This window comes from Petromyzon marinus, chromosome 15, assembly GCF_048934315.1.
Source record: "Petromyzon marinus isolate PM22_M1 ecotype Great Lakes invasive population chromosome 15, UKy_Petmar_22M1.pri1.0, whole genome shotgun sequence".
NCBI classification, from domain to species: Eukaryota; Metazoa; Chordata; class Hyperoartia; order Petromyzontiformes; family Petromyzontidae; genus Petromyzon; species Petromyzon marinus.
Window position 1 is genome coordinate 17,758,343 of NC_133681.1, and position 72,089 is coordinate 17,830,431.

Genomic DNA, 72,089 nt, shown 5'->3' on the forward strand with positions numbered 1-72,089 from the left:
TCACGACGTTTCGGCCACAATGCAAGCGGCCGTCTTCAGGTGAAAGGTACAGAACTGTCGGGACGACAGAGCTTCAATGAACGATGTTAAGATTCGTAGCGACTTTTAAGCTGGTTGGGAGAAGTGAGGCACCTTGACAAAGGGGTTTACATATCAATAGCTGAGGGATTAGCTTGTGACTGGTCACGGAAATGGCTATGTTAAAGTCAAAACCTACACATCCACAGAGGAAACTAGTAATTTAGCATTGAAATAGCTACGGGATTAGCTTGGGACTGGTCACAGGAATGGCTATGTTAAAGTCAAAACCTACACATCCACAGAGGCAACTAGTAATTTATCATTGAAATAGCTAAGGGATTAGCTTGTGCAAATAGCTGAGGGATTAGCTTGTGACTGGTCACAGAAATAGATGTTAAAGTAAAGGCCTACACATCCACAGAGCTTCAATGAACGCTGTTAAAATTCGTAGCGACTATTAAGCTGGTTGGGAGAAGTGAGGCACCTTGACAAAGGGGTTTACATATCAAATAGCTGAGGGATTAGCTTGTGACTGGTCACGGAAATAGCTATGTTAAAGTCAAAACCTACACATCCACAGAGGCAACTAGTAATTTAGCATTGAAATAGCTAAGGGATTAGCTTGTGACTGGTTACAGAAATAGATGTTAAAGTCAAAGCCTACACATCCACAGAGGCACCTCGTTCATGGACGCCAAAGGGGGCTGCAACAACTCAACTGTCATACAGTAAAGCGATGTGCAAACCAACCGGCTACTATGAGAGATTCGTTCATGAGGCCATCCACATATAAAAACACAGAGACTATTTCAACCGAGAAGATGGATTCTGGCTTAGTAACCATTGGAAAGATGTTTTAAACCATTTCGGTTCTTAATTAATTGTATTTCACGGGGACCTTCAGACCGCAGCTATTTCGCTGGCACTGACTTTTAATACCTCTCACACCACGGTTAATGGTATGGTTTATAACATGGAGTATAACAGCGCCTCGCAGCTGTTTCTCCCCTCCTTCCTCCTCTGCTCCAACCATGAATGGACTCGTCCGTCTGAACGTAGCTGTCCGTGGTGAGGAAGGTAAGAATCCACCCGTTTCTTCACCATATAACACCTGAAGACGACCGTTTGTGTTATGGTCGAAAGGTCGTGAGAATTTTTATTATTTTATATATATTTTATTACTTTATTGTTTCCCTTCAACGTGACTTTACCGAAAGAACTAAGCATATTGAGGTAGTTTATATTTTCGTTTTTATTGGTTTACTATATGATATTCATTATATAGTGTAGTGTATACCCAGTTAATGTTAATAGCTCAGCTTATTGAAGAATATATTGAGTACATTTATTATATTGATGTAATTTAGAATTAGGTTTTTCACATCGCTTTACTGTATGACAGTTGAGTTGTTGCAGCCCCCTTTGGCGTCCATGTACGAGGTGCCTCTGTGGATGTGTAGGCTTTGACTTGAACATCTATTTCTGTGACCAGTCACAAGCTAATCCCTTAGCTATTTCAATGCTAAATTACTAGTTGCCTCTGTGGATGTGTAGGTTTTGACTTTAACATAGCCATTTCCGTGACCAGTCACAAGCTAATCCCTCAGCTATTTGCACTAGCTAATCCCTTAGCTATTTCAATGTTAAATTACTAGTTGCCTCTGTGGATGTGTAGGTTTTGACTTTAACATAGCCATTCCTGTGACCAGTCACAAGCTAATCCATTAGCTATCTCAATGCTAAATTACTATTTGCCTCTGTGAATGTGTAGGTTTTGACTTTAACATAGCTATTTCCGTGACCAGTCACAAGCTAATCCCTCAGCTATTTGACATGTAAACCCCTTTGTCAAGGTGCCTCACTTCTCCCAACCAGCTTAATAGTCGCTACGAATTTTAACAGCGTTCATTGAAGCTCTGTGGATGTGTAGGCCTTTACTTTAACATCTATTTCTGTGACCAGTCACAAGCTAATCCCTCAGCTATTTGCACAAGCTAATCCCTTAGCTATTTCAATGATAAATTACTAGTTGCCTCTGTGGATGTGTAGGTTTTGACTTTAACATAGCCATTCCTGTGACCAGTCCCAAGCTAATCCCTTAGCTATTTCAATGCTAAATTACTAGTTGCCTCTGTGGATGTGTAGGTTTTGACTTTAACATAGCCATTTCCATGACCAGTCACAAGCTAATCCCTCAGCTATTGATATGTAAACCCCTTGTCAAGGTGCCTCACTTCTCCCAACCAGCTTAAAAGTCGCTACGAATCTTACCATCGTTCATTGAAGCTCTGTCGTCCCGACAGTTATGTACCTTTCACCTGAAGACGGCCGCTTGCGTTGTGGCCGAAACGTCGTGAGAACTTTATTGTGTTATTTTATTATTTTATTCTCATTCTACGTGACTTTACCGAAAGAACCAAAGAAGATGAATCCTTGCAGTCACGAAAGCTTCAAATCGAAAAATATTATTTTATTGTTTCCCTTCTACGTGACTTCACCGAAAGAACCAAGAATATAGTATATGAATTAGATCATTTATTTATTTTGCTAACTTTACAATTAATCGTACATTTTAATTGTACTAGTTTAATGTTTTGAGGTTTAGTTTCCAATTCTCTAGGATAAAACAAGTTATTTTGTCAAAAAGAATGACGTTAATTGGCGCATACATTGAAAGTGCAATTTTAAATGAACCGTGTCAGTCTTCAAATACTGTTCTGGTTATTCCCACCTTGTTGGTGTCCCTATTGTCTCCTGCACCCACTAACAACGGAGTTATTGTTCGGGTGGAGAGAAGCACAGCCAGCAGCCAGCCAGGAAACTCGAGACATAGAATATATTAATAGCAGCATGACTTACACTGCTACAGCAGCGATGTTGTCATGTAACTATTTACATTCTCTGTGTCGCAAACATTAAATGGCAACTATTTTTTTCCGTGGTACGCTGTCCCCACGATTTGAGGACCAATTCTTTAGCGAAGGATTTACTACCAATTGAAGGATGATACAAGTGAAATGTGAAGTGGTAAGATTGACCTTAGACAATTGCAAGCCAATCCCAGATTCTGAGTGCGGAGTGACTCGGCAGGGCCGACGGCGTAAGCCTGGCACCTTGGGAGTTGTCACGGACAGGGAGCAATGAGGCCGCGTTACCGGTTGTCTTAGTTTTGGGGAATTCTGTGTCCAGAACTCTAATCCACAGTAACGATGAAACAAACACAATGTAGAAAAAAGAACAGTTGCAACTGTTGCAGGAAATTGAAAGGCATTTTATTACAAAAAACAAACATCATTTACCATTCACACAAACACTATAGTATTATAGTAGTTCGAAAATTAGACTGTGCAAAATAGTCGTGTGCAATGATGAAAAATAATTGAAGATAACATTTTTCATTATCTTATTGCAATATATGAACGTTTAATGGCAAATTAAAACGAAGCGATACGATTTCACAATCCTTTACAGCGATACACTTAATCCAATGAAGTTGAATGTGAACGCTGAAACACGTACATATTACTGAACATAGCGTGGATAAAAGAAACTGCTCTTTGGTTTTTTCGGTAAAGTCACGTAGAAATAAGAAATAATAAAATACAATTACAGAATAGCATATTCCCTGGCAGTAGCTACGAGCAGATGCCAGGGGCAGCCAGAAGCGTCCAGAATGACGCAGCTGCTCCCAGCGGCTTCCCTCATCTGAACAGAATCTAGAGCGTGACTCGTGTCTCAGGCTGCAGTTTGTGAGCAGTTTACTGCCATGGAATTCACTCAGCACTGATAATGAATGTAAAACAGAGTGATGCGCTATTCTATATTTAATTGAAATTACTACACTTTGAAGGGTGATACAAACCGAAACTTAAATTCTCGCTTACACAGCACAATGACATCATCAGCCTTATCAGGAAAGACTGAGTCACACAAAGACAACGAATGTCCCTTACATTTCACTTAATAAAAAACTATCAATTCTGTACAATGGTTATTTTAAAAATATACGTTATGCTATAGTTTGATACTTACACATTGGCAGGGTGAACTAAATGCTATTGTAGTAAACTGCTCACAAACTGCAGCCTGAGACACGAGTCACGCTCTTGATTCTGTGCGGATGGAGGAAGCCTCTGGGAGCAGCTGCGTCATTCTGGACGCTTCTGGCTCCACCTGGCATCTGCTCGTAGGTACTGCCAGGGCTATAAAAGCAGCTCCTGTAGCTGCACTGGCAGAACATCGGGGAACGAGGGAGCAGCGCTCACAGCTGAAGCGAGCCTCACTGTGAAGCACATCAACAAGCATGGCCCTGAGTGTTTACTTCCCTGCGATGCACGTGATGGAGAGGAGCGTCTGGCCAGGCTGGCCGGTCTGGAACCCCCGCGGTGAAAGTCTCTTCCAGCAGCTGCAGCGAGACATGAGGAGTGAGATCGAGAGGATGGAGAGAATCTTCCGTGGAGTCGATCAGCTCAGCAGCCACACGCGGGCTCCGGGCAGCCTCGGAGACGCACTGCTGCAGCAGCCGGCCGTGAGCAGTGGGTTCCAGATTGAAGATCCACAGGAGCAGGGAGGCGGGTTTGTCGCGTCCCTGGACGTGCAGGACTTCGCCCCACAAGACCTGGCCGTGAAGGTGTCTGGAGACAAGCTGGTGGTGGCCGGACGGCGCGAGGTGAAGAGCGGAGAAGTCAGCAGCGGCAGCTACAGCCACAGCTGCCAGGAGTTCCACAGGGAGACGCAGCTGCCCAGGGACGTGGACCCGCAGAGCGTGAGCTGCTGCTTGACTGAAGACGGGAAGCTGAAGTTCAAGGCTCAGCGCCGCGCCCTCCCTGCAGCGGCCGAGAGGGTGGTGGTCATTGAGCAGCCAGCGACAGCGACACCTGGCACGGCCTCTCAGTCCACTGGCACCACTCACGCGTAGAGTGGCGCCTGGAGCATCCATTCCAGCAACCTGCTTCATTGATGTTTTAATTGTGTGGATACTTTGTTAAATCAGTTTCTTCTATTCACGATATGTTCACTAATATGTACGTGTTTCAGCGTTTCCAGTTAACTTAATTTGATTATGTGTATCGCTGTACAGGATTGTTAAATTGTTTCACATCGTTTTAATTTGCCATGACACTTTCATATATTGCAATAAGATAATGGTAAATGTTATCTTCAAGATTTTTCATCAAATCTGCTATAGCAATGTAAGTCATACTGCTATTACAATAATGTATGCCTCGAGTTTCCTTACTGGCTGGGTTTCTCACCACCACAAAATTAACTCTGTTAGTGGGTTCCAGCTGTTTCCACCGAAACTAACTGGGTAACTGGCTACACGGATTTTTCCGTTTACAGTCACAAATAAACATTTCACATACATGCAGGCATCGACTTACGAACCACTCGACTTACGAATTTCCGCACTTAGGAACCAGCTTCCATGAAATGTGTTTTAACATTGAGAATTACAACGCGAACTCGCACTTGCAAACTGAACCGAGGATCTATTTTTTTTCAGCGGAGCGATCCTCCACGAGTTGTGTCATCCTCGCGCTTCCAGTGTTTGTGCTCGTGTGTGCGTGCACGCACGTGTGTACATTATTGTGTTCCCACTTACAAACCGTTTGACTCACGAACGGGTCCCAGGAACTAATTGAGTTCATAAGTCGAGGACTGTCGGGATCGTGTATGAAACATAAAATACATACAAATTTATAAAAACATTTTATGTTAAAATACCTTGCGTCCTGATGTTGGCTTGCTTGTCGTAAGGGGCGAAATGAGTCACTACAATTGCACACACACAGACAACAACCGCCACTAAGTGGCTGTGACGTTGCTACGGCACTTGTGCCAGGCTAAGTGCACTTTATGGCCACGTGATCACGGGTCAGATTCAGCTGCCATGGTTTGACAGAGATGAGTGGCAGATGTGTCAGCTGTGCCTCCCCTACTGTGCCAACTTGATGTGTTTTATCCGCCTAAGGCTCTGCTCCTTGTTGTGAGCGTCTCTCTGCTGCCCTCTGTTGTTGCTGGAGGGCGACTACCTCCAACTGCCCAGTATCGTACATCATGAGTCTCCTCCACATAGGCCGCGCTTTACACTGCTGGTACCAGTCATTCGCAAGTCAATTCAGTTCCACATCCTCTTGTACCACATCATTTAATCTCTTCTCTAGCCCGTGCCGCGCCTGTTTAGCCCCCTTTAATGCAGTGGTTAGGGAGTCGTGGTACATGACCCAGCCAATGTAGCATTACCTGCTGGAGGCGCTTACCGATGGGACTTTGTCCAGATCTGTCAAGGATTGTGAGCTCACACAATCCAGCCTGGTTAAACCCAGGATGGATCGTAGGAAGGCCATCCTGAATGTTTATAACCGGCGAAGATGTTCCATTAGGGGGGTCCACGTTTGGCAAGCATCGAGAAGGAAGGGCATGACCGTGGCCGAGAAGATCCGAAGACTGCTGTGGAGCGACAGATATCAGGTAGCTTCCACACAGCGTTATGCAACCGATGAAAAGATAATGCCGCTCGACTGATTCGGAGTGAGACCTCTTCTGTCAAACCGGAGTTGGTCATAAGCACACTATCCAGTTGTGGAAAACTATCCAATTTACAACTGCCCCATCACCAATGGGGAGTTAAGGGGTGGAGGGTTTAATGCAGACATGGGCTGGGCTTTTTAATCCGGCCCCCCGAACGTGTCCAAATATTATTAAATTAAATTTTACCTTTCACCTGTAATGCCCTCATTTCCCCATTAGATGGAGCACTTTGTCCGGGAATGTGGTAATTGGTTTGGGCGCAGGCCTCAGATGTTTTCATGATGTTTGATCAGTCACGTTACGACATGTTTTTGTATTGTTCATGTTCGTGCAATTTGTTAAATTGCCTTGCAAATAAATGCTTTGCTACCTGTTAAAGGCCAAATCCTTTCATGTAATGATTATTACATGTCATTTATATTAGTTCACACAAACACTCCATCCATCTGTTCCTTGCCCGGCCCCTCTGTCAAATTTTAGAACCCATTGTGGCCCGCGAGTAAAAAAAATTGCCCACGCCTTGTTTAATGGCACAACATAGCGAGGCAGGTGCTTAGTTTTGGTGGGGCTGATGGTTAAGGCCCCACCTCTTAGTGCAGGGGTGGGGAACCTTTTTTGTGCCAAGGGCCATTTGGATATTTATAACATCATTCGGGGGCCATACAAAATCATCAACTTAAAAATTAGCCTATTATATTTGGTCAAACATTTAATTAACTCACCCCTAATGCGATGGCTGGAACTGCTTCTCTTTGGTGAGGCGTGTGGAGATATTAGCTGGCATTGATGATGTTAGCTGGTATTGATGATGTTAGCTGGTATTGATGATGTTGCTACTCGCAACTGCTTTTCCAGGTTTGCTCCAAGATTGATTGAATTTCGAGTCCCGCCTGCGGTTGCCTTGACAGGGCCAGACCAAATGATTTCGCAGGCCTCATGGCCGGCCGGCCGGACGTTCCCCACCCCTGTCTAGTGGCACGCTCCAGGTCTAGATCATTCGCATACGTAACATGGATGACAAATCGGGAGCAAGCTCTCAAGCGCACCCGGGCATCAATCCGCCTCCCATTGTATCTATATCAGATATAGATTGCTCTGGTACGGACATGGAAGGTTTCTCGAACGACGTGGACCAAAAATATTTTAAACAGTGTACGGAGCCAGAGGACATTACTGTCGAACCCCAAGGTTAACGGGGAATAGCTTCGTCTTCCGGCAAAGTAGCTTTACTCGGCCCTGCTCAATATCATGGAAGTCATATTCTTAGTTTTTTCGGTAAAGTCACGTTGAAGAGAAACAACAAAATAACAAAATATATATAAAACAATAAAAAATTCTCACGACGTTTCGACCATAACTCAAACGGTCATCATCAGGTGTTGAGTTATGGTCGAAACGTCGTGAGAATTTTTTATTGTTTTATATATATTTTGTTATTTTGTTGTTTCTCTTCAACGTGACTTTACCGAAAAAACTAAGAATATGAATTACTGCAGTCACGAAAGCTTTAAATCAAAATTTAAAAATCATGGAAGTCCTTAATTATTGTGAGCAGAGAGTCAGAGACTCCGAAAGCATGAAGAACAACCCAGAGTCCAGACCTATTGATGGTATCATAGGCATTGACCAGGTCAATAAAGCAGAGATGTAAGTCCTGTCGGAATTCAACACTCCTCTGCTGTAGCAAACGGAAGGAAGATGTGGCATCTGTGGCTGCCCTGGCCTGAAACCACAATGGGGCTCCCCAATCCTCTTCTCAGCATGCCTGGCAAGGTGATGTTGAATAATCCTTGCCAGGACTTTTTCCGGCACTCTAACACAGGCACAGACTCTAACCAAAACTATCGAGTAATTACACGGTTAATTTAAAATTGCACTTTCAATTAATGTGCCTATTAATGTCATTATTTCGGCAAAAAATGTTTTTATCTTAAACTAGTGCAATGAAAAAAATACCCTTTATTGTAAAATTTGCAAAATAAAGACGATATAATTCCTGTACTGTTTTAGTTTATCTTTCTGAATACACATTTAATGAAAATGTGTTTTAGTGAATGGTTGTTTTTGAAGGTGATATCGTGTAAATGTTTTCCAAAGCTGCTTATGCAGCCGTCACCATCTCCAGCCGTGATTTCTCCACTTCTGTCCGAAGCCATCACCATCTCTTGCGGATTTGCAATGCAAAAATCTGTCTGGCTACTGCCCACCGGATGATGTATTCGATCCATCTTCGCAGTGGACGCTCTATTGGTTGTGTTCCCTCCTTTAGCTCCCATTCCCACGTTAGTCACGACCACCGGCCGTCATCTCTTCAAGTTGTGTGTCCTGCCTCACCCCACCTTTCTAAACTAAAATTATGCCTTTAATTTGCATATGATGCCCAATTGACGTGTCCGTCTTCCATTCTCAGTTTAATTCCTAGCATGTGCATCTCTATGCTTCCTTGTGCACTTCTCAACATTGGTTCCATTGTCTTCGTCAATGGCCATGTTTGTGATGCATCTGTTGTTGCAGGTCATATCCACTGATTAAAAAACGTTCTGCTTTAGGAAAATGGCTTTGTTACGTTTCATGATTTAAGTTCAGATTCCAATCAGCACTGTGCTCTGCCCTGATACGCCTCTCTTAATAATTTTCATCCCTCTCCCCCTTCAACAACCGCCCCACGTATAAATGCACTTCTATGTTTTCAAGTTGTGTCCCTGTTCTTTTTGTTCAATTTGTTATTCCCCCGCACCTCCAATAAGCATGGTTGCCTGCGTACGGTGCGAAAGAAGTTCAGCATGCAAACATACGCTGCGTTGAAAACTTACTCTACAGCATATTCACACTGGAGACGCAGGAGGGTGCTGCTATGAGATTGCCACATTTTTGACTGTAGACAAAGCCTGGACAGATTTCTCAGTCAGCACTCAGTCTAGAATTATCAGAACTACACAGTAAACGACACAATGCGGGTGCTATATCTCGTAAGAATGAATACCCACCACCTAAACACAAATGGTAATTCCTGGACAGGTGACAACTCTAGCCATGCCCATGAAAAAATATATAGTGACTAACTTGGAGACGTAACTTCTTCGAGGCAATTCTTTAATTACATACCGAGCATACTGTTACACACTCTCTGCTGTAATACAACGCTCTGTCCCTCGCTTAAACGCAACTCTGCACTGGTGGCTAGCCTACAACACAACGCTCGCCATCTGACACTGACGGCGCTGAACTAAGACAGGCAACTACTGCTAGCAGCACAATTATCAAGTGGATGACAACAGCGGCGAAGGCGACGATCTTCAACAGCAACGACGACGACGACGGCGATCCCACTCCAAACGATGGCCCTCATCCCCTGCTCGGGGTCCCCTTTAATCCTGTTAGCGTGGCCTCGCTCCACTCCGGCCACGCTCCCCTTCTAGAATCTACTAGCAGGCTCTCGACGTGTCCTACCCGAGATCCTTCTCAGGTCTATTACGTGGTCTGCTGTCAATCAGGGCTGCTTCACTCTGCAGATCCCCTTCCCTGCCAGCAGCCAGCGCTATGCTACGTAGTGACCAATTCTATGTGACTACACATACACAACATCCTGACCATCACTCGCCTATGCGGATGATAAAATATCAAGCATTGGAGATTTAATTCTGATCTACTGTTGTTCGTTTTGATTGATTTTGGCACAGTTTAAAATATATATTTTCATATCAGTACCAGCGGGAAGTACCCAGCGTTTCCCGGGGGAAAAATATATTTACAAACTTGTCTTCTCTTAAAAACATAACATATACATACACAAACACTAAGCTATTGTGCCCTTTGTCCATTTGTCCGTCAACAAAATTATAGGAGCGACACTGGAAAAACGGCGTATTCTATTATTTAATTTATTTTCTGTCAACGTGACTTTACCGAAAGAACCAAAGAGTAATTCCTGCAGTCACGAAAACTTTGAATCTAGTTTTAGCGTGTTAATGTTAAATAAACGTGTTGTCTCCTATAGAAGCCTGAGTCTCCATTTGAGCCCACTACAACTGGTGTTGGAAGTGGCCAAACGTTAGTTAATTAACTATAGATTATGGAGACTAGGCGAACAATACGTACCAGGTCTCCAAATGAAGAGGACGACGACCCACCGGCCCCGGGGATGTCGGCGCAATCCCCCAGCCCCCACTGGGGGCCTGGGGTGTCCACCTCCGGTTCCAAACCGCCCTCCAAATTGCCTTACCTACGAGTCCTACTTGGTACAGGCCGGACCCGCTATTGCCCCCTGTTGGGCCCTGACTGCAGCTACATATTTTCCAGTAGTGGTGGCGGCGTATTACGCCTGACAATTACCCACCACATTAAGAAGCACGATGGTAGCTTGCAGTTGTGTGTCGACTTTAGGAAGCTTCATAAGATATCGGTGGCTGACGCGTATCCTCTCCCTCGGATGGACGATTCCCTGGACGCTCTGGCGGGAGTACAGAACTTCTCCACCCTTGATCTCCTGTCCGGATTTTGGCATTTGCCACTAAATGAGGCCTCTAAACCCAAACGGCTTTTCGAACACCTCAAGGCCTGTTTGAATTAAATCAGCTTCCCATGGGACTCCACGCAGCACCGGCTACGTTCCAATGACTGATGGAGCTGGTGCTGGCTGGACTTCAATGGGACTCATGCTTACAATACCTCGACGATGTCATCGTCTTCAGCCGTACGTTCAAAGAACATCTTGATTGGTTACGCGCTGTCTTTCTTAAAATGCGAGCGGCCCATCTCAAATTCAAGCCGCAGAAGTGTTACCCCCTTCAGAAATCCGTGCGGTATCTCGGTCATATTGTCAGTAAATCGGGCATGGCGATAGATCCCGACAAAACCACGTGTGTTCGGACGTGGCCGACCCCCACGTTGATGATGCAGGTGCAGAGTTTTATTGGTTTTGCGTCTTATTATCGCCGGTTTGTCACTGGGTTCGCTACCTTCGCAAAACCTCTCCACGCCTTGACGGTTATGGGTCAGAGGTTTCATTGGGGGGAGGAGGAAGCCGCATTTGTTGCGCTTCGCAATTCCCCTCCGCTACTCTGACTTTGCCATGCCGTGTGTCCTTGATACTGACGCAACCAACACCAGCATTGGCGCGGTTCTGTCCCAGGTTGTCAACGGGGTGGAGTGTGTTGTTGCATACGGCAGCAGAGTGCTGTCGCCAGCCGAACAGCGTTACTGTGTCACGCGCCGGGAACTATTCAGGTCTCCCGCATTAACGAGTTGATTGCTCTGGACATCCCTGGTTCGGTTCCCGTCACCCCTCGTGGGAATAAATATTTGTTGGTTGGCGTCGAATATTTATCGCGCTGGCCGATGGCCTGGCAGCTATGGATGGGAGCCATCCGGTAGTGCCACCTAGGCACATGCCATGGTACAATGGTGAGCACACAGGACTTGTAATCAATACAGAGGTACTATGTACAGGGGCGGCAAGCAGCTAAAAAATGGTGCACGTTTATTATAAATACGACATTCTCAAATGGTTTCGAAATTAAGTGTCTTATCAGCAGAATCGTGCAGAGTTTCTGCCGAACATACACAGCATTAGTTCCTAACACACTTTGGCAGAGTTGGTGTCACTGCCTGGGAAAGGAACATTAATGGTGATTTTGTGGAAAGTCAGGTGAAATGGGTGGTTGGTCAGACTGACCAGCACCCTGTGCTGTGTGGATCGCTCGTGGTTCTGGCCACCAATCGCCAAGCAAATTGGTTGCAGAGACTTCCACGTGTAGAGTGACTTCAGTTGTGTGCAACCGAGTTGCGCAACTGCTTGCACCGGCTGTGGCCGTGTGCGGAAAGCTAACTCGGGTCAAACCTGGGTTTCGAAGCGCGGTGTAGCGTTAACCATGACACTACCGCTCCACACAATCACACACACGCGAAGATCGACACCAAATACGTGCTCTGTTGCACCGCACAGCAACTCACACGCACACTGCAGTGTCCAATAACAACACAAATGTATTAATCATGACAACCACCTGCTCTGCCACTCAAAGCAATGTCCATCACATGGCCATCAACGCGACACATATAGTTCATCACGGTCACCCGACCAGCAGGAGTCACGTGTGTGAGCAGTCCGTGAATGTCGCCGGGCTATGGTGATGCAGTGGTGTGGGTTGGACAAGGGGCGGATGATGATGTCTGTCGTGGAAATCTGTGGAGCGGCACGGAACAAAAGTGGGACGGGTGGCCCAGTGTGGAGCAGGAGCCGCTCGGCTGGGACGAAGGTGGGGAGGAATCCACTGATCCGGTGGAGGCGTGGGGAGGAGGGCGGGACGCCGCGTGAAGCGCGACTCGTGGGAGTGGTGCCAGGCAGAAGGGGCACCTGGGACTCCGTACGCGGGACCCCGGCCATTGCACCTGGGCTGGGGGGGGATCCGCTGCCCTGCAGGTGGAGCGAGGCCGGGGGGAAGGTGCTCTCGGTCCGGGTGGATGGGACGAATCAATGCGGATGGAGTTGAGGATTCGAGAGGAGGTTTGCGGAGGCGGGGAGGAAGGCGGCTGTTGCGGGACTTGCGGTAACGCTGCCGTGAAGAATAGGGAGCAAAAGACTCGTGTGCCGGGCCCGGTCTGGTATCACGGTGGCGTGGAGGAACCCAGGGCTCTGGTGGAGGTGGAGGCAGGTGGAAAGCAGGGAGCTCCCAATCCTGGGGTTTAGCTTGATTACTCATGGGTGGAGGTGATGGTGCGAGTGGCGGTGGTGGCGATAGTGGCAGTGGAAGCGATGGCAGAAGTGGAGGTTGAGGCAATGGCAGGAGTGAAGGTGGAGTCGATGTCAGCAGTGGGGGTAGAGTTGATATCAGTGGTGGAGGCAATGGCCTGAGTAGAGATGGAGGCGATGGCAGCAGTGGAGTTGAGGATTCGAGAGGAGGTTTGCGGAGGCGGGGAGGAAGGCGGCTGTTGCGGGACTTGCGGTAACGCTGCCGTGAAGAACAGGGAGCAAAAGACTCGTGTGCCGGGCCCGGTCTGGTATCACGGTGGGGTGGAGGAGCCCAGGGCTCTGGTGGAGGTGGAGGCAGGTGGAAAGCAGGGAGCTCCCAATCCTGGGGGTTAGCTTGATTACTCATGGGTGGAGGTGATGGTGCGAGTGGCGGTGGTGGCGATAGTGGCAGTGGAGGCGATGGCAGAAGTGAAGGTTGAGGCAGTGGCAGGAGTGAAGGTGGAGTCGATGTCTGCAGTGGGGGTAGAGTTGATATCAGTGGTGGAGGCAATGGCCTGAGTAGAGATGGAGGCGATGGCAGCAGTGGAGCCGATGGCCCGATTGGAGGTGTAGGCGATGGCAGCAGTGGGGGCGATGTCCTGAGTAGAGATGGAGGCGATGGCCTGAGTAGAGGTAGAGGCGATGGCCTGAGTTGAGGTGGAGACGATGGCATGAGTAGAGGTGGAGGCGATGGCCTGAGTAGAGATGGAGGCGATGGCCTGAGTAGAGGTGGAGGCGATGGCCTGAGTGGAGGTGGAGGCGATGGCCTGAGTTGAGGTGGAGACGATGGCATGAGTGGAGGTAGAGGCGATTGCCTGAGTGGAGGTGGAGGCGATGGCCTGAGTAGAGGTGGAGGCGATGGCCTGAGTGGAGGTGGAGGCGATGGCCTGAGTAGAGGTGGAGGCGATGGCCCGAGTGGAGGTGGAGAAGATGGCCCGAGTGGAGGTGGAGGCGATGGCCTGAGTGGAGGTGGAGGCGATGGAAGCAGTGGAGGTGGAGTTGATATCAGTGGGGGAGGCGATGGCCTGAGTAGAGATGGAGACGATGGCCTGAGTGGAGGTGGGGGCGATGGCCTGAGTAGAGGTGGAGGCGATGGCCTGAGTAGAGGTGGAGGCGATGGCCCGAGTGGAGGTGGAGGCGATGGCCCGAGTGGAGGTGGAGGCGATGGCCCGAGTGGAGGTGGAGGCGATGGAAGCATTGGAGGTGGAGTTGATATCAGTGGGGGAGGCGATGGCCTGAGTAGAGATGGAGGCGATGGCCTGAGTGGAGGTGGAGGCGATGGCAGCGGGGGAGGCGATGGCAGCGGTGGAGGCGATGGCCCGAGTAGAGATGGAGGCAATGGCCCGAGTGGAGGTGGAGGCGATGGCCCCAGTGGGAGCGATGGCCTGAGTGGAGCTGGATTCTTCAGGTGAGGAGCACAGCTCTGCTTGGTGCCGGGGCTGTTTCCCCTCCCCTGCGCCCGCCGCTTTCGTCTCCGCGCCGCGGCCATACGAGCCCAGGGACTCGGTGCTCGGCCGAGACCTCCACCTTTCTTTCTCTGCAGCGCCCGGGAAATCTTCCTCCTTCCGGTCCTCATCCTCATTCTCATCGCTCTCTGCAAAAGTTACGAAAAACATCAACGGCGTCATTAGCTGAATCTCCCTGCTCCGTGTCTGTGAGTGCGTTGTGACCCTGGGGACAGACTTGCGAGTTTGTTTTTTACGTTTTGAGCCAGGAGGCCAGGATTGGGAAAAACTTGGGCCACTTTTCATCCAGGCAACTGGAGAGCAGCACAGACTAAGTCTTACTTACCAAACATTTAAACTAACAACAGCATACTCTTTGGTATCTTTCGGTAAAATCACGTAGATAGAAAAATAACTAATAAAGTGAAACCTTGGATTGCGAGCATAATTCCTTCTGGAAACGTGCTCTTAATCCAAAGCACTCGTATATCAAAGCGAATTTCCCCCATAAGAAATAATGGAAACTCAGATGATTCGTTCCACAAACCAAAAATACCGTATTCATATAAAAAATATTAATACAAAATACCTTTTTATATTTTTATTATTTAATATAAAGTAATCAAATTTATTAATTACATTTAATCGTGGCTGGTGTGAGGGAGACGAGATAGAGGATGGTTATTGTGTAGGACGACTTTCACTTGCAGTACAGTTACTAAAGAACAGTCACTACACATGGACACAAAATAAAAAAATGCTTTACGCACACACACGTATTCACAACACTACAGTACTGTAGTAAACAGTATACACGTAGTCACAACACTATAGTACTGTAGTAAACAGTATACACGTAGTCACAACACTATAGTACTATAGTAAACAAGATAGGTTCGCACGGATGTTGACTATACGAGTGAGGCACACCGACTGAGACCGAGCATGGGAGACGATTACCCACAATCCCGCAGTATACACGTGGTCACAACACTATAGTACTATAGTAAACAGTATACACGTGGTCACAACACTATAGTACTGTAGTAAACAGTACACACGTGGTCACAACACTATAGTACTGTAGTAAACAGTATACACGTGGTCACAACACTATAGTACTATAGCAAATACAGTATACACGTGGTCACAACACTACAGTACTATAGTAAACAGTATACACGTGGTCACAACACTATAGTACTGTAGTAAACAGTACACACTTGGTCACAACACTATAGTACTGTAGTAAAGAGTATACACGTGGTCACAACACTATAGTACTGTAGTAAACAGTATACACGTGGTCACACTATAGTACTATAGTAAACAGTACACACGTGGTCACAACACTATAGTACTGTAGTAAACAGTATACACGTGGTCACAACACTATAGTACTGTAGTAAACATTACACACGTGATCACAACACTATAGTACTGTAGTAAACATTACACACGTGGTCACAACACTATAGTACTGTAGCAAACAGTGTACACGTGGTCACAACACTATAGTACTATAGTAAACAGTACACACGTGGTCACACCACTATAGTACTGTAGTAAACAGTATACACGTGGTCACAACATTATAGTACTATAGTAAACAGTATACACGTGGTCACAACACTATAGTACTATAGTAAACAGTATAGACGTGGTCACAACACTATAGTACTATAGTAAACAGTATACACGTGGTCACAACACTATAGTACTGTAGTAAAGAGTATACACGTGGTCCCAACACTATAGTACTATAGTAAACAGTATACACGTGGTCCCAACACTATAGTACTATAGTAAACAGTATACACGTGGTCACAACACTATAGTACTGTAGTAAACAGTATACACGTGGTCCCAACACTATAGTACTATAGTAAACAGTATACACGTGGTCACAACACTATAGTACTATAGTAAACAGTATACACGTGGTCACAACACTATAGTACTGTAGTAAACAGTATACACGTGGTCCCAACACTATACTACTATAGTAAACAGTATACACGTGGTCACAAGACTATAGTACTGTAGTATACAGTATACACGTGGTCACAACACTACAGTACTATAGTAAACAGTATGCACGTGGTCACAACACTATAGTACTGTAGTAAACAGTATAGACGTGGTCACAACACTATAGTACTATAGTAAACAGTATACACATGGTCACAACACTATAGTACTATAGGAAACAGTATACACGTGGTCACAACACTATAGTACTGTAGTAAACAGTATACACGTGGTCCCAACACTATAGTACTATAGTAAACAGTATACACGTGGTCACAACACTATAGTACTGTAGTAGACAGTATACACGTGGTCACAACACTACAGTACTATAGTAAACAGTATGCACGTGGTCACAACACTATAGTACTGTAGTAAACAGTATAGACGTGGTCACAACACTATAGTACTATAGTAAACAGTATACACATGGTCACAACACTATAGTACTATAGTAAACAGTATACACGTGGTCACAACACTATAGTACTGTAGTAAACAGTATACACGTGGTCCCAACACTATAGTACTATAGTAAACAGTATACACGTGGTCACAACACTATAGTACTGTAGTATACAGTATACACGTGGTCACAACACTACAGTACTATAGTAAACAGTATGCACGTGGTCACAACACTATAGTACTGTAGTAAACAGTATAGACGTGGTCACAACACTATAGTACTATAGTAAACAGTATACACATGGTCACAACACTATAGTACTATAGTAAACAGTATACACGTGGTCACAACACTATAGTACTGTAGTAAACAGTATACACGTGGTCACAACACTATAGTACTATAGTAAACAGTATACACATGGTCACAACACTATAGTACTATAGGAAACAGTATACACGTGGTCACAACACTATAGTACTGTAGTAAACAGTATACACGTGGTCCCAACACTATAGTAATGTAGTAAACATTACACACGTGGTCACAACACTATAGTACTGTAGTAAACAGTGTACACGTGGTCACAACACTATAGTACTATAGTAAACAGTAAACACGTGGTCACAACACTATAGTACTATAGTAAACAGTATACACGTGGTCACAACACTATAGTACTGTAGTAAACAATATACACGTGGTCACAACACTATAGTACTATAGTAAACAGTATACACGTGGTCACAACACTATAGTACTGTAGTAAACAGTATAGACGTGGTCACAACACTATAGTACTGTAGTAAACAGTATACACGTGGTCACAACACTATAGTACTGTAGTAAACAGTATACACGTGGTCACAACACTATAGTACTGTAGTAAACAGTATACACGTGGTCACAACACTATAGTACTGTAGTAAACAGTATACACGTGGTCACAACACTATAGTACTGTAGTAAACAGTATACACGTGGTCACACTATAGTACTATAGTAAACAGTATACACGTGGTCACAACACTATAGTACTGTAGTAAACAGTATACACGTGGTCACAACACTATAGTACTGTAGTAAACATTACACACGTGATCACAACACTATAGTACTGTGGTAAACATTACACACGTGGTCACAACACTATAGTACTGTAGCAAACAGTGTACACGTGGTCACAACACTATAGTACTATAGTAAACAGTACACACGTGGTCACACCACTATAGAACTGTAGTAAACAGTATACACGTGGTCACAACATTATAGTACTATAGTAAACAGTATACACGTGGTCACAACACTATAGTACTATAGTAAACAGTATAGACGTGGTCACAAAACTATAGTACTATAGTAAACAGTATACACGTGGTCACAACACTATAGTACTGTAGTAAACAGTATACACGTGGTCCCAACACTATAGTACTATAGTAAACAGTACACACGTGGTCACACCACTATAGAACTGTAGTAAACAGTATACACGTGGTCACAACATTATAGTACTATAGTAAACAGTATACACGTGGTCACAACACTATAGTACTATAGTAAACAGTATAGACGTGGTCACAAAACTATAGTACTATAGTAAACAGTATACACGTGGTCACAACACTATAGTACTGTAGTAAACAGTATACACGTGGTCCCAACACTATAGTACTATAGTAAACAGTATACACGTGGTCACAACACTATAGTACTGTAGTAAACAGTATACACGTGGTCACAACACTATAGTACTATAGTAAACAGTATACACATGGTCACAACACTATAGTACTATAGGAAACAGTATACACGTGGTCACAACACTATAGTACTGTAGTAAACAGTATACACGTGGTCCCAACACTATAGTAATGTAGTAAACATTACACACGTGGTCACAACACTATAGTACTGTAGTAAACAGTGTACACGTGGTCACAACACTATAGTACTATAGTAAACAGTAAACACGTGGTCACAACACTATAGTACTATAGTAAACAGTATACACGTGGTCACAACACTATAGTACTGTAGTAAACAATATACACGTGGTCACAACACTATAGTACTATAGTAAACAGTATACACGTGGTCACAACACTATAGTACTGTAGTAAACAGTATAGACGTGGTCACAACACTATAGTACTGTAGTAAACAGTATACACGTGGTCACAACACTATAGTACTGTAGTAAACAGTATACACGTGGTCACAACACTATAGTACTGTAGTAAACAGTATACACGTGGTCACAACACTATAGTACTGTAGTAAACAGTATACACGTGGTCACAACACTATAGTACTGTAGTAAACAGTATACACGTGGTCACACTATAGTACTATAGTAAACAGTATACACGTGGTCACAACACTATAGTACTGTAGTAAACAGTATACACGTGGTCACAACACTATAGTACTGTAGTAAACATTACACACGTGATCACAACACTATAGTACTGTGGTAAACATTACACACGTGGTCACAACACTATAGTACTGTAGCAAACAGTGTACACGTGGTCACAACACTATAGTACTATAGTAAACAGTACACACGTGGTCACACCACTATAGAACTGTAGTAAACAGTATACACGTGGTCACAACATTATAGTACTATAGTAAACAGTATACACGTGGTCACAACACTATAGTACTATAGTAAACAGTATAGACGTGGTCACAAAACTATAGTACTATAGTAAACAGTATACACGTGGTCACAACACTATAGTACTGTAGTAAACAGTATACACGTGGTCCCAACACTATAGTACTATAGTAAACAGTATACACGTGGTCACAACACTATAGTACTGTAGTAAACAGTATACACGTGGTCCCAACACTATAGTACTATAGTAAACAGTATACACGTGGTCACAACTCTACAGTACTATAGTAAACAGTATACACTTGGTCTCAACACTATAGTACTGTAGTAAACAGTATACACGTGGTCACAACACTATAGTACTGTAGTAAACAGTATACACGTGGTCCCAACACTATAGTACTATAGTAAACAGTATACACGTGGTCACAACACTATAGTACTATAGTAAACAGTATACACGTGGTCACAACACTATAGTACTATAGTAAACAGTATACACGTGGTCACAACACTATAGTACTGTAGTAAACAGTATACACGTGGTCCCAACACTATAGTACTATAGTAAACAGTATACACGTGGTCACAACACTATAGTACTGTAGTATACAGTATACACGTGGTCACAACACTACAGTACTATAGTAAACAGTATGCACGCGGTCACAACACTATAGTACTGTAGTAAACAGTATAGACGTGGTCACAACACTATAGTACTATAGTAAACAGTATACACATGGTCACAACACTATAGTACTATAGTAAACAGTATACACGTGGTCACAACACTATAGTACTGTAGTAAACAGTATACACGTGGTCCCAACACTATAGTACTATAGTAAACAGTATACACGTGGTCACAACACTATAGTACTGTAGTATACAGTATACACGTGGTCACACCACTACAGTACTATAGTAAACAGTATGCACGTGGTCACAACACTATAGTACTGTAGTAAACAGTATAGACGTGGTCACAACACTATAGTACTATAGTAAACAGTATACACATGGTCACAACACTATAGTAATATAGTAAACAGTATACACGTGGTCACAACACTATAGTACTGTAGTAAACAGTATATACGTGGTCCCAACACTATAGTACTATAGTAAACAGTATACACGTGGTCACAACACTATAGTGCTGTAGTAAACAGTATACACGTGGTCCCAACACTATAGTACTATAGTAAACAGTATACACGTGGTCACAACACTATAGTACTGTAGTAAACAGTATACACGTGGTCCCAACACTATAGTACTATAGTAAACAGTATACACGTGGTCAAAACACTATAGTACTATAGTAAACAGTATACACGTGGTCACAACACTATAGTACTATATTAAACAGTATACACGTGGTCACAACACCATAGTACTGTAGTAAACAGTATACACGTGGTCACAACACAAGCAATCGTCTTCAGGTGAAATCATACAGCAGGCGGACTGCTGAGACAGGAAGAAATGTAGCGAGAGAGCTACTGCAACCAAAGGTTACACTATATACGTTTGTGGTGGGATTTGCAAGTAAATGTAAGATCGCAGAGCAAGCATACCCCGGCTAATCCCTCGGCTACTCCGAGGGGGAGTGGGAGCGGAGGGGCTGCCGTAACGGGCGAGATAGTGGGGGTGAAATTTACAGAGGGTACAAGCTGATAGAAAGAGGATCAAACTCAGCAAACTTAGAAATGTAATGCAACTCATTGAGTCGGCCAACACAACAAATAATACTTTGCCTGGTTGATCACCGTCCTTCTCTGCTTGTGTGTCTCCCTGTGTGTGGGGAGCGGTGGTGCAGCTGTTAGCGCTACGCTGCGCTGTGAACCTGTCGACCCGGGTTCGATTCCCGCTCACGGCCAACACCAGTGACGATTATCTGAACCGGTCCCGGGCCTCCCCTAGGTCGACTCAGCCTCAAATGAGTACCTGGTGCGGTGTGTAAACATCGCCACTAGGGAGACAAAGGCGGTCGGGCGTGGTGCTGGCCACCCACCCCCTCGTGTACTGTCTCGGCCTTCACAGGTGCTCGCTAACAGCACTTGCCCCTACAGTCTGTTCAGGCTATACGGGGGATCTTTGTGTCTCCCTGTCTGTGTTTGGTCTCTCTCTCTCAAATTTAGTTTCACCTGATGACGACTGCTTGAGTTGCAATCGAAACGTCGTATTCTATTATTTTGTTTATTTTTTCTACGTGACTTTACCGAAAGACCATTGAGTAACAACAGTGTTTTTACGAATCACAGCTAAGAGACAAACAACATTATATTTTCTATTAAACATAACATTTTAATTACATGTTAAAAAATACTTTAAATCTCATCACTGCTCCTCATACTCAATCCGTGATCAGTGCCGGATTATCCTCGGAACAAAATAATCATTAGCTGTGGGCCCCGCACTTTCAAGCGCCCCGCGCGAAATGATCTCACCCTATAAATCCCCGTTCAGTGATTCTGTACTTGCTCTATTACTATAGTAAAATTACAATTACTTTACTATGCAAGTTAAAAACTTCGTGCTTTATAATTGTGTTTTTTATTTATTCTGGGCACCTTTATAATATAAGCTACAGGACCCGCACGAGCTTAATCCGGCACTGTCCGGGATACTGTTCCAGTGCCCAACCAGGCTGTTGAAGACACCGTGAGTGGAGTTGAGGGGGATCGGTGGAGGTGTGAAGGGGGCGAGTGATGCCGACGGGCTGCGAGGGGGTCATCCGAGAGGGTGCCCAGTGGGGAGATGAAGCAATGAAATCGCTCCACGTGCAGGTGCTGGGTGGATTACTGCACAGCGGCATCGTGGGAGGTGGCGACGGCTCGTGGAGGTCTCTACCCACTAGTGGATTGACCATGGCTGATGGTGGTGGTGATGATGATGGATGTTGCTCACTCACTTGGCGATGTATGAAACGCCAGAGATGCACGGCGATGTGCAGGGTGTTCAGCAGCACGGTGGAGCTGATGGCCTCCTTGCAGCCGCTGTACAGTTGACCCACAGCGTGGAGCAGAGCAGGGAGCGCGCTGTCCACTATGGCCTGGCAGCTGCTGCTCAGCTCACCCATAGCCTGCAGGAGGGCAGGGAGCACGCTGTCCACAATGTCCTCACTGTGGCTACTGAACATCGGTCCCCAGGTGGCGACCCCTGCTGATGCAGAGACGTTCTTCACGAGTCCCGAGTAGTTGATCGTGGTGGTGGTGGTGTTGGAGGCGTTAATGTCCGAACCCCCACGCCGAGATCCTCCGAGGAGCTCCACCATCGGCTGCGTGAGCAGCAGAACCACAGTGAGGACAGCCGTGAAGATCGCCATGGTGGTGGTGGTGGCGAAGGTCTCTGAAGAACTCGAAGTGGAGGAGCAGCATGGGGTGAGGTGGTTTCCTCTCCAGGAGCCGACTCCACTCTGACCTCTGCCGTGACGTCACCGGGCCATGACGTCACCGTGACGTCAGAGGTTTCCACGGCTCTTACGTCATTATAGCATTTGGAACGTGGCTGTGCAATGGAACATCAACACGTGATGCACTACAACACTGTATTGTTTATAAAATTGTAATACAATACTAATTATTCACATCTGAGACAGAACATCGGCAGAGGAGGGAGCCTCACTCCTCACTTCTCCCAACCAGCTTAAAAGTCGCTACGAATCTTAACAGCGTTCATTGAAGCTCTGTGGATGTGTAGGCCTTACTTTAACATATATTTCTGTGACCAGTCACTAGCAAATCACCCAGTTATTTCAATGCTAAATTCGCCTAGTTATTTCAATGCTAAATTCTCCTGTTTTGATTTGTACTAAGTGCCTCGGTGAATGTGTATGCTCTGACTTCAACGTAACTATTTCTGTAGCAGTTACAAGCGAGTCACTCAGCCATTTCAATGCTAAATTCTATGCTAATCCCATTGTCAAGGGGTGCCTCTGCGGATGTGTATGCCTTAACTTAGCTATTTCAATGCTAAATTCTATGCTAATTCCTTTTAACAATGGGGGCCTCTGCGGATGTGTATGCTTTAACTTTTAACATAGCTATTTCTGTGACCAGTCACAAGCTAATCATTCAGCCATTTCAATGCTAAATTTTATGCTTATTCCTTCGTCAAGGCTCTTTGTTCCTCTCACACAGCTTAAAAGCCGTGATCTGAACGTGGCTCTCTCACTCCAGCGCTGTCCTACCAGACAGTCTCGCCCCCTTCACCTGATGAAGGCCGCTTGTGTTGTGGCCGAAACGTCGTGAGAATATTATTGTGTTATTTTATTTTATAAATTTATTATTTTATTCTCATTCTACGTGACTTTACCGAAAGAACCAAAGAAGATGTAGGTGTTTACTTTAACATAGCCATTTCCGTGACCAGTCACAAGCTAATCCCTCAGCTATTTGCACAAGCTAATCCCTTAGCTATTTCAATGCTAAATTACTAGTTGCCTCTGTGGATGTGTAGGTTTTGACTTTAACATAGCCATTCCTGTGACCAGTCACAAGCTAATCCCTTAGCTATTTCAATGCTAAATTACTAGTTGCCTCTGTGGATGTGTCGGTTTTGACTTTAACATAGCCAATTCCGTGACCAGTCACAAGCTAATCCCTCAGCTATTGATATGTAAACCCCTTTGTCAAGGTGCCTTACTTCTCCCAACCAGCTTAAAAGTCGCTACGAATCTTAACATCGTTAATTGAAGCTCTGTCGTCCCGACAGTACTGTACCTTTCACCTAAAGACGGCCGCTTGCGTTGTGGCCAAAACGTCGTGAGAATTTTATTGTGTTTTTTTTATTATTTTATTCTCATTCTACGTGACTTTACCGAAAGAACCAAAGAAAATAAAATAATAAAGATATAAAACAATAAAATTCCCCAAATCAAAATTCATATACTGTTGATTTATTCACTCCATCTCCGCAGTGGACACTGCCGGTTGTGTTCCTTCCTTAGCTCCCATTCCCACGTTAGTCTCGACCACCGGCCGTCATCACTTCAAGTTGTGTGTCCTGCCTCACCCCACCTTTCTAAACTAAAATTACGTCTTCTTAGTTTTTTCGGTAAAGTCACGTTGAAGAGAAACAACAAAATAACAAAATATATATAAAACAATAAAAATTATCACGACGTTTCGACCATAACTCAAACGGTCATCATCAGGTGTGATGTGATGATGACCGTTTGAGTTATGGTCGAAACGTCGTGAGAATTTTTATTGTTTTATATATATTTTGTTATTTTGTTGTTTCTCTTCAACGTGACTTTACCGAAAAAACTAAGAATATGAATTACTGCAGTCACGAAAGCTTTAAATCAAAATTTAAAATTACGTCCTTAATTATATGAAGTCATATGAAGTCCAATTGACGTGTCCGTCTTCCAGTATCAGTGTAATTCTTAGGATGTGCATCATCTCTACGCTTCCTTGTGCATTTCTAAACATTGGTTCTATTTTCCGTTTGTGATGCATCTGTTTGAAAAAAACGTTCTGCTTAAGGCATATGGCTCAGTTACGTTTCATTATTAAGTTAAGATAACAATAAGCACTTTGTTCTGCCCTGATACACCTCTCTTAATCATTTTCATCCGTCTTCCCCTTCAACAACCGCCCTACGTGTAGATGCACTTCTGTGTTTTCAAGGCTGTGTCCCTGTTCTTTTTGCGTTCAGTTTGTTATTCCCCCGCACCTCCAGTAAAGCATGGTTGGCTGCGTACGGTGCGAAAGAAGTTCACCATGCAAACATATGCTGCGTTGAAAAATGATTCTACTGACTGCAGACCAATCCTGGACAGATTTCTCAATACGAGTGCAATATCGAGGGTACAGATCAATACCAACTGAACACAGATGCTAATTCATGGACGGGTGGCAACTCTAGCCATGCCCATGCAAACATACACAACATCTTGACCATGAATCGCCTATGTGGCAGATTAAATGTCAAGCATTATACATTGAATTTCGATCTACTTTTGTTCGTTTTGATTTATTTTGGCGCAGTTTCAAGTAAGTATTTTTAATAGAATTATTGTATTGCCATTTACTGTATAATTGTGATAATAGACCAAGCACTGAGACATTGCCCAGGGTTGGTCTACAATCGAAAAGGTGGCAACCCCATAGCACACCCTCATGTGTTCCAGTGTTAACACATCGTATGTTTGTATCTTGAAATTCTTTCGCACCGTACGTAGCCCACCGCTCCCCCCACCACACACGTGCACAGCAGCTCCAGAGAGCGACTTTTGGGTCAGAGGTAGCCGCATTGTACTGGGGCCGTCCATAAATGAGGGGGGGGGGGGGGGGTGAGAAATGTGACGTCACATCAAAATGCGCAACTTTAAATAAATATAGACAACACGTTCTACGTAATTAAATTAACTTTTTAATAAATATTTTCTCCTACAACATCAGAGTGCAGCGCCACATTAAATAAGCACCACGATGACAATAGTTTAAAGCGATATGAAGCATGCTTTATTTTGGGGGGGGGGGCACAGCTTTGTACCGTCATATTTGAGGGGGGGCTCTGACTCTTTGTGACGCCGCGTGACGATGGGAGGGGGGGTCAAAAATCGTCTAAAATCGCGTGACGTCATTTATGGACGGCCCCCACAGCGTGAAATAGCGCAACAAACCGAACCCGCGTACAGCGAGGGAAGCCCTGGCTGGTTTATCATTCATTAATCTCCAGTTCAGTCACAAACGAATCTCTTAGAGCCGAAGGCGCGATTCAGTATCACGTTGGCATGCCGTGTCAACCCGTACGGGGTTACCCCGTATTGGTGTACAGGGAGATTGAGTTCTCAGGTCCATACGGCTTACTAGAGCCGTTTCAAAACGGGCAAAACAATGTTTTGTGTTTCTCCCCTTGTGATGGGATTTTGTAGGATGAACGTTGAGATTTGTAAGGGGCACAGGGTGACCAATAAGGTCTGAATTGGTCTGTAATAAGAGAGGCAATGGTTAGGGGGTGACAGGTGTGCGTTGGCACTGCGTGCCACGTCGTGTTGTCATACAGCTGACACTCCGATGAGCAATGATTCGGCGACGCACGGTGCCAATGGGGCCGTCCATAAATGACGTCACGCGATTTCTGACTATTTTTGACCCCCCCCCCCCATCGTCACGCGGCGTCACAAAAAGTCAGACCCCCCATCAAATGTGACGTCACAAAGTTCTGCCCACCCCCTAAAAAAATAAAACATGCTTCAAATCGCTTTAAACTATTGTCATTGTAATGCGTATTTAACGTGGCGCTGCACTCTGATGTTGTAGGAGAAAACATTTATTAAAAAGTCTATTTAATTAAGTAGAACGTGTTGTTTATATTCATTTAAAATTGCGCATTATGATGTGACGTCACATTTCTCAAACCCCCCCCCCTCGTCACACATCGTCACAAATGTCTGAACCCTCCCCCCCCAGGTGCGTGACGTCATTTATGAACGGCCCCAAAAAGTTCAACATTCGTGCGTATCCGCCGTGATGTGGGGCGAAGTTTAAATCTAATCTTATTATCCGCGATGCCTGCAGGATTAGCTTTTTTTATTCTTCGTCTTCCAAAGCAGATAATTAATGAGAATATTGATGGAATTTCCCCCAGTGCATGTTGGCTGGGGAAGGGCTGTTTAAGACCCGCGGTGAACCCGCTCATCTCCACGTATCGGCATGAAATGAAAAATCGCGGATTTTAGGAAGCGCGTTCGTTTCAAGTGGATGCTTGTTGTCAACACCGCCACATTGACAGCACTCGCAACCATCCCATACTCAATTGAAAACTCTTCTTAAGTAATTGCTTATTGTGTTTAGTTTCTTGTCCTTACCTCATACCTCCGATTAGCACAGTGGGCTACGTACGGTGCGAAAGAAGTTCAAGATACAAATATACGATGTGTTAACACTGGAACACGTTAGGGTGTGCTATGGGGTTGCCACCTTTTCGATTGTAGACCATTCCTGGGCAATGTCTCAGTGCGTGGTCTATTATCATAATTATACAGTAAATGACATTACAATAATTTTATCAAACATACTTACTTGAAACTGCGCCAAAATAAATCAAAACGAACAAAAGTAGATCGGAATTCAATGTTAAATGCTTGACATTTAATCTGCCGCATAGGCGATTCATGGTCAAGATGTTGTGTATGTTTGCATGGGCATGGCTAGAGTTGCCACCCGTCCGGGAATTTGCATCTGTGTTCAGGTGGCATTGATCTGTACCCTCGATATTGCACTCGTATTGAGAAATCTGTCCAGGATTGGTCTGCAGTCAGTAGAATAATTTTTCAACGCAGCGTATGTTTGCATGGTGAACTTCTTTCGCACCGTACGCAGCCAACCATGCTTTAATTGGAGGTGCGGGGGAATGACAAACTGAACGCAAAAAGAACAGGGACACAGCCTTGAAAACACAGAAGTGAATCTACACGTAGGGCGGTTGTTGAAGGGAAGAGGAATGAAAATGATTAAGAGAGGCGTATCAGGGCAGAGCGCAGTGCTTATAATGTTAATGCTCACCCCGAGCCCTCAATACTCTGATAGTGCGCTGTTTTTGAGTTGTACGCCTTTTGGCGTCTTCTGGTCCAACACCAATGGAGACTAAGCTCTAAAAAAAGCTGTTTCGGGTGTGGACCAATCAAATTCAAGGACAGTACATATTATTATCAGAGTTGTCTTTTTTGTTTGCATTTTGACTGCTTGTGTTGTGGTCATTGCAAACATGATGCCTTGAATAAAGGTGTCAGTTTTTGTGCCAGTTAAAAAGGGTAAAACCTATTCCTATATCTTGTTTCTGGCAAAGGAGGTCTCATAATGTTAATGCTCACCCCGAGCGCTCAATACTCTGATAGTGCGCTGTTTTTGAGTTGTACGCCTTTTGGCGTCTTCTGGTCCAACACCAATGGAGACTAAGCTCTAAAAAAAGCTGTTTCGGGTGTGGACCAATCAAATTCAAGGACAGTGCATATTATTATCAGAGTTGTCTTTTTTGTTTGCATTTTGACTGCTTGTGTTGTGGTCATTGCAAACATGATGCCTTGAATAAAGGTGTCAGTTTTTGTGCCAGTTAAAAGGGTAAAACCTATTCCTATATCTTGTTTCTGGCAAAGGAGGTCTCATAATGTTAATACTCACCCCGAGCCCTCAATACTCTGATCGTGCGCTGTTTTTGAGTTGTACGCAGTGGTTCTTAACCTGGGTTCGATCGAACCCCAGGGGTTCGGTGAGTCGATCTCAGGGGTTCGGCAGAGCCCCCGCCACGGAGGTCCGGACACACTTGAATTATTGTGTAAATTTGTGATGACACACACGGCCCGCTTGGCCATCACTGGCTGCAGATGATCATGCTACACTGCTTGGCCAATCAGCGCTGCGGGGAATTTAGTGCGTACTCAGTACTCAACGTGTGACTGTTGTTGTCGTACGTCGTGTGATTTCTTTAATATTTTATCCATACTATGTCGGGCAAAAGAAGAAAGTGGTCGGACGAATATGTACAACATGGATTCTCATGTATCACGGAACGTGATGGGAGTGAGCGTCCTATCTGCATGATTTGCAACGCCAAGTTGAGCAACTCTAGTCTTGCACCGGCAAAACTAAAGGAACACTTCTTGAAGCTGCATGGAGACGGGGAATACAAGAACACAACACTTGCTGAATTCAGGGTGAAGAGAGCCAGATTCGATGAAAGGGCCACTCTGCCTGCTCTTGGATTTGTACCTGTTAACAAACCGATCCTGACAGCATCGTACGAAGTTGCTTACCTGATCGCAAAGCAGGGCAAGCCACACACCATTGGTGAAACACTTGTGAAACCAGCTGCATTAAAGATGGCGAATCTGATACTCGGAACAGCGGCCGAAGGTAAATTATCCCAAATTCCCCTTTCAAATGACACCGTCAGTGACAGAATAGAAGACATGAGTAAAGACATCTTGGCTCAAGTAGTCGCGAATCTGATTTCAAGCCCGGCAAAATTCAGCCTTCAACTCGACGAAACCACATACGTTTCTGATCTAAGCCAGCTTGCTGTTTTTGTACGCTATGTGAAAGACGACATGATAAAAGAAGAGTTTTTATTTTGTAAGCCTCTTACAACAACGAAGGCAGCCGATGTGAAGAAGCTTGTGGATGACTTCTTCAGAGACAACAATCTTTCATGGGATATGGTTTCTGCAGTTTGTACGGACGGAGCTCCAGTCATGCTGGGAAGAAAGTCTGGTTTTGGTGCGCTAGTAAAGGCCGATGCACCACACATCATTGTGACGCATTGTATTCTGCACAGGCATGCGTTGGCAACAAAAACCTTACCTCCAAAAATGGCAGAAGTATTAAAAACTGTGGTGGAATGTGTGAACTATGTGCGAAAAAGTGCTCTGAGGCACCGCATCTTCAGTGAGCTGTGTAAAGAAATGGGCTCTGAATTTGAGGTACTTCTGCTCCATTCTAATATTCGGTGGTTATCCCGGGGACAGGTGCTGAATCGTGTTTTTGCCATGCGTGTGGAATTAGCCCTGTTTTTGCAAGAGCACCAACACTGCCATGCAGATTGCTTCAAAAATCCTGAGTTCATTCTCATTTTAGCGTACATGGCTGATATATTCGCAGCTCTCAATCATCTCAATCAGCAGATACAGGGTGGTGGAGTCAATATCATGGAAGCGGAAGAACACCTGAAGGCTTTTCAAAAAAAGCTACCGTTATGGAAACGACGAACAGAGAACAATAACTTCGCAAACTTCCCGCTTCTGGACGACTGTGCAAGTAAGATCGAAGATGTGTCTGGAATCGGAGATATTTCTGTATCCACGGAACTGAAGCAAACAATTGCCACGCACTTAGATGAGCTTGCAAAGTCTCTCGACGGATATTTCCCTACAAGAGAGTCATATCCAGCATGGGTGAGACAGCCGTTCACGTTTGCTGTTGAAACAGCAGATGTCAATGATGAATTCCTCGACGAAATAATTGAAATTCAGCAGAGCCAGGTTCAACAGCAACTCTTCAGAACAACAACGCTCTCAACGTTTTGGTGTCGACAAATGAACAAGTATCCAGTTATTGCTAAGAAAGCCCTGGATTTTTTTATACCATTTGTTACAACATATCTTTGTGAGCAATCCTTTTCGAGGATGCTGGACATAAAAACGAAGAAAAGGAACAGACTTTGCTGTGAAAATGACATGAGAGTGGCACTTGCCAAGGTGAAGCCACGCATATCTGAACTGATCTCTCAAAGGCAACAGCAGAAGTCACATTGATTTCCAGGTATGTAATTTGTTGTGAGTTTATGCATTGTGTTGGTTTTATTCTTTGAACAAGGTAATGTTCATGCACGGCTCATTTTGTGTACCAGTAAAAAACATATCTATGTCTTGAATTTGAAAAAAATCACATTTTATTTTTCACTAAAGAGGGGTTCGGTGAATGCGCATATGAAACTGGTGGGGTTCGGTACCTCCAACAAGGTTAAGAACCACTGCACTAGAGTGAGAAAACGAATCTCTTGCGACGTCTGCAGGAAAACATTCCAACTGGCATGGTGCCTAGAGTCCCACATGAGAATGCACAAGACCGGTGGTCAAAGCTGCAACATCTGCGATAAAAGCTTTGATCGGCCCTACAAACTCAGAAGGCATATGGAGTAACCCACGGAAAGAACTCAAGGGGCGCACGTGGCATGGTGAATGACGGCAATTTTGCCAATGCGGTGTTGAAGGTGTGTCAGACATACTCGGCCGCGAGTCATGGTGCTGGAAGAATTGCCTTTGCCATGGATGGCACCAGCAGCTCCAGCAGCAGCTTGTCGAGTCCTGGTGGTGAGGAGGCAGAGTTGCAGACAATGCCACCTTCTGCAAAGGGCGCACCGTGCAACGAAGTTATTGCTATCACAGCGACCGCGCATGGAACGAAGGCGCCTGCTGGGAAACGCCACGCCTGACCAGCGCCCGTCTCGACTCCACCTCACTCCCATAGTCACTAGAGTGAGAAAACAAATGTCTTGCCAAGTCTGTGGGAAAGCATTCCAACTGCCATCATGCCTAGAGTCCCACATGAGAACGGACAAAGAGACCCCTGACCAATGGCATCTGCGGTCGAAACTTTGATCAGCCAGGCAAATTCAGAAGGCATATGGAAACCTATGAAAAGGACTATTGGATATTTCTTTGCTGTTCTATTACTGAAGTTATCAACAGAAGTTGTGTACCAGATTAATTGCACTTGTGGCAAATGCTATGTTGGGCAAACAGGATGAATGATCAGCACGAGACTAAAAGAACACCACAGAAATATGAAATGCTCACAAATACAACTGTCAGCAGTAGCAGAACACGCGTGCCCACAAGGACACTCAATTGATTTTGATAATGTTGAAGTTCTGTGCAAAACTTGTTACTACTAGCCAAAACTAATTACATAATCTATCGAAATTTAAATAAATAAAAATAATTGTAATCGTTTGGATAGCTACCGACTTAGTGCTGCATGGAAGAGAATAATCAAATTACCGTTTGTACGGCTATTTTAGTACACACAATGGACACTAAGTACAAGATCAATGGGCTAGCATAATGTGCATGTATAATGTACGTTGATTCATTAATCCCCCCCCCCCCACTTTGCGCTCAAAGAGCGCACAAGTGTTGTCATCACATCTACGCCTCTATACAAGGAATTAAACAGGTGGACTTCTCCCAAATCTTGCTGTTGCCTGATGAAGCTAGTTGTAATTACTGAAACGTCGTACTCCGATGGTAAATGTTGTGGCTTGGCTCTCCAACACACCACACACCGGTGTGCTGTACTAGTGATGAATTGGCATGTTCTGTTTACGTGACAACCCTTACTAGTTGGCTGTCGGGTGGTGGCGGGTTTAACGGCACATTTATATAGTAATAGGTTTTTACCCTTTTATCTGGCACCAAAACTGACACCTGTATGTAGACATGATCCCTTGTATAAATGTGTCAGTTTAGGTGCCAGATAAAAGGGTAAAAACATATTACTATATCTTGCTACTGGCAAAGGAGGTCTCATAATGAAAATTCATACCCCGAGCTCTCAATACTCTGATAGTGCGCTGTTATTGAGTTGTATGCCTTTTGGCGTCATCTGGTCCAACACCAGTGGAGACTAGGCTCTAAGAAAAGCTGTCTCGGGTGTGGACCAATCAACTTCAAGGACAGTGTATATCATTATCAGAGTTGTCTCTTTTTGTTTGCATTTTGACTGCTTGTGTTGTGGTTATTGCAAACATGATCTCTTGTATAACGGTGTCAGTTTTGGTGCCAGATAAAAGGGTAAAAACCTATTACTATATCTTGCGACTGGCAAAGGAGGTCTCATAATGACACATTTATATATTTACGCGATCCAACCCATAAAACCTGTATTATGGATATTTGTCGCAAAAGCCTACGTGTTAAACTGCCATGTATTTTTACGTCTATTGCTGTATTTTCTTACGTGCAATATATTTAATAAACCATCTTAATTTATTCATATTTTTGTTCGTAGTTATATCATTGTTGCGCGTGCGGTGTGGTCAGTGGATATTGTTCAGTGGATCAAACCGAGACAAATATTTTTGCAGCAGCTGTGGCTGCACATTGCAACAGCGCATTCCGAATGGTGTAGAACGCATCGCCCATAATCTGTATCTGTGTGCAAACACCAGGTATGGTTGGTAAGAAACACGTTTGGTTTTAAATGAATAGAACTCGAGCTTCAGCCATATTGTTCATTATAGACGCCACTTTGTAAGAATTAATCACGCAAACCTTGCGCCTGATTCATTTGAGTCGCTGTGCTCATGAGCAACAGGGCATTTGTGGCAAGGTGTTAATGTACCACAGATTAGCACGGTTGGCTACGTACACTGCGAAAGAAGTTCAACACATTATTTGGGTCTTTCCGTAAAGTCACGTAGATAGAACAATAAAATAATAAAAATAAAGTAAATAAAAAAGTAAAATATATCACGACGTTTCGATCGCAACACAAGCAATCGTCATCAGGAGAAAAATGATAACGATTGCTTGTGTTGTGATCAAAACGTCGTGATATTTTTATTATTATTTTGTATTCACTTTATTTTTATTATTTTATTGTTCTATCTACGTGACTTTACCGAAAGACCCAAAAAATATTAATTCCTGCAGTCACGAAAGCTTTAAGTCAAGATTCAAGCACAACACACTTTCATACATTGTGGAAAGCGAGTATCCTTGCACGTACAATGCACTGGACCGCATGTTCGTGTTAAGTGAGTCGGGGGCTTTGTCACTGCCTACCCCATGATATAAATAATCTCAGGGAATTAAATTGCAAGTGTGCAATCTCCCTTCCGGTGGACATCGAGGATGAGTCATACCCTGGCTTGCCAGGAGGCAGTGGATCACAACTGTGGAATCCTTCCCATCTGCACGGGATAGAACGTTGCCCCCTTGCTCACATTTGTTCGTTTTCTGCGAGTGTACTGGTTTCCCCCCACATGTAAACACTCAGTAAGTGGCTGCAAATATCGGAATGTTAAGAGAACCGCAGAGCTTGGGCGATTGTTGGGAGTGCCGGCTCACCGCCTGGCTGCTGTCTCCCCACTCGTCTGTGGGAGACATATAGAGGTACTGAATTAGATTTATATTCTCTACATAACATGATTCCTATCTACACAAAGCACTCACAGCGTAGAGTACAGCAAGTGATATTCCACGAAATAAAAAATAAACGTACATGACCACAACAGAAGCCAATGGGTACAGCTGTGCATACACGTACACAACATATACACGATTCCTACTGGTGGTTGGAACGATTCACCACTGCCGGAGAGTCAAGGAATTGTAATGATTCAGGATCATTAATGCAAACTGTCCCCGTTCTCAAACCTGTGTACGATTTAAAAGGTCATAGAACGCCATTGTCGGAAGCAATTACTTCCCCATGTCACTGCGATGGGCAGATTCATGCCGTTGCAGTCGGCTTACACATTGTCAGTAGACCCCCCATACGCAAGCGTACACATTTGGTTAACCCCTCCTCCCCCCTCCATGCATACATACTAAATGGATGCCCCCTAACAGCTACACCACCACTCCCCACACGAGACAAGCATGTGACTCTCGGTGTAAATGGAGACGGAGTGCGAATACACGTGCCGATGCCCCAAGTACAGTTGCCACCATTTCCACGACAGAGCAAACCCAGGCACATTTCTCAGCGAGCCCAGGTCTATTGTTAAAACTGTGCAGTTCACGGTGATAAAATCAACCATAGCCATACCCGGGGTACCAGATCTCGACACAAATCAATTCCTGCTGCCACCCGAACACTGTCCGGGGGTCAAACGCGGACAGGTGGCAGCCCCAGTCGCGAGGCCACATCTGCACCGACTCACGGTAAATGTGTGCAGGGCCAGCAGGAAGAGCCCCGGGATCTCGGAGCGCAGCCACTGGTTCCACGCGCTGTCTCGGTCCACGTCCTCGCGTGACGACGACGATACTTCAAAATCACCTGACCGGAAGGAGGGGGGAGGGAGAGTAAGAAGGTACGAAGGGGAACCTTCTAACTCTTTCACAGGGACGCGTTCTTCGCATGCGTCACCCTGCAGCCAACCTCTCTGCTCTCGTGTGTGAACGTGGGTCAGTTTGGTTTAATCGTTCAGAATGAATGGGGCATGACCCTGGCCCTTGTGCAACTTATTATTTTCCATGAGATAATACCAAACACATCATTCATGTGTGAGTGTGTCTGTGGCCTGCAAGCAAAACCTACATTCTCTCGAGTCATATATCGGGAGCAGTCACAGGTGGGAAAGCATTGCCGAATTCCTTGAAAGGCTCAACTCTCTCCAACTTATGTTGAAAGCATTTACAGTGAGGGAAAAAGTATTTGATCCCCTGCTGATTTTGTACGTTTGCCCACTGACAAAGAAATGATCAGTCTATAATTTTAATGGTAGGTATATTTGAACAGTAAGAGAGACAGAATAACAACAAAATCCAGAAAAATGCATGTAAAAAATGTTCTAAATTGATTTGCATTTTAATTAGGGGAATAAGCACTTGACCCCTCTGCAAAACATGACTTAGTACTTGGTGAAAAAACCCTTGTTGGCAATCACAGAGGTCAAACGTTTTTTTGTAGTTGGCTACCAGGTTTGCACACATCTCAGGAGGGATTTTGTCCCACTCTTCTTTGCAGATCTTCTCCAAGTCATTAAGGTGTGGAGGCTGACGTTTGGCAACTCGAACCTTCAGCTCCCTCCACAGATTTTCTATGGGATTAAAGTCTGGAGACTGGCTAGGCCACTCTAGGACCTTAATGTGCTTCTTCTTGAGCCACTCCTTTGTTGCCTTGGCCGTGTGTTTTGGGTCATTGTCATGCTGGAATACCCATCCACGACCCATTTTCAATGCCCTGGCTGAGGGAAGGAGGTTATCACCCAAGATTTGACGGTACATGGCCCCGTCCATCGTCCCTTTGATGCGGTGAAGTTGTCCTGTCCCCTTAGCAGAAAAACACCCCCAAAGCATAATGTTTCCAACTCCATGTTTGACGGTGGGGATGGTGTTCTTGGGGTCATAGGCAGCATTCCTCCTCCTCCAAACACGACGAGTTGAGTTTATGCCAAAGAGCTCCATTTTGGTCTCATCTGACCACAACACTTTCACCCAGTTGTCCTCTGATTCATTCAGATGTTCATTGGCAAACTTCAGACGGGCATGTATATGTGCTTTCTTGAGCAGGGAGACCTTGCGGGTGCTGCAGGATTTCAGTCCTTCAAGGTGTAGTGTGTCACCAATTGTTTTCTTGGTATGGTGCCAGCTGCCTTGAGATCATTGACAAGATCCTCCCGTATAGTTCTGGGCTGATTCCTCACCGTTCTCATGATCATTGCAACTCCACGAGGTGAGATCTTGCATGGAGCCCCAGGCAGAGGGAGATTGACAGTTATTTTGTGTTTCTTCCATTTGCGAATAATCGCACCAACTGTTGTCACCTTCTCCGCAAGCTGCTTGGCAATGGTCTTGTAGCCCATTCCAGCCTTGTATAGGTCTACAATCTTGTCCCTGACATCCTTGGAGAGCTCTTTGGTCTTGGCCATGGTGGAGAGTTTGGAATCTGATTGATTGATTGCTTCTGTGGACAGGTGTCTTTTATACAGGTAACAAGCTGAGATTAGGAGCACTCCCTTTAAGAGTGTGCTCCTAATCTCAGCTCGTTAGCTGTATAAAAGACACATGGGAGCCAGAAATCTTTCTGATTGAGAGGGGGTCAAATACTTATTTCCCTCATTAAAATGCAAATCAATTTTTTACATTTTTGACATGCGTTTTTCTGGATTTTTTTGTTGTTATTCTGCCTCTCACTGTTCAAATAAACCTGCCATTAAAATTATAGACTAGTAATTTCTTTGTCAGTGGGCAAACGTACAAAATCAGCAGGGGATCAAATACTTTTTTCCCTCACTGTATGCATTAGTTCTGCCCGTACCTCTTTGTGCCTGTGTAGTGGGCAGGCAAGTGTGGTGGAGCAGCAGGTCCAGCACACGGGGTGTCCAACAGAGGAGAGGAACTCCCCGTGGCCGTGGCCGGGGAAGCAGAGGTCGGCGGCGCTGGGAGCGGCGTCAGTTGCGCGGCGTCTGTGGGAGAAGGCACAGGCCTCTTCTGAAGATTATCATCCGCAGACACATCATACGGCTTGCCGGACACGTCACACACTCGGCCCTGTGATTGTGGAGGTGAGACAGGTTCGCGCGTGGCAACGAATGGCTTGTCGTTGGACAAACATCGACGGCAACATCGGGAGAACGCGGCACGAACTCGTGCAGAGTTTCTGGCACCATATGAATTTACACTCCTTGTAGGTATGTACGTTGAACCTCGTTCGCGCCATACGTCAGCCAACCGTGCTAATCGTAGGTGCAGATGGATGCAATTGAAGGACGTGGAGCAGAGGTGTCAAAATGAAAAAAATAATTGATACAGAAATTACACAAGTCCAGGGGACTTCACCAAGGCCGTGTTATCCCAGACTCTGACAGAGCACAAAGGAAGATTGGCAATGACAAAAAATGGCTTCATAACTTTCATTGTCAGATGGCACACTTGCATCTTCAGTCTTCAGTCGGCGTCAGTAATTTAAGAATGCACGCATGATGCGTGACACCAACTAAAATGGCATCGATGCTGACTAATCACATCCTCTCCAAGATGTGGAACTCAAGAGACGAGGATAGCCTCTTCCAAACAGGACTACCCTTGACAATTGAGTTGTCGCCTGGGTAAAAATAAAATGAACTAGGAGATTTCAACTTGAAAATCCAAACCATCGCACCAACAGTAATGGACGGAATCCTATATGAGGCGCACACTGCAGTAGCTTCAGGTGGACTCTGGTACCTGCTTTAACGTCTGTGTGAGAAGCATCTTCTCCCACTGAAATTCAAACAAAGTTGACAGTTAGACAGGACATGTTTTAAAACATCCGCAGTAAAATTCAAGTATGTATACCATTAAAGTAAACTATTTTTTATTTACCAGGTTAGGCCCATTGAGAGCTATTAAGCTCTTTTTCAGAAGCGACCTGGCCACAAATTATAGCTTAACGAAGTAGCTTATCACGTGGAAATTTATAGCAGCCAAATACTCTAAACGCATTACTTACAAATAGCTCACAAAGCGGTTATCCTCCCACTACCCTTGGGTTACCTCCTGTCCCGGTCCAGCCGAGACAGTCTGTGAATTGGCATCTGTATTTGGGTGGCATGAATTAATTTGTACCGAGATCTGGTACCGGTACTGTGCTGAACTTTACTACTGCATGGTTGTTGACAGACCTAGACCGACTGAAACATAGGTCTGGGTTTGATCTCCATAGTGGAAAAGGTGGTAACCCGAAAACTAACCCAAAGCCTTCCACATTCAACGATAAACACTTTCAAACCGAGTTCGCTCGGAAATGACCCCACTAAACCGCACGTATGTAAACGTTTGACTTCAGTGGTTCCTCCGCCGCGTGCGAACGATGAAGTGCACGGCCTCTCGTGATGATGACCTCACACCCACATGGCTGCATGAAAGGCGGTGCTGACGAGCATGAGGCAGGTGGAAGAGGCAAAACGAGGAGGCAAGATTAGAGTGCTGTAGTTGGTGGGGTATAGTGGGGCCTATTTCCGAATGATTGATTTATGTGGAAATGAAATTGGTCAAGAGTCCGTTACTTTGTAAACATTAGCATGTATCTACTTTAAAACCAAGTCTGCAGGGGTGGGGAAGATGAGGTCTGTTCATTCTGGTGGGCAAAGAGAATTTAGACACTCCAAGTTAAGTCTGGTGGCATACGAATGAAATGCACCTTACAAATGTAAATAATAATGATTATTAATCCATCTTCTTCTTCACTCCCACGGTGTTTCCAACCAGGGTTAGGCCATGTAATGATCTGACGTGCTGTACACTTGTACAGTGTTACTGAATTATTGTATCATTATGAATTCAGTGCCCCTTCTGCGACCTTTCCCTAGATCCCCCTCTGGTGTATAACCTGGCCTGCTGACGTCAGGGCTGTAAGCCGCAGATCCCTTTCCCTGCCAGCAGCCAGCGCAATACTGTTACATTACCATTCTATGCCACTACACAGGGACTCCTCTACTTACGAACATTCGACTTACGAACATACAGAGATATGATCAAACCTGTCCGTATGTCCAGTTTCCTGTTTGGACCGAGAGTCGCAAGTTCATGGTGGCATCTACATCTGCAGAACGTGAAGAACCAGAGGCAACTTTTAAAGCCATTCCCCGTGTTTAGTGTACAAGCCGTAAAACGTGTTTGAAATCGACGGGAGAAAAGTTGGACTCACGAACAAATCGACTTACGAACAGACCTCTGGAACCGAACTCGTTTGTACGTACAAGAGTCTGTATATGGTGGTCACTCTGAACAACACAGACCCAGCCTCCTTTTTACTTTTTTTGGTCCATTAGGACATTACCAGACACATCTTTCTGTGCTAACGACCACACAATACACATTAGACGAGTCATAACAGGTCACGTTTAATAGTCTAAACTTGTCTGGAGTAAGTCGCATACGGAAGACATTTCTGCACATTTGCAGAATTACATGTCTATGATAAAGGAACCATGTGTATTGCATTACACAGGGGTGCTTGATCATGTGTGGATGCAGATTCCCGCAGCAATACAGGGAATAGGTTGTTCGCAGCACCACTGATTAATCAGAATCAGAATCTTTTTTATATCCTGGAGGAATACGATGAGCTATGAAGATCTTTTTCACATATGTCCAGTAGGGGCGGGTCAGCGAGCTATTTCCAAAACCGATGAGAGGCAAGATGGAGAAAATGTAAGCAAATTGCTAAAAATACAAAGTACATACATTCCTGCCAATTTGTCAACAAATGCAAGCTTGGGCAAGGTAGCAACACAACAACCACAGCTCCCGCCCAGTAATGTTCAAATATGCATCACAAGCCATTCAGAAGTGGTAGGCCTCACGTGACCACAGGGCACCACAGTGGCAATATGTTAACTACCTCACCTGGTACGCAGGAGGCCATGGATTCAATCCGGACCCTGTCGCCTGCTGTATATTTTGAGGTTGCATGTCTCTCTCACTACATTTAGAATAAACATCACGCGTTTAGAGTATTTGGCCTCTATACATTTCCACGGGATAAGCCACTTCGTTGAAGATAACATTTGTGATAGCCAGGTTGCTTCTGAAAAATAGCTCCATAGCTCAGTGGGGCCTCAAACTGGTAAAATAAAAAATATTGTTCATATTCTTGGTTCTTTCGGTAAAGTCACGTAGAAGGGAAACAATAAAATAATAAAAATATAAAACAATACAATTCTCACGACGTTTCGACTGCAACACAAGCAATCATCATCACCTGATGATCATTGCCTTCAACAGCCCCCTGAGCAGCATGGTGAGGTATGGCCATACAACCCCCTTGATTAACACGGCATGGGGTAGGGAGATCTTCAAGCATGATTACATTTACAAAGGGCATTAAGTGTTCAACAAAAATGAGTACATGAAATCTTTGAGTAAACCGCCATGAACCAATTCAACAAGACGCAATCTCACCGACACACCACGAGTTTCACTGACAACCACCGTCTTTTTTGCAGGCAAACATCTTGGTCAAAGGCCACATCAGTGGCAATATCAGGCTCACGGATTTTGGCCTGAGCATCAGCGAGACCTGCCCAAGTGAGTGATCTAGCTGCCCTGTGAATGTGTGTACGTGTGTAGCAGCATGTGTGTGTGCGTGTCACAGTGTTTGTGGGGAGCGGTGGTGTTAACGGTTAGCACGCTGCGCTACAAGCCTGTTTAAGCTATATGGGGGGGGGGGGTCTTTGTCTTCGTGCTGTGGTGGCGTGGTGGTTAGCACCGCTTAAACAAAGTGTGGTAGTGACACTGATACCCTTCAAACGTTACATTTCGTCAATCATTTGGCCAGGATTTCAACTCTCAACCTCCCAGGTTTGAGGAGGGTAGTTGTCAAACAGTAACCAGTAAACCGCTAACAGTTTTCATAATCGATTGCTGGTATTGAAAGTCTGGAGCCAGTAGACAATCCCATTGGAATTTTCGTCGCGGATGGCTGATTTACGTGTGATTTACATGTGATTTACTATTGCAAATGTACAGATCTCATGGCAGCCCTAAGTACCTTTGTCCTCATTCCTCACTTAACCTTTTCCCGTTCCGAGACGTCTGCACGTTACAGGGTGGTGGTAGGCGTCCCCGGTTCATCACTGAATCTTGAAACGCGCAAAGCGGCTCGGCGTTCATTTTATTCAGAGAGGCGTCGCAGCGCCGTTGCTTTTAAAGAAGTTGTTACTCACCGCAGAAAACTCTCGCGACACGACAGCTGCACTCTATGATAGCTGGCACCAGTGTAATGAAAATAATTTACATTTCTAAGTGCTACCCAGCTGATACACGCATTTACGTGGGCGATCTTTGTCATTGTGCGTATTTTGAGTGCCATACGTGACTGCGTGTGCATACCCTCATCTATTCTGCACTTCACAAGTACAGATGAATAATGTGCAAGTGCCACCTTGTTTGGTCACCTGTCTGTCCGTGTGCTGCTAGGAGCTTGGTGTCTTGGCTCGATATGATACATGGCCCCCGAAATGTACTTTGGGCTCCCGGTCACATGCAGCGCGGACATGTGGTCACTCGGATGTGTGGTGGCCGAGATGCTCCTCGGGAACCTGCTCTTCAAGACAAGCTCGGAAGACCACATCGGCTATCTCATCCAGGTATCTGACGCGTAGGAAAACACCATTGCATATATATCCAGTTGGTTATAAGGTCCTGCTGTTGAGCTACAAGGCTGTCAGTGGGTTAGCCCCACAATACTTACAGGAGCTGATCCACTCATGTACACCAATGAGGTCCTTGAGATCTTCTGATCTCCTACTCAGTTTTCTGAGGTCAAGTCTCAATTCCTGGGGGCGATCAGGCTTTTTGCCAGTGCAGCTCCAAGACTATGGAACGCGTTGGCCTCTGAAAACAAGACAGAATTTTTAAAGCTATTTAAATCTCGCCATGAAAACTCACCTCGGTAAAATGGCCTATTCCCCATAGTTTTGGTCGTCTCATTTCCCTGCTTTCCATACACGGGGCGCATTGGGATCATCGGATTAAATGCGCCTTACAAATATTAATTATTATAATATATACATACTGATGAATTCTATAATTTTTATTGTAACAAACCTCGAGCCCGATACGGCACCACCAAACCGGGCGTCATATTTCCCATGGGACCGTTCCAACTGCGCCATATAAAGGAGGAGGGAGGGTTTAATTCGAATTTGAACCAACGATGGAGTCCACGATAAACAACAGCAGCAGCAGGGGGTTGGTTATGACTGATGGCGCACGACGATCCACCAGCGTACAGACCCGCTGTGCGATGGCTCATGCGACAAAGCTGGTTACGTGCAGGGCTGTCGTCATCCTCTGGGCCTTTCACTGGTCAAAAAATGTCGCTCAGCTGCCGGTACACGGGAGAGGAGTGGACGTGTTCATTGCGTGATCACGCACCATTTGCATGAGTAAAGAAGTAAAGAGAGATTTCGGGTTCATCAGTAATACCAGAGAATCAGAGCGTCAGGCTGATGTCCTTCGGAATGATTACTATTGTTATGATTATTGTGGTTTGTTGTTAATCCCCGAGGCTTTCAGAGCCTGTGTTGGAGAGCAACGAAGCCGCACGTAGTAACCACGTCATCAATTAAAGACCAAATATGTATGATTCGCCTGATGATAGAGATAAATATCTGCAAACAGTATGTACAAGAGCAGGCAAAGTTCATTGTACATCGACGTTTCAATGAGACAAAGAGCAGCGTATGTACGCTCTGTTCACTCGAGCGACAGACCTCATCCAACTCATCCCTCTTGTGATCTTGGTTTCAGATGTTGGGGCTCCCACCCAAAGCCATGATTGACGCCTCGACCCACAACATTATCTCCTTTGGTGAGTGGACAGGGGGGGTGGTGAGGTGGTGGTGTTGGAGTTCGTAGCTGTTGCTGCTGCTGCTGTCACTGCCCGGAGAGTCGTGGCCGTGCAGCCGCGTGTCTCGTGCTCTGTGCTTGAATAGAAAGGCATGGAAACTGCTTCGTGTAATTTAAAAATGAACTGTGCTTTATTTGGGTTTAAAAGTCACAACGGTCTTGGCAACGTACTTGTCAGTACGTGTGTGAATTAGTGCGACAGTAAGGAGTCTTATGAAAAAAATACTTTAAAAGGAATGTTTAGGTAGCACAGTATATTTGGAAAACCCATAGGTATTTGCAATCCAACAGAGGACGTGTGTATTAATTACATGCAATTCTGGCCATCACATTTTTGATAAAGATGAGTGGCCATTTTTTTATATTTCAGCATCACTTAGCACAATTTTTAAAAATTGTGTGGCAGATGCGACGGTATCCTAAATCAGCATAGAGCAGTTCTACCATAGTATAAAACAACCATAGAGAACAACCCTCCACACAAACTGTAGGTCCTTGATTGAGAAATATATTATGCTTAAAAGCACGCTTGTACAACAAAATACCATCCTCTCCAAGTGATGCAAATAATAATAATATAATACTAAAATAAACATCAAAGTGTCTCCTTGCTCAAACAAGTATCAGGAGGTTCTCGTCTCCTCTGGTGGCCCAGAGTTGAGAGTGGGACTTTCACTTTCACGCTTAGGAGCCATCCTTTCCACACGACTACTGCAAACGTCTCACAAACGGTTACAAATTTTATCGACCCTGGAGGGATGACAGGCTGTAGTCGACCGCCAACATGGAATCATATTTGCAAACATCGCAATTGGAGGGTTAAGGACCGCCGCCACATTGTACTGATCGCCACAACTAATTCAGTGTTTCTCTCTTTTTCTCTCTCCGATAAACAGACAAAAAGAATCGCCCCGTCGTCAATGGGAAACGGATCGTCCCGTGCTCCGTGTCTTTGAAGGCGGTTCTGGGAACCCGCAATCAAAAGTTCATCAATTTTCTCCACGGGTGCCTTCAGTAAGAGACTTGTTACTCTTGTCTACATTTCACCTCGTACAATTAATTAAATATAAATCACTTTGCGTCTTCCATCAACATTACTGGAAACGATCTTAGACCTCACGTGTCGTTTGGGCTAGGACTGCAAAGTTTTGTGTCACACCGGGGCATCGTTTCTTCATCTCGTCGCTTTTTTAAATAAATATCGTTTCTGACAAAAGTGTTGAGGATGGAATTGCTCATTTCACTCCAGACCACGATTCAATGAAGCGATTTTAGAATGCAACAGGCACCTGACTCCCTCCGTTTGCCTCCTTGGCAGGTGGGATCCCCAACTTCGCCTCACACCCACGGAGGCCCTCAACCACCCATTATTGTGGGGCTGCAGGGCCGTGCCACCGCAAGCGAACTTCCCGCCTTGCCCAGCCATGGACACGGAGCCGGTGGCGGCCTGCAGCCTCTCGGCAGTCCTCCGTCTCAGCCAGGGAGATTGCCAAGTCCCTGCTGCAAGGAGGCAGACTTCGGAGTCCACTTGGTCAAATCAGAATACTGCAGGCTCAGCTTCTGGGAGCGAGTGGGCTTCGAACTCGGATTGGGGAATGGAGTCGGAGCGGGGAGTGGAGTCGGCGGGTGACTGTGCGGTAACACGCCTGTCTGAAAAATTCCCCAATCAAAGTGGTGGCACCAATGACGTCATCGCGGAGGAAGAGGAGATGGAGTCGGCCACGAGACAAGAGTGAGTCTCCACGCAGAAGTGCACCTTGAGAAAAATGTGTATTGGGGAGGTCATTCAGACAAAGTGTCTCCTGATATAAATTAACATAAAGCAAACACCATCGATCATCATAAATTAGTTATTTGAGTAAATCACACATTCCTATAGCAAGGGCAAGTCTTTTCATATTACAACCACTGTTGATTCCCACAATGTGGTATTCACGATTGAAAGGAAGTAAAAAATACTGAGGACACATGAGATTTGGGTTCTGTATCAGATGAGACAAGTTCTGTATTGTAAGAACGGGGAATCTGTTTCATGAGGAGTTGTGAAATGAGGATTCTGTAATGGCATTCACCTCTTTAGTTCATCTCACTTGAAGATGTAAATATCCCAGGGCTCCACAGGATGTAATATCTTATCCCTAACCTCATCTCCACCAATCTGCAGCTAAATGCATTCCTAGTAAAAATATATATCTTAATTATAAATATATGAATTGCACTGCATCCCACTTGGAGGTGTTGCGGTTAGAGCACTCCACGATCACTGTACGCTTGCGAGTTCAAAATCTAGGTCAAGAAAGTTAACAGCTTATTTATCAACCCGAGCTATAGTCAAATAATGAATTCTGCGATTCATTCGGGAGCACTGTTTCTGTTACCGTGACGATAGCGCTGAATAAATCCTGTCATGCGGCTGGGCCCTCCCTGCCCTGTGTACATATTTTTCAATGTTACTGTCGTTTTTGTCTCACTTCTTTCTGGTCTAATGACTCCAAGACTCACGGTTTAAACTGAAGATCCCAGTGGTCCTCAAAAATATTTACGGGGACTCCTTCACTTAAAAAAACATTCAACTTAGAAAGTCTCAGAGATACGAAGAAACCTGTCCATATGTCCAGTTGCCTGTTTGTAGCGAGATTCATAAGTTTAACCGCCACGCAATAGATGGTGGTGGTGGCATCTACATCTACACAACGTGAAGAACCAGTGGCGTCTACGTCTACAGGAGATTATACAACTCTTAAAGCCATTCCCTGTGTTTAGTGTACACGCCGTACAACATGTTTGGAATCGACAAGAGTAAAGTTGGACTTACGAACAGACTTCTGGAACCTAACTCGTCCGTAAGTAGAAGAGTCCCTGTATATGGTGGTCACTCTGAACAACGCAGACCCAGCCTCCTTTTTACGATGTTTGGTCCATTAGGACGTTACCAGACGCATCTTTCTGTGCTAACGACCACGCGATACACATTAGACGAGTCACAACAGGTTACGTTTACTACTCTAAACTTGTCTGGAGTAATTCGTATACGGCAGATATTTCTGAAAATTTGCAGAATTACATGTCTATGGGAAAGAAACCATGTGTATGGCATTACAAGGGGTGCTTAGTCGTGTGTGGATGCAGGTTGTTGGCAGTGCCACTGATTAATTAGAATCTTTTTTTCATCCTGGAGGAATCCAATGAGCTATGAAGCTCTTTTCACATATGTCCAGTAGGGGCGGGTCAGCGAGGTATGTTCAAAAACGATATGAGAGGCAAGACGGAGAAAATGTAAGCATGTTGCTAAAAATACAAAGTACATAGATTCCTGCCGATTTGTCAACAAATGCAAGTTTGGGCAATTCAGCAACACAACAACAGCACCAGACCACGACAAGACAACGCACAGTCCCTCAATTACATTGCAAATTAAAATCGAAAGTTCAATGCGGATTATTTGAAACAAAGTTACTAAATAGCAATATTCCCCTCGAATACCGAATGAACGAGGCTAAGACGCTTGCAGTAATGTTCAAATATGCATCACAAGCCATTCAGAAGTGGAAGGCCTCACGTGACCACAGGGCACCACGGTGGCTGGGAGATGTTAACTACCTCCCCTGGTACGCAGGAGGTCGTGGGTTCCATCCCAACCCTGACGCATGCTGTATATTTGTCTGCTATAAATGTCCACGTGACGATAAGCCACTTCGTTGAGCTATCATCTGCGATGGCCAGGTCGCTTCTGAAAAACTGCTATATATGCTCAGTAGGCCTTACCTGGAAAAATAAAAAAAATATTTTGTCAATTAGTAAATAAATGAAGTATATAAGTTCCAATTTCATTCATGCATACATTTCCAAGCTTGGGAAAGGCAGTAAAACAATATCAAAAACAGCCACAGTCCACACCAAGACAACATACAGTGCTTCGGTAAAATTGTACTTAAAAACTGAACAGTGGATACATTGTTAAGAATACAAAAAATTGTTTAGGTAAAAATAATTTGGTTGATAAAGACCTGGGTAGTGATCTGCGATTATTGAGTGGGGGTTTGGGAGTCGCTGACTGGGAGGAGTGGGAACGGGTGAAGCCGGATCTGCCACGCGTTGCGCTCACCAACTCGAGCTTCGCCGGGACAGCAACAAACGAAGAGACGGAGAGAGGAGCTACCCCGGGTTTACATCGCCACGACTCACGACGCACACAACACACACGGCACATGCCCAGGGGGAGGAGGGCGATGACCACCCCACAGTGCGATAGCTACGACTCCCCTTTCAATTAGTGAGCCATCCTCACACAACGCTGCACGGAGTGTGCAGCGTTATCAATGAACACGGCACTACCACTGCACGCAGTGTGCAGTGTTATCAATGAACACGGCATTACCACTGCACGGAGTGTGCAGTGTTATCAATGAACACGGCATTACCACTGCACGGAGTGTACAGTGTTATCAATGAACACGGCACTGCCACTGCACGGAGTGTGCAGCGTTATCAATGAACACGGCACTACCACTGCACAGAGTGTGCAGTGTTATCAATGAACACGGCACTACCACTGCACGCGAGCAATCGGCTGCTTAGTGAGTTACACGGCACGGTACGGAGCTATTAACGCGACACGAACCACAGCGTGTTCCCGGGGTACTCAACTACCTTAGTTTCTCAACTACCGGGATTACTCAACTCAATATTTCAAGAGGCGCAATGCACTGTGGTGAATACGAGACAGTGGTCCTTCATAAACAACATCACCAAACAGTCTTTAAAGAGCAGCATGCGGCACCGGGAGACGCAGATTGCCAACCCCTGAGCTATTCTATTCCTGCGCATGAGGGCAACATGTTCAGGAGCCATAAGCCAATGTCCGAGGTCTGCTGGTCACGACGAGAGGGCTTCAGGAGAAACTTCGTGTAGGGTTACTATTCCTACTCCGTTGAAGGAGCACAGACGACTGTGGTTCACAATATTGTGCATAGTTTGGGTTGCATGGTCACAATCGCACTGTGGCTTGACTTTAATTTTCTATTGCGTCGTTTCACGTTGTACGATCTGTTCTGGATGACCACAGTCAAACACTGGAGAGTTTAAAATTTTCCATTTGTGCATCAGGTATCCGCATCTGCCATGTTTTGTGCAGATGCGGTTTAGGGGGACCATGATCTTCGTGGAATATCAAGCCCAGGGATCTTCTGCGTTGGGTTTTTCACAAGGTGTGTCAGTTCATTTGAACTTACACTGATCATGTCGACTCTCTGCAGTGGCAATGTGAAACTATTAAAATAAAAAGGGATACAATTTTTTAGAAGTTGATTCTTACACGTGCAATTCAATATGTGAATTGTCAGCTGAATAATAAATATTAATCGATTTAACCGATGTATCGCGCTGTTACTACTAACTAGCACAACTCTTTATTACGATCACAGCATGTATAAAGTAAAATTTTAAGTAAAAAGATATGTCCTGAAGTAATGATGGTTTATTCAAACTGTGTGCAATATCAAGCAACTTCGGAATGATTTCTGAAGCACTGCTGCAATGTTTGGTGCACTGCGATACTAACGCGGCGATCCGAGTTGGATTCCTAGCCATGGCTAACGTCAGTGGTGACTGATATCTGAACAAGTCCTGAACCTAATCCCCGCCCCCTTCACCAAGCGTGGTAACGTTTTGTGCAACAACCCCCATGACCAAAGCAACGTTGTGAGGCCTTCATCAGGCAGTGGACTGCCAGAGGAGTGTAACACACACAATCATCAGTTTGTCTCGACAATCACTTGCCTTGAACATTGAATCCTTAAGTTACATTACCAATGGCATATTGGTGTGGCTCACTGACCGTTTGATGCGAAAAATTAAAGAACCCCAAGTGTCTGTCGCCAACTCCCAACAATTTTGAGGAGCGACCCGTGGCGGTCAGGCAGATCACGAGGTGAGCAGAGGTGTGAGGAGAAGGGCACTTTGGAGGGGGCTGCCAAACCTCGAGTCGCGAGCACACAGCGCCGTCTCGTACAAGACGGCGCACCGATGGGCACCGCCGCTGCTGCCACCGGGCTTGGCCTTCTGCGGCAGTTTTACCAGGTTGGCCATGGGGCCGTGCCCATGGTTGCGGCAGGAATGCACGCCGTAGTGCTGCCCCACAGCGCAGTCCACGGCCGGCAGCTGCAGAAGACACAGCCAACAACAGAGACCTGGAACCCTCTCTCTTTCGTTTGGAGGCGGCCAAGTTGCTAGCAGCCTTTTCCACTGGCGCATCCGATCCGTGCCAGCGCGTAGCACCCCCACGGAATGGGTGGTTTTCCATTGGCTATTTGCTGTGCCGATATAAAATCAAACTGTAATATGCCGCCCTTACAAGACCTCTCAAAATGGACCAGGGGCCAAACAGGTCCAGAGGTGGTGCTAATAATAAAGTGTTCATTGCGTACGACGTGAACAGCGTTAATGTGACTGCACAAATTTATGGAAACATGGTCGAGTGGTGGTTCTCGGTTCAAGCCCAGCATCCGCCCTGGTTAATGTTGCCAGTTTATTCACCATAAACAAAGAGATCTGTTTCACAATGTATGATAATAATCCTGTGACGCTGTATTAAAAAAAAAAGAATTGGCCACGTGTAACCGCATCATGTTGCAAATTTGCTAAATCAGATAAAATACTTGCAAATTACTTTATCGGGGAAAAAACCATGTAGGAAACTCAAACATCGCTCCCAAATGGCAGACATGTCCATTCACAGGCCGGTAGTGCGTGCACCACGTGCCAAATAGGAACAGCTGCCATTGAGGGGGGGGGGGGTCCCCTCGAGTAGCCTGCCGCAGAGCAATGGAATGGTTGAGATGAGACGTTGCTGTAAGGCGCTTTGAGTTGAAGAGTTTATTTCCGCGAGCGCCCTATATCTTCAAATCCTTATCCCCATCCCTGAGCCGCCCCTGTGGCCCCTACTGGGGCCCGTGTCTCACCGCTGCGGTGTCGAGGCTGCCGCACTGGTGGATGAACTCCATGCAGCTCGTCGCGCTTTGGGCAGAAGCTTCCCGCTGTGGCTCCAGATCCACCCAGGATAGAGATCACAACCCCAGTCTCCTCCAACAGCTACCACAGACACAACAAATCCGTCAACATCAGTTGGTTGACAATGAGGCGACCGCAAGGCAAACACCGGCTTAAAGCTAAACGATACGCATGGAGCTGCATCTCACAATGCAGTGCACGAAAACTGATTAAATATTACAGATTTAAGTTTGCAAATTAACACAAAATTCGTTCTCAATTTTAGTTTTCCAAATGCGCTATCGGCGTAATGTCAAGAGACAAATAAATCATCCATTCGTAAATCTCGCATAGCCGTGCAGGCCCTGTGTCATAAAATGCGGTGGGTGGCCTTTTATCTTGTACACAATAGGAGCCAACACTTTCACATGAGCTGTGTTATGAGATTGTGCGGCGCACGAGAGTTAAGCTGAAATTGTTATTCTCAGAGATGGAATTAGGAAAATGAAGTGCAAAACCAAAGTTTAATGAGACTAATTTTGTGCAGTCGCTGGTGACGGGGCTCGGACGATCGACTTGATAAGACTTGAGACCTCGGTTTCAACCCAAGCGGTCAAAATCCAGATTCAAGCCCAGAATCTCATTATTGCCAACGCACCACTTTGATCTCTGAGCCACCCGTCCACTTTGCATATATAATGTTATCATATATGCTATCTGAATGTCACCGCTGTAAACTCAATTTTAACGGTGATTTTCAATATCTACCTTTGGGATGTTTGCCAAATTCACAGATATTTTGTAAGAGTGACAAGAGAAAACCCATGCATCTTACGTGACACTTTGTTGTGCTCTGAATTGGCAGTGATTACATAACGCTTAAACGTATTCGAGTTATCGACAAATGAGTTTTAAGTTCGTAAAAATAAACTAATATTACCGCGCACAATTTTGGAAACAAACTTAACATTGAGCGCCACTCGGAGGCGGTAAGTACACTCAAACTTTGCACGGGCAGTGTCGTACACCTACTTGCTGTACTGCCTCTTACCAGCTGGAGGCGGGTGGGCTCACGCACGCCACGTACGCACCTGGGCGTTGCGATGGAGGATGTCCAAGAAGGAGCCGAGGCCCAGGCTGTGGAGGTCGCGCGAGTCAAAAGCTCGGCAAGCTGCTTCTCCACGCGTGACAGCGCGGGTAGGCCCAGGGGCTCTGCCATCTTACTTGCGTGGCTCAGCAGACGGACCAGATGCTCGGCTACCGCCTCTGCGAAGGAGAGAAGCAATGCCATTGTAGGAGAGGACAACGATGCTGTAACTCGCTCCAATAGGCTCAACAACTGCAACTCTCTCTCTGCCCCCCCCACCCCGACGTCTCATCTACGGCCTCCCGATACGTTTCATCATCACTCTCCAGATGACTCAAAAAACAAGTTTAACACGAAGGCCTTCACGACCAATATTATCCATAATAGAGATTTTTGGGTTAGGTCACGTAAATAGTGCATATTAACGCGTATTATTGAGTGCATGTTTACATGATCTAACCCAAAAATCTAGATGATGGACTCAAAAAACCACTGGCAGACTTCTCACTCACACCCGTATGCAAGACGATATCGCCCCAATATTCGAATTGTTCAACTATCCCCCGAACCAGTCCAGGATCAATTTCAAGATCACACTCAACATTCTGAAGGTCCTCCGTGGTCTGACCCCTTATGTACAATACAAGAAACTACATTTTATTCAGATTGTGCTTTCGATATCGTGTCATGAGACGGAGTATCCACTCGGATCTCTCACGGAGCAGCGGGACCCGTCCTATTGGAGAATGGCCCACAGAAGAGAACATCACAAAGCTACCTCTGACATCGCTTCTAGTGACCTCTGGTCCACAAAGTAAAGGGAAGCACATTCTAACCCACTCTGAACGTGAGAGTAATGTCCGTCACATGAAAGTTGGGCCGATATTGGACTTGGTCAAATTAGCAGGAAAGTGTTATCACCCAGCACGTGCATCGATCGGTTGATCGTTAGTTTGTGGCATAGAGATCTGCAAAAAATAGATATCTTTGGATCATCCGACATTTTTAATTATCCGCAGCCATCCTCCACGTCATTAGCGCGGATAATCGAGAGTCTACTGTATATGCAAATTTGTCTCCTTACTCCCCGGAGGAGGCGGCGGTCTGGTGTCGGGAGTGCTGATGTTGCCGAGAAACGCGGCCGGTTTCTCCTTGACCACGAGGTCGTGAGGAGTCTCGAGGGAGCCACAGCACAGGGCCAACTGAAACATATTCCGGGCCGGCGTGTCCCCTTTCACCTGCCACAGGAAGTCCTGCACACACTGTTGGTGGAAACAACAAGGGACCCAAACCACGTGCAGCCATATCACTCTGTTGGGACAAATAGAGGGTGATACATGCATAGATGTCCTACCGATTTCAATGCCCCCCCTTACTTTTGTCTCAACGTGTGACTGAATTTTGTGAAAGCGATGGCCCTAAATATTATAGAGGAGAGTTAATTCAGTGGTAGAGCAAGTCTTTTGATACTGGTGGAAGTATCGACAGACTTGAAACGTATGGCGATTATCACTCATTAAATAATTCCGAGAACAAATGTATTTTGGAAAATCTTTGACAAATCTAAGCAGATGCATGATTTTTCTCGCGCGGTAATTTTGTTGCATTAAGTCCAGACGCCATGGCCCCACCTTCTTCAGCTTATTCACAAAGATGTCCTCGGCGTTCTGGAAGACCTGCAGCACCATCTCGGCCGCCGGCTGTGTCGTGAACTGTCGGCGAAGATCGGCGCTCGTCCCTGGCAAGGGGAACGACTCCAACAGGTATTCCTTGACCTTGTGTGGCCGGCCTTCCACCCCCTGCTTGATGTCACACTCGATGCGAGCCAGCCCACGGTCCATCGCCTCCCGCTCGCCTTTCTGGGCCTTGCCGATCACCTAAACAAACAACACAATGTTAGCAACTGTGGCGGCCACAGGTGCAGGGCAGTGCTGTAGTTGCGATGATGGAACACGTGATGGACGAGTGGTTCAACAGCAAATGCAAGGTGTGCTGCTAATGCAAGACTGCAATAGAGAGATGGGATTGGTGGATAATCCTAGCGGCAGTGGCTTTTGGCAAGCCATCGACCAAAGAAAGTCACCGCATCACTCGCTTTCAGATGGGCTTCTGCGGCCAACTGGAATGCTCTTCCTTCCGATATTAGTAAGCCATTGGAGCTTTGCACTTTAAAATCTAGATTGAAAACAATTTCTTTAGAACTGCTTTTTGTGATCAGATTGTTGCCCTCCACACCTCCGATTAGCACAGTTGGCTACGTACAGTGCGAAAGAAGTTCAACATATATACTTGTGGTTTTACCCAATCCAGTCATTTCTGAGTACTTGTTTAGATTTGCAAATTTTGATTCTGACGCCGGCACACACGTCCTCCTCATTCATTAATAATAACACGGGATTTTTTTTTTTACATTATTTGTGAAGCATATAGAAATGCAGTTTTGGATAATACACCCGCAATATTAACTAGGGCGACTCCTGGGATCGAATCGCGAACCTCTGAAACAAGCGACAAATGCACAACCACTCGGGAAAGAAGATTTCTGTAAGGAGCGGTACAGTAAAATAGGCCTCAGCCTTCAATACGATATATATTAACATGATGTACTTACACGAGCAGTTACTTCAGTGCTCTTGTCACAGCACTGCACCCACAAAACTGAAGTCGTGTTGGAAGTCTGTCTCAGACTGCATGACAAAAGGATACACCACATTCACTTGACAGGGAGACAGGTGTGAAACTTGTGTGTCTGAGCAACTGAGCATAGCTCAGCATTGTGGCCGTGTAAGGCAAACGCAGGGGCGGGGGAATATTGGTAAAAGGCTGATGCAGTGTCACTCTCAGGTGTGAACACAGCGACACGTACGTTGTGGCTGTGTGTCAGCAATTCCAGAACGCATTTAATTCCGAAAGTAAACCCCCTCAAGGGCAACAACAATACATACTTGAGGCAATCTTGATTTGAAGCTTTCGCGACTGCAGGAATCCAGACTCTTTGGTTCTTTCGGTAAAGTCACGTAAAATCGAGGAGGAGGCCGCTTTCCTACCTTACAGTTACATGCTAATTTCTCACGTTAACATCACTAGCCCTGGACACTTCTTTATGACCCATGGGCTACACACATTTCAAACAATTTAAAACAGTCTGCCTCAGCAGCACACCAAGGCTTTATCACCTGATGACGGACGCTTGTGTTGCGCCCAAAACGTCGTGATTTATTTTATTTTATGCCTACGTGACTTTACCGAAAGAACCAAAGAGTATAACTTGAGGCGTCCAATAATAATACAATTCGCAGTCAACAAGCGACGCAATGCATACACACGTACACACACACACACGCTCGTACACGCAGGCACGGCACGTACGGAAATGCCCAGAGGTATGCTGGTGATACGGATGCCCAGATCGTGAATATCCGGAGCCCCGTATCGTTCCATGAGATGCTTCAGCAAGTCCGGCACCTTGAAGCGTGCCATCACTCCTTTGCCTCGGGAGCTGCGGCTCTTGGCCACGAAGGTCCTAAACTCTGCCGCAGACAACAACAACAACACGAGCGGGTTACGCAGAGCGCATGCTAGGGGAGCAACGACGATGCATTGATTCGGACGTGATCATTCATCCTGAAGATCGCGATATGCACACCGGATCGCGTGCGTAAGAATTTATGTTTTAGATTTGTATACGTTGCGTGTCATTGTTTCACATTGTCCAACACCCACCCACTCCAGTCACTAGAGCCGGCTGTGTTCACGTTTTAAAACAAGGCGTTGAATCTAGAATTTATTTACGAGCCCTCAATCGCGATAATCGATTGATTCGCGACATGGGTGGCTGGGGTGGCGCGTATCGTTTCTGTTTATGTCTGCAAGGAATCACTTGCTGAGCCTTCGTATCATTTCAAATACCAAACAAATTCATGCATCAGTAGCACTGGTGCCTTGAAAAAGGGAAAAAATCCGATAAGCGACGTTTTGGGCAATGACCCTTCTTCATATTGCATAGAAAGTCCAGAGAGATTGAGTCAACAATAAGAATTGGAAACTGCACTTCACAGCGATTACCGTGTTTCAAAAGTTATTAGGTAACCATTCATATGAACCTTATGGTGGGACCCCGGGGTCAAATAAGTCTCCGGCTCTTGCATAAACATTATATTATATATAATGTAAACATTGTATTATAATGTAAACATTATATTATATATAATGTAAACATTATATTATAATATAAACATTATATTATATATAATGTAAACATATTATAATGTAAACATAAACTGTGGTCTTTTTCACCAATGGGTTTGAAGGATGGTGGCAAGTGTTGTCTTGTTAAACTATGCCTTTAAAACTGAAAACTACTTACCTACAGTAGCTCTATTTAAATACACTATCGAAAACATAATCTACTCCCCTCTGTCAATCATCGTGTTTCTCAGTGTGGATTTGTAAACACACTTGTTAAACAATACATAAAATAGTACGCGTTTTCAATGCGCTGTTCATATTGTAAAATGTGTTTATACCAATGTGACTCTACAGCAGTTGCAGAGCCACACTTTTATATAATTCAGGTCAAAGCCAGATATACAGTGGAGGATAAACATCGCATGAAGGCGGGGCAATTTTTGTGCAATCATTTCAGGTCAAATTTACAGGTGCGTTTTATTCATGCCACACAGGTAGAGAGTTGAGAGTGAAACCTGGCCCACTGGCATCGTGAGTCATGGATCATGAGTCACCCGGACTTGTTGTGTTTGTTTATGGTTGCTATACAAGCCATCAAATCTACACCACGAAGAGAGTTGATGAACAAGTAGGAGAGTGTGTAACTGGATTACATTCATGTGCACAGGCGTTTCAGATGTGAATATAAATAAGGTCGACTCAAACGCCACTCTTTAGGATTTGGCACACTCAATAACATTTTAATTGATAAATTAAGACCAACAAACCATAATCAAATGGATCAAGCATCGATGTACCAATTGTGGTTACGGACTGCAAAGAAGAAAATGATGAATGCAGATTCGAAGCGAGTTTAAACGTGAATCTACACCATTTAAATATATTTTAAACAACCCGTTGCAAACATGACAGCAATTTGAAATGTAGCACTGTACATCAGAACAATTTGAAAGACGTTAGAGATTTGAAACTGTCCAAAAAGAAAGGGGGAAAATAAATATATTTTTACATAATACAGGTTTTTGGGTAAGATCGCGTAAATATAAAAATATGTCGGTAAACCCACCACCACCCGACACAGCCAATTAGTAAGGTTTGTCAATTAAACAGAACATGCCAATTCGTTACTAGTACAGCACACCGGTTGTGTGTTAGAGAGCAAAGCCACAACATTAACAATCTGAGTACGACGTTTCGCCAGTAATTACAACCAGCGTCATCAGGAGGCAGCCAGATTTGTGGATTTTTAAATGTAGATTTATTTAAATCTAAATTTAAAAACATATAGAGAAACTGGAACACTATCATTACAGAACTTGGTGAGACATGTCGAAAAGAGACTGACTCCAGCTTAGCTTGCAAGAACTAAGAGACACAGTGTGGCCATGTGGCCTTAATGAGAGACTCACTCCAGCTTAGCTTGCAAGAACTAAGAGACACTGTGTGGCCATGTGGCCTTAATGAGAGAGACTCACTCCAGCTTAGCTTGCAAGAACTAAGAGACACAGTGTGGCCATGTGGCCTTAATGAGAGACTCACTCCAGCTTAGCTTGCAAGAACTAAGAGACACAGTGTGGCCATGTGGCCTTAATGAGAGAGACTCACTCCAGCTTAGCTTGCAAGAACTAAGAGACACTGTGTGGCCATGTGGCCTTAATGAGAGAGACTCACTCCAGCTTAGCTTGCAAGAACTAAGAGACACAGTGTGGCCATGTGGCCTTAATGAGAGACTCACTCCAGCTTAACTTGCAAGAACTAAGAGACAGTGTGGCCATGTGGCCTTAATGAGAGAGACTGACTCCAGCTTAGCTTGCAAGAACTAAGAGACACAGTGTGGCCATGTGGCCTTAATGAGAAAGACTGACTCCAGCTTAGCTTGCAAGAACTAAGAGACACAGTGTGGCCATGTGGCCTTAATGAGAGAGACTGATTCCAGCTTAGCTTGCAAGAACTAAGAGACACAGTGTGGCCATGTGGCCTTAATGAGAGAGACTGACTCCAGCTTAGCTTGCAAGAACTAAGAGACACAGTGTGACCATGTGACCTTAATGAGAGAGACTGACTCCAGCTTAGCTTGCAAGAACTAAGAGACACTGTGTGGCCATGTGGCCTTAATGAGAGAGACTGACTCAAGCTTAGCTTGAAAGAACTAAGAGACACAGTGTGGCCATGTGGCCTTAATGAGAGAGACTCACTCCAGCTTAGCTTGCAAGAACTAAGAGACACTGTGTGGCCATGTGGCCTTAATGAGAAAGACTCACTCCAGCTTAGCTTGCAAGAACTAAGAGACTCAGTGTGGCCATGTGGCCTTAATGAGAGAGACTGACTCCAACTTAGCTTGCAAGAACTAAGAGACACAGTGTGGCCATGTGGCCTTAATGAGAGAGACTCACTCCAGCTTAGCTTACAAGAACTAAGAGACACAGTGTGACCATGTGACCTTAATGAGAGAGACTGACTCCAGCTTAGCTTGCAAGAACTAAGAGACACTGCGTGGCCATGTGGCCTTAATGAGAGAGACTGACTCAAGCTTAGCTTCCAAGAACTAAGAGACACAGTGTGGCCATGTGGCCTTAATGAGAGAGACTCACTCCAGCTTAGCTTGCAAGAACTAAGATACACTGTGTGGCCATGTGGCCTTAATGAGAAAGACTCACTCCAGCTTAGCTTGCAAGAACTAAGAGATTCAGTATGGCCATGTGGCCTCAATGAGAGAGACTGACTCCAGCTTAGCTTGCAAGAACTAAGAGACACAGTGTGGCCATGTGGCCTTAATGAGAGAGACTGATTCCAGCATAGCTTGCAAGAACTAAGAGACACAGTGTGGCCATGTGGCCTTAATGAGAGAGACTGACTCCAGCTTAGCTTGCAAGAACTAAGAGACACAGTGTGACCATGTGACCTTAATGAGAGAGACTGACTCCAGATAAGCTTGCAAGAACTAAGAGACACTGTGTGGCCATGTGGCCTTAATGAGAGAGACTGACTCCAGCTTAGCTTGCAAGAACTAAGAGACACAGTGTGACCATGTGACCTTAATGAGACTGACTCAAGCTTAGCTTGCAAGAACTAAGAGACACTGTGTGGCCATGTGGCCTTAATGAGAGAGACTGACTCAAGCTTAGCTTGCAAGAACTAAGAGACACAGTGTGGCCATGTGGCCTTAATGAGAAAGACTCACTCCAGCTTAGCTTGCAAGAACTAAGAGACTCAGTGTGGCCATGTGGCCTTAATGAGAGAGACTGACTCCAACTTAACTTGCAAGAACTAAGATACACTGTGTGGCCATGTGGCCTTAATGAGAGAGACTCACTCCAGCTTAGCTTGCAAGAACAAAGAGACACAGTGTGGCCATGTGGCCTTAATGAGAGACTCACTCCAGCTTAGCTTGTAAGAACTAAGAGACAGTGTGGCCATGTGGCCGTAATGAGAGAGACTGACTCCAGCTTAGCTTGCAAGAACTAAGAGACACAGTGTGGCCATGTGGCCTTAATGAGAGAGACTGACTCCAGCTTAGCTTGCAAGAACTAAGAGACACAGTGTGGCCATGTGGCCTTAATGAGAGACTCACTCCAGCTTAGCTTGCAAGAACTAAGAGACACAGTGTGGCCATGTGGCCTTAATGAGAGACTGACTCCAGCTTAGCTTGCAAGAACTAAGAGACACTGTGTGGCCATGTGGCCTTAATGAGAGAGACTCACTCCAGCTTAGCTTGCAAGAACTAAGAGACACTGTGTGGCAATGTGGCCTTAATGAGAGAGACTGACTCAAGCTTAGCTTGCAAGAACTAAGAGACACAGTGTGGCCATGTGGCCTTAATGAGAGAGACTCACTCCAGCTTAGCTTGCAAGAACTAAGAGACACTGTGTGGCCATGTGGCCTTAATGAGAAAGACTCACTCCAGCTTAGCTTGCAAGAACTAAGAGACTCAGTATGGCCATGTGGCCTTAATGAGAGAGACTGACTCCAACTTAACTTGCAAGAACTAAGATACACTGTGTGGCCATGTGGCCTTAATGAGAGAGACTCACTCCAGCTTAGCTTGCAAGAACTAAGAGACACAGTGTGGCCATGTGGCCTTAATGAGAGACTCACTCCAGCTTAGCTTGCAAGAACTAAGAGACACAGTGTGGCCATGTGGCCTTAATGAGAGACTCACTCCAGCTTAGCTTGCAAGAACTAAGAGACACAGTGTGGCCATGTGGCCTTAATGAGAGACTCACTCCAGCTTAGCTTGCAAGAACTAAGAGACACAGTGTGGCCATGTGGCCTTAATGAGAGACTCACTCCAGCTTAGCTTGCAAGAAGTAAGAGACACAGTGTGACCATGTGAAATTAATGAGAGAGACTGACTCAAGCTTAGCTTGCAAGAACTAAGAGACACTGTGTGGCCATGTGGCCTTAATGAGAGAGACTGACTCAAGCTTAGCTTGCAAGAACTAAGAGACACAGTGTGGCCATGTGGCCTTAATGAGAAAGACTCACTCCAGCTTAGCTTGCAAGAACTAAGAGACTCAGTGTGGCCATGTGGCCTTAATGAGAGAGACTGACTCCAACTTAACTTGCAAGAACTAAGATACACTGTGTGGCCATGTGGCCTTAATGAGAGAGACTCACTCCAGCTTAGCTTGCAAGAACAAAGAGACACAGTGTGGCCATGTGGCCTTAATGAGAGACTCACTCCAGCTTAGCTTGCAAGAACTAAGAGACAGTGTGGTCATGTGGCCTTAATGAGAGAGACTGACTCCAGCTTAGCTTGCAAGAACTAAGAGGCACAGTGTGGCCATGTGGCCTTAATGAGAGAGACTGACTCCAGCTTAGCTTGCAAGAACTAAGAGACACAGTGTGGCCATGTGGCCTTAAAGAGAGACTCACTCCAGCTTAGCTTGCAAGAACTAAGAGACACTGTGTGGCCATGTGGCCTTAATGAGAGAGACTGACTCAAGCTTAGCTTGCAAGAACTAAGAGACACAGTGTGGGCATGTGGCCTTAATGAGAGAGACTCACTCCAGCTTAGCTTGCAAGAACTAAGAGACACTGTGTGGCCATGTGGCCTTAATGAGAAAGACTCACTCCAGCTTAGCTTGCAAGAACTAAGAGACTCAGTATGGCCATGTGGCCTTAATGAGAGAGACTGACTCCAACTTAACTTGCAAGAACTAAGATACACTGTGTGGCCATGTGGCCTTAATGAGAGAGACTCACTCCAGCTTAGCTTGCAAGAACTAAGAGACACAGTGTGGCCATGTGGCCTTAATGAGAGACTCACTCCAGCTTAGCTTGCAAGAACTAAGAGACAGTGTGGCCATGTAGCCTTAATGAGAGAGACTGACTCCAGCTTAGCTTGCAAGAACTAAGAGACACAGTGTGGCCATGTGGCCTTAATGAGAGAGACTGACTCCAGCTTAGCTTGCAAGAACTAAGAGACACAGTGTGGCCATGTGGCCTTAATGAGAGAGACTGATTCCAGCTTAGCTTGCAAGAACTAAGAGACACAGTGTGGCCATGTGGCCTTAATGAGAGAGACTGACTCCAGCTTAGCTTGCAAGAACTAAGAGACACAGTGTGACCATGTGACCTTAATGAGAGAGACTGACTCCAGCTTAGCTTGCAAGAACTAAGAGACACTGTGTGGCCATGTGGCCTTAATGAGAGAGACTGACTCAAGCTTAGCTTGCAAGAACTAAGAGACACAGTGTGGCCATGTGGCCTTAATGAGAGAGACTCACTCCAGCTTAGCTTGCAAGAACTAAGAGACACTGTGTGGCCATGTGGCCTTAATGAGAGAGACTCACTCCAGCTTAGCTTGCAAGAACTAAGAGACTCAGTGTGGCCATGTGGCCTTAATGAGAGAGACTGACTCCAACTTAGCTTGCAAGAACTAAGAGACACTGTGTGGCCATGTGGCCTTAATGAGAGAGACTCACTACAGCTTAGCTTGCAAGAATTAAGAGACACAGTGTGGCCATGTGGCCTTAATGAGAGACTCACTCCAGCTTAGCTTGCAAGAACTAAGAGACAGTGTGGCCATGTAGCCTTAATGAGAGAGACTGACTCCAGCTTAGCTTGCAAGAACTAAGAGACACAGTGTGGCCATGTGGCCTTAATGAGAGAGACTGATTCCAGCTTAACTTGCAAGAACTAAGAGACACTGTGTGGCCATGTGGCCTTAATGAGAAAGACTCACTCCAGCTTAGCTTGCAAGAACTAAGAGACTCAGTATGGCCATGTGGCCTTAATGAGAGAGACTGACTCCAACTTAACTTGCAAGAACTAAGATACACTGTGTGGCCATGTGGCCTTAATGAGAGAGACTGACTCCAGCTTAGCTTGCAAGAACTAAGAGACACAGTGTGGCCATGTGGCCATGATGAGAGAGACTGATTCCAGCTTAGCTTGCAAGAACTAAGAGACACAGTGTGGCCATGTGGCCTTAATGAGAGAGACTGACTCCAGCTTAGCTTGCAAGAACTAAGAGACACAGTGTGACCATGTGACCTTAATGAGAGAGACTGACTCCAGCTTACCTTGCAAGAACTAAGAGACACTGTGTGGCCATGTGGCCTTAATGAGAGAGACTGACTCAAGCTTAGCTTGCAAGAACTAAGAGACACAGTGTGGCCATGTGGCCTTAATGAGACTCTCTCCAGTTTAGCTTGCAAGAACTAAGAGACACTGTGTGGCCATGTGGCCTTAATGAGAGAGACTCACTCCAGCTTAGCTTGCAAGAACTAAGAGACTCAGTGTGGCCATGTGGCCTTAATGAGAGAGACTGACTTCAACTTAGCTTGCAAGAACTAAGAGACACTGTGTGGCCATGTGGCCTTAATGAGAGACTCACTCCAGCTTAGCTTGCAAGAACTAAGAGACAGTGTGGCCATGTAGCCTTAATGAGAGAGACTGACTCCAGCTTAGCTTGCAAGAACTAAGAGACACAGTGTGGCCATGTGGCCTTAATGAGAGAGACTGTCTCCAGCTTAACTTGCAAGAACTAAGAGACACAGTGTGGCCATGTGGCCTTAATGAGAGAGACTGACTCCAGCTTAGCTTGCAAGAACTAAGAGACACAGTGTGGCCATGTGGCCTTAATGAGAGAGACTGATTCCAGCTTAGCTTGCAAGAACTAAGAGACACAGTGTGGCCATGTGGCCTTAATGAGAGAGACTGACTCCAGCTTAGCTTGCAAGTACTAAGAGACAGTGTGCCCATGTGACCTTAATGAGAGAGACTGACTCCAGCTTACCTTGCAAGAACTAAGAGACACTGTGTGGCCATGTGGCCTTAATGAGAGAGACTGACTCAAGCTTAGCTTGCAAGAACTAAGAGACACAGTGTGGCCATGTGGCCTTAATGAGAGAGACTGACTCCAGCTTAGCTTGCAAGAACTAAGCGACACTGTGTGGCTATGTGGCCTTAATGAGAGAGACTCACTCCAGCTTAGCTTGCAAGAACTAAGAGACAGTGTGGCCATGTGGCCTTAATGAGAGAGACTGACTCCAGCTTAGCTTGCAAGAACTAAGAGACACAGTGTGGCCATGTGGCCTTAATGAGAGAGACTGACTCCAGCTTAACTTGCAAGAACTAAGAGACACAGTGTGACCATGTGACCTTAATGAGAGAGACTGACTCCAGCTTAGCTTGCAAGAACTAAGAGACACTGTGTGGCCATGTGGCCTTAATGAGAGAGACTGACTCAAGCTTAGCTTGCAAGAACTAAGAGACACAGTGTGGCCATGTGGCCTTAATGAGAGAGACTCACTCCAGCTTAGCTTGCAAGAACTAAGAGACACTGTGTGGCCATGTGGCCTTAATGAGAGACTCCCTCCAGATTAGCTTGCAAGAACTAAGAGACAGTGTGGCCATGTAGCCTTAATGAGAGAGACTGACTCCAGCTTAGCTTGCAAGAACTAAGAGACACAGTGTGGCCATGTGGCCTTAATGAGAGAGACTGACTCCAGCTTAGCTTGCAAGAACTAAGAGACACAGTGTGGCCATGTGGCCTTAATGAGAGAGACTGATTCCAGCTTAGCTTGCAAGAACTAAGAGACACAGTGTGGCCATGTGGACTTAATGAGAGAGACTGACTCCAGCTTAGCTTGCAAGAACTAAGAGACACAGTGTGACCATGTGACCTTAATGAGAGAGACTGACTCCAGCTTAGCTTGCAAGAACTAAGAGACACTGTGTGGCCATGTGGCCTTAATGAGAGAGACTGACTCAAGCTTAGCTTGCAAGAACTAAGAGACACAGTGTGGCCATGTGGCCTTAATGAGAGAGACTCACTCCAGCTTAGCTTGCAAGAACTAAGAGACACTGTGTGGCCATGTGGCCTTAATGAGAGAGACTCACTCCAGCTTAGCTTGCAAGAACTAAGAGACTCAGTGTGGCCATGTGGCCTTAATGAGAGAGACTGACTCCAACTTAGCTTGCAAGAACTAAGAGACACAGTGTGGCCATGTGGCCTTAATGAGAGAGACTGACTCCAGCTTAGCTTGCAAGAACTAAGAGACACAGTGTGGCCATGTGGCCTTAATGAGAGACTCACTCCAGCTTAGCTTGCAAGAACTAAGAGACAGTGCGGCCATGTAGCCTTAATGAGAGAGACTGACTCCAGCTTAGCTTGCAAGAACTAAGAGACACAGTGTGGCCATGTGGCCTTAATGAGAGAGACTCCAGCTTAGCTTGCAAGAACTAAGAGACACAGTGTGGCCATGTGGCCTTAATGAGAGAGACTGATTCCAGCTTAACTTGCAAGAACTAAGAGACACAGTGTGGCCATGTGGCCTTAATGAGAGAGACTGACTCCAGCTTAGCTTGCAAGAACTAAGAGACACAGTGTGCCCATGTGACCTTAATGAGAGAGACTGACTCCAGCTTACCTTGCAAGAACTAAGAGACACTGTGTGGCCATGTGGCCTTAATGAGAGAGACTGACTCAAGCTTAGCTTGCAAGAACTAAGAGACACAGTGTGGCCATGTGGCCTTAATGAGAGAGACTCACTCCAGCTTAGCTTGCAAGAACTAAGAGACACAGTGTGCCCATGTGACCTTAATGAGAGAGATTGACTCCAGCTTACCTTGCAAGAACTAAGAGACACTGTGTGGCCATGTGGCCTTAATGAGAGAGACTGACTCAAGCTTAGCTTGCAAGAACTAAGAGACACAGTGTGGCCATGTGGCCTTAATGAGAGACTCACTCCAGCTTAGCTTGCAAGAACTAAGAGACACTGTGTGGCCATGTGGCCTTAATGAGAGAGACTCACTCCAGCTTACCTTGCAAGAACTAAGAGACACTGTGTGGCCATGTGGCCTTAATGAGAGAGACTGACTCAAGCTTAGCTTGCAAGAACTAAGAGACACAGTGTGGCCATGTGGCCTTAATGAGAGAGACTCACTCCAGCTTAGCTTGCAAGAACTAAGAGACACTGTGTGGCCATGTGGCCTTAATGAGAGAGACTCACTCCAGCTTAGCTTGCAAGAACTAAGAGACAGTGTGGCCATGTGGCCTTAATGAGAGAGACTGACTCCAGCTTAGCTTGCAAGAACTAAGAGACACAGTGTGGCCATGTGGCCTTAATGAGAGAGACTGACTCAAGCTTAGCTTGCAAGAACTAAGAGACACAGTGTGGCCATGTGGCCTTAATGAGAGAGACTCACTCCAGCTTAGCTTGCAAGAACTAAGAGACACTGTGTGGCCATGTGGCCTTAATGAGAGAGACTCACTCCAGCTTAGCTTGCAAGAACTAAGAGACACAGTGTGGCCATGTGGCCTTAATGAGAGACTCACTCCAGCTTAGCTTGCAAGAACTAAGAGACAGTGTGGCCATGTAGCCTTAATGAGAGAGACTGACTCCAGCTTAGCTTGCAAGAACTAAGAGACACAGTGTGGCCATGTGGCCTTAATGAGAGACACTGACTCCAGCTTAGCTTGCAAGAACTAAGAGACACAGTGAGCCATGTGGCCTTAATGAGAGAGACTGATTCCAGCTTAGCTTGCAAGAACTAAGAGACACAGTGTGGCCATGTGGCCTTAATGAGAGAGACTGACTCCAGCTTATCTTGCAAGAACTAAGAGACAAAGTGTGACCATGTGACCTTAATGAGAGAGACTGACTCCAGCTTAGCTTGCAAGAACTAATAGACACTGTGTGGCCATGTGGCCTTAATGAGAGAGACTGACTCAAGCTTAGCTTGCAAGAACTAAGAGACACAGTGTGGCCATGTGGCCTTAATGAGAGAGACTCACTCCAGCTTAGCTTGCAAGAACTAAGAGACACTGTGTGGCCATGTGGCCTTAATGAGAGAGACTCACTCCAGCTTAGCTTGCAAGAACTAAGAGACTCAGTGTGGCCATGTGGCCTTAATGAGAGAGACTGACTCCAACTTAGCTTGCAAGAACTAAGAGACACTGTGTGGCCATGTGGCCTTAATGAGAGAGACTCACTCCAGCTTAGCTTGCAAGAACTAAGAGACACAGTGTGGCCATGTGGCCTTAATGAGAGACTCACTCCAGCTTAGCTTGCAAGAACTAAGAGACAGTGTGGCCATGTAGCCTTAATGAGAGAGACTGACTCCAGCTTAGCTTGCAAGAACTACGAGACACAGTGTGGCCATGTGGCCTTAATGAGAGAGACTGCCTCCAGCTTAGCTTGCAAGAACTAAGAGACACAGTGTGGCCATGTGGCCTTAATGAGAGAGACTGATTCCAGCTTAACTTGCAAGAACTAAGCGACACAGTGTGGCCATGTGGCCTTAATGAGACTGACTCCAGCTTAGCTTGCAAGAATTAAGAGACACAGTGTGCCCATGTGACCTTAATGAGAGAGACTGACTCCAGCTTACCTTGCAAGAACTAAGAGACACTGTGTGGCCATGTGGCCTTAATGAGAGAGACTGACTCAAGCTTAGCTTGCAAGAACTAAGAGACACAGTGTGGCCATGTGGCCTTAATGAGAGAGACTCACTCCAGCTTAGCTTGCAAGAACTAAGAGACACTGTATGGCCATGTGGCCTTAATGAGAGAGACTCACTCCAGCTTAGCTTGCAAGAACTAAGAGACACAGTGTGGCCATGTGGCCTTAATGAGAGAGACTGACTCCAGCTTAGCTTGCAAGAACTAAGAGACAGTGTGCCCATGTGACCTTAATGAGAGAGACTGACTCCAGCTTACCTTGCAAGAACTAAGAGACACTGTGTGGCCACGTGGCCTTAATGAGAGACTCCCTCCAGATTAGCTTGCAAGAACTAAGAGACAGTGTGGCCATGTAGCCTTAATGAGAGAGACTGACTCCAGCTTAGCTTGCAAGAATTAAGAGACACAGTGTGCCCATGTGACCTTAATGAGAGAGACTGACTCCAGCTTACCTTGCAAGAACTAAGAGACACTGTGTGGCCATGTGGCCTTAATGAGAGAGACTGACTCAAGCTTAGCTTGCAAGAACTAAGAGACACAGTGTGGCCATGTGGCCTTAATGAGAGAGACTCACTCCAGCTTAGCTTGCAAGAACTAAGAGACACTGTGTGGCCATGTGGCCTTAATGAGAGAGACTCACTCCAGCTTAGCTTGCAAGAACTAAGAGACACAGTGTGGCCATGTGGCCTTAATGAGAGAGACTGACTCCAGCTTAGCTTGCAAGAACTAAGAGACAGTGTGCCCATGTGACCTTAATGAGAGAGACTGACTCCAGCTTACCTTGCAAGAACTAAGAGACACTGTGTGGCCATGTGGCCTTAATGAGAGACTCCCTCCAGATTAGCTTGCAAGAACTAAGAGACAGTGTGGCCATGTAGCCTTAATGAGAGAGACTGACTCCAGCTTAGCTTGCAAGAACTAAGATACACAGTGTGGCCATGTGGCCTTAATGAGAGAGACTGACTCCAGCTTAGCTTGCAAGAACTAAGAGACACAGTGTGGCCATGTGGCCTTATTGAGAGAGACTGATTCCAGCTTAGCTTGCAAGAACTAAGAGACATAGTGTGGCCATGTGGCCTTAATGAGAGAGACTGACTCCAGCTTAGCTTTCAAGAACTAAGAGACACAGTGTGACCATGTGACCTTAATGAGAGAGACTGACTCCAGCTTAGCTTGCAAGAACTAAGAGACACAGTGTGGCCATGTGGCCTTAATGAGAGAGACTGACTCAAGCTTAGCTTGCAAGAACTAAGAGACACAGTGTGGCCATGTGGCCTTAATGAGAGAGACTCACTCCAGCTTAGCTTGCAAGAACTAAGAGACACTGTGTGGCCATGTGGCCTTAATGAGAGAGACTCACTCCAGCTTAGCTTGCAAGAACTAAGAGACACAGTGTGGCCATGTGGCCTTAATGAGAGACTCACTCCAGCTTAGCTTGCAAGAACTAAGAGACAGTGTGGCCATGTAGCCTTAATGAGAGAGACTGACTCCAGCTTAGCTTGCAAGAACTAAGAGACACAGTGTGGCCATGTGGCCTTAATGAGAGACACTGACTCCAGCTTAGCTTGCAAGAACTAAGAGACACAGTGTGGCCATGTGGCCTTAATGAGAGAGACTGATTCCAGCTTAGCTTGCAAGAACTAAGAGACACAGTGTGGCCATGTGGCCTTAATGAGAGAGACTGACTCCAGCTTATCTTGCAAGAACTAAGAGACAAAGTGTGACCATGTGACCTTAATGAGAGAGACTGACTCCAGCTTAGCTTGCAAGAACTAAGAGACACTGTGTGGCCATGTGGCCTTAATGAGAGAGACTGACTCAAGCTTAGCTTGCAAGAACTAAGAGACACAGTGTGGCCATGTGGCCTTAATGAGAGAGACTCACTCCAGCTTAGCTTGCAAGAACTAAGAGACACTGTGTGGCCATGTGGCCTTAATGAGAGAGACTCACTCCAGCTTAGCTTGCAAGAACTAAGAGACACAGTGTGGCCATGTGGCCTTAATGAGAGAGACTGACTCCAGCTTAGCTTGCAAGAACTAAGAGACAGTGTGCCCATGTGACCTTAATGAGAGAGACTGACTCCAGCTTACCTTGCAAGAACTAAGAGACACTGTGTGGCCATGTGGCCTTAATGAGAGACTCCCTCCAGATTAGCTTGCAAGAACTAAGAGACAGTGTGGCCATGTAGCCTTAATGAGAGAGACTGACTCCAGCTTAGCTTGCAAGAATTAAGAGACACAGTGTGCCCATGTGACCTTAATGAGAGAGACTGACTCCAGCTTACCTTGCAAGAACTAAGAGACACTGTGTGGCCATGTGGCCTTAATGAGAGAGACTGACTCAAGCTTAGCTTGCAAGAACTAAGAGACACAGTGTGGCCATAATGAGAGAGACTCACTTCAGCTTAGCTTGCAAGAACTAAGAGACACAGTGTGGCCATGTGGCCTTAATGAGAGAGACTGACTCCAGCTTAGCTTGCAAGAACTAAGAGACAGTGTGCCCATGTGACCTTAATGAGAGAGACTGACTCCAGCTTACCTTGCAAGAACTAAGAGACACTGTGTGGCCATGTGGCCTTAATGAGAGACTCCCTCCAGATTAGCTTGCAAGAACTAAGAGACAGTGTGGCCATGTAGCCTTAATGAGAGAGACTGACTCCAGCTTAGCTTGCAAGAACTAAGAGACACAGTGTGGCCATGTGGCCTTAATGAGAGAGACTGACTCCAGCTTAGCTTGCAAGAACTAAGAGACACAGTGTGGCCATGTGGCCTTATTGAGAGAGACTGATTCCAGCTTAGCTTGCAAGAACTAAGAGACACAGTGTGGCCATGTGGCCTTAATGAGAGAGACTGACTCCAGCTTAGCTTGCAAGAACTAAGAGACACAGTGTGACCATGTGACCTTAATGAGAGAGACTGACTCCAGCTTAGCTTGCAAGAACTAAGAGACACTGTGTGGCCATGTGGCCTTAATGAGAGAGACTGACTCAAGATTAGCTTGCAAGAACTAAGAGACACAGTGTGGCCATGTGGCCTTAATGAGAGAGACTCACTCCAGCTTAGCTTGCAAGAACTAAGAGACACTGTGTGGCCATGTGGCCTTAATGAGAGAGACTCACTCCAGCTTAGCTTGCAAGAACTAAGAGACTCAGTGTGGCCATGTGGCCTTAATGAGAGAGACTGACTCCAACTTAGCTTGCAAGAACTAAGAGACACAGTGTGGCCATGTGGCCTTAATGAGAGAGACTGACTCCAGCTTAGCTTGCAAGAACTAAGAGACACAGTGTGGCCATGTGGCCTTAATGAGAGACTCACTCCAGCTTAGCTTGCAAGAACTAAGAGACAGTGCGGCCATGTGGCCTTAATGAGAGAGACTCACTCCAGCTTAGCTTGCAAGAACTAAGAGACACAGTGTGGCCATGTGGCCTTAATGAGAGAGACTGACTCCAGCTTAGCTTGCAAAAACTAAGAGACAGTGTGCCCATGTGACCTTAATGAGAGAGACTGACTCCAGCTTACCTTGCAAGAACTAAGAGACACTGTGTGGCCATGTGGCCTTAATGAGAGACTCCCTCCAGATTAGCTTGCAAGAACTAAGAGACAGTGTGGCCATGTAGCCTTAATGAGAGAGACTGACTCCAGCTTAGCTTGCAAGAATTAAGAGACACAGTGTGCCCATGTGACCTTAATGAGAGAGACTGACTCCAGCTTACCTTGCAAGAACTAAGAGACACTGTGTGGCCATGTGGCCTTAATGAGAGAGACTGACTCAAGCTTAGCTTGCAAGAACTAAGAGACACAGTGTGGCCATAATGAGAGAGACTCACTCCAGCTTAGCTTGCAAGAACTAAGAGACACTGTGTGGCCATGTGGCCTTAATGAGAGAGACTCACTCCAGCTTAGCTTGCAAGAACTAAGAGACACAGTGTGGCCATGTGGCCTTAATGAGAGAGACTCACTCCAGCTTACCTTGCAAGAACTAAGAGACACTGTGTGGCCATGTGGCCTTAATGAGAGACTCCCTCCAGATTAGCTTGCAAGAACTAAGAGACAGTGTGGCCATGTAGCCTTAATGAGAGAGACTGACTCCAGCTTAGCTTGCAAGAATTAAGAGACACAGTGTGCCCATGTGACCTTAATGAGAGAGACTGACTCCAGCTTACCTTGCAAGAACTAAGAGACACTGTGTGGCCATGTGGCCTTAATGAGAGAGACTGACTCAAGCTTAGCTTGCAAGAACTAAGAGACACAGTGTGGCCATAATGAGAGAGACTCACTCCAGCTTAGCTTGCAAGAACTAAGAGACACAGTGTGGCCATGTGGCCTTAATGAGAGAGACTGACTCCAGCTTAGCTTGCAAGAACTAAGAGACAGTGTGCCCATGTGACCTTAATGAGAGAGACTGACTCCAGCTTACCTTGAAAGAACTAAGAGACACTGTGTGGCCATGTGGCCTTAATGAGAGACTCCCTCCAGATTAGCTTGCAAGAACTAAGAGACAGTGTGGCCATGTAGCCTTAATGAGAGAGACTGACTCCAGCTTAGCTTGCAAGAACTAAGAGACACAGTGTGGCCATGTGGCCTTAATGAGAGAGACTGACTCCAGCTTAGCTTGCAAGAACTAAGAGACACAGTGTGGCCATGTGGCCTTATTGAGAGAGACTGATTCCAGCTTAGCTTGCAAGAACTAAGAGACACAGTGTGGCCATGTGGCCTTAATGAGAGAGACTGACTCCAGCTTAGCTTTCAAGAACTAAGAGACACAGTGTGACCATGTGACCTTAATGAGAGAGACTGACTCCAGCTTAGCTTGCAAGAACTAAGAGACACTGTGTGGCCATGTGGCCTTAATGAGAGAGACTGACTCAAGATTAGCTTGCAAGAACTAAGAGACACAGTGTGGCCATGTGGCCTTAATGAGAGAGACTCACTCCAGCTTAGCTTGCAAGAACTAAGAGACACTGTGTGGCCATGTGGCCTTAATGAGAGAGACTCACTCCAGCTTAGCTTGCAAGAACTAAGAGACTCAGTGTGGCCATGTGGCCTTAATGAGAGAGACTGACTCCAACTTAGCTTGCAAGAACTAAGAGACACAGTGTGGCCATGTGGCCTTAATGAGAGAGACTGACTCCAGCTTAGCTTGCAAGAACTAAGAGACACAGTGTGGCCATGTGGCCTTAATGAGAGACTCACTCCAGCTTAGCTTGCAAGAACTAAGAGACAGTGCGGCCATGTGGCCTTAATGAGAGAGACTCACTCCAGCTTAGCTTGCAAGAACTAAGAGACACAGTGTGGCCATGTGGCCTTAATGAGAGAGACTGACTCCAGCTTAGCTTGCAAAAACTAAGAGACAGTGTGCCCATGTGACCTTAATGAGAGAGACTGACTCCAGCTTACCTTGCAAGAACTAAGAGACACTGTGTGGCCATGTGGCCTTAATGAGAGACTCCCTCCAGATTAGCTTGCAAGAACTAAGAGACAGTGTGGCCATGTAGCCTTAATGAGAGAGACTGACTCCAGCTTAGCTTGC

At 45.5% G+C, this 72,089-nt stretch overlaps 1 protein-coding gene across 1 annotated transcript; it reads right to left on the bottom strand.

Annotated features, from left to right (window-relative positions):
* Positions 1-12,522: 12,522 nt before the first annotated feature.
* LOC142924603 (uncharacterized) lies at positions 12,523-22,950 on the bottom strand. Its single transcript, XM_076067143.1, has 3 exons — positions 22,935-22,950; positions 22,723-22,881; positions 12,523-14,879 (listed from the first exon to the last, which is right to left on the bottom strand). The coding sequence occupies exons 1-3, from the start codon at positions 22,948-22,950 to the stop codon at positions 13,645-13,647; spliced, it is 1,410 nt and encodes a 469-aa protein (XP_075923258.1). The 3' UTR covers positions 12,523-13,644.
* Between the last annotated feature and the right edge of the window lie 49,139 nt (positions 22,951-72,089).

Coding starts and splice junctions, on each gene's coding strand:
- LOC142924603 (XM_076067143.1), bottom strand. Junction 14,880..22,722: donor GGCGTTTCATACATCGCCAA/GTGAGTGAGCAA, acceptor TAACTTTTGCAG/AGAGCGATGAGAATGAGGAT.